This window comes from Mesoplodon bidens (assembly GCF_964165515.1).
Source record: "Mesoplodon bidens genome assembly, chromosome: 2".
Taxonomy (NCBI): Eukaryota; Metazoa; Chordata; class Mammalia; order Artiodactyla; family Ziphiidae; genus Mesoplodon; species Mesoplodon bidens.
Genome location: NC_138177.1, coordinates 48,184,362 through 48,256,450, shown reverse-complemented (window position 1 = coordinate 48,256,450; position 72,089 = coordinate 48,184,362). Strand labels below are relative to the sequence as shown.

The following is a 72,089-nucleotide window of genomic DNA, read 5'->3' as shown; positions in this document are numbered from 1 at the left end:
GGCTCCGAGTCAAGATGGAGTAACAGAGTCAGGATTTACCCTCCCACCTTAAACAACCAAAAACCAGAAAAAATATATGAAACAAGTGTTTATAAGACGTGACAGGGCTTCCCTGGTGGTGCAGTGGTTAGGAATCCGCCTGCCAATGCAGGGGACACGGGTTCGAGCCCTGGTCCGGGAAGATCCCACCAGAAAAAATATATGAAACAAGTGTTTATAAGACATGACAGGGCTTCCCTGGTGGTGCAGTGGTTAGGAATCCGCCTGCCAATGCAGGGGACACGGGTTCGAGCCCTGGTCCGGGAAGATCCCACATGCCGCGGAGCAACTAAGCCCGTGTGCCACAACTACTGAGCCCACGTGCCGAGAGCCCGTGCTCTGCAACAAAGAGTAGCCCCTACTCGCCACAACTAGAGAAAGCCCGCGCACAGCAACAAAGACCCAAACACAGCCAAAAATAAATTTTAAAAATAAATAAATTTATAAATAAATAACAAATTTTAAAAATTAAAAAAAAAAGACATGGCATACCAGGCAATGAAGGGCAATGATCTCTTTGAAATGGGAAATAAATACGGTCATCCCTATAATTGCCCCAGCTCACTACCTTAAGAGAATCTCCAGGCCACAAGTGGGGAGAGGGAACCCAGATGGATCCTGATGGGCTTCCTGAGTTAAGGAGCTGATGCTGAGAGTACAAGGCAGGTAGAATTCATAGGACAGAAAACTGGAGAGAAAAGAGCTGCACAGAGGGAGAACTCTGGAGATCTAAAGCAAATCCCCTTCAGGTACTCAGCTGAGTGCTGATCAGCACGTACATATGAGGAACCTCTTCAAGGCTGGGGGAAGAATAAACCGAGGATTAAAGGGAACAGTGCTGAGCCCTCCCACAAGCTGGGAATAGTGCTGGTTCCTACAGGCCAGACCGGAAAAGCCCATGATTCATGAGCATTGAAGAGAGTACATAAAAGCATCTTGCCTCAGTATCTAGAGATGATTGCTTAGCTTTCTCAGTTGACATTTTGGGCTGTATTGCTTTATTGTATACAAAGCAATATACAATATTGTGCTTTATTGTACAATAATTCTAAATATTATATATCTTATAACAGAGCCTCAAATACATGAAGCAAAAACTAACAGAACTGTAAGGAGAAATTGACAAGCCCACAATTAGAGATTTTCATACCCCCTCTTAATAACTGATAGAACAAGTCAGATATTAGCAAGGATATAGAAGATTTGAACAACCCTATCGGCCAACTTGACCTAATCCACAATTACAGAACACTCCACCCAACCACAACCAAGCATTGATCAAGTAAACAGAAAACTGTTATCGAGAGAGATTATCTTCTGGGCCATAAATAAAACTCAATACATTTAAAAGGATTTAAGTCATGCCAAGTATGTTCTCTGACCTCAATAGAAATAAATTAGAAATCAATACAGAAAAATTCCTAGAAAATCCCTAAATATTTGAGAACGAAACAACACACCTCTAAATAATCCTTGTGCCAAAGAAAAAGAAAACTAGGAAGTATTTTGAATTGAATGAATATAAAAACACAACTTATCAAAATCATTGGTTTCAGGATAGTGGGACTTACATGATTTTTATTATTAATCATAACAACTAAAATTTGTTGAGCAGTTACCATTATGTGCCAGGCATATGTAAGACCTTTACATATATTATCTCATTTAATCCCTATAAAATTTTCATATTACTAGGGTACTATTATTATTCCCATTTTATACATGAAGGAACAAAGGCTTAGAGAAACTAAAAATAATCATCGGGGTGCTGCTAAAGCAGTATTACGGGGGAACATACAGCACTAAACACATAGCTCAAAAAAGAAGAAAGGTTGGGGACTTACCCGCATGGTCCACTGGTTAAGACTCCAAGCTTCCACTGCAGGGGGCGCAGGTTTGATCTCTGGTCAGGGAACTAAGATCCCACATGCCTCACGATGCGGCCTAAAAAATAAAAAAATAAAAAACTCAGAATGAAAAAAAAAATAGAAGAAGAAAGGTTTTACATCCATGCTCCAAGCTTACTTCTATCACATGATCTGCCTGTATCTGCCCCACAAGAGTAGGTGCTCTGAGGACTGCATCATGTATTGTATCCATCCTTAGTCTACAGACCCTAACACAGCGCCTGGTCCACCACAGGCCTCCAGAAACATGACTTGACCAAAATTCCACCCTCACTGGTCTCCCTATCGCAGGAGCTAGGAGAATGCCTCTGGACCTAGGCCTTCTATTCTGTTCCATCTGGAATAAACAAAATTCTGGCCCCATAACATGGCCCAGGGAGCCTCTGAGGACTGGCGATGGGCCCGTTCCCAAGCCAAGTCTGTGAGGGAAGACAGAGCCAGCCACCCTGACCCTTGAAAATCCACCGAGCTTTCCCACCACAGGGCTCTTGCACCTGCTGTTCCCTCTTCCCCTGGCTCTTCCTGTGTCTGGCTCTTTCTCACCGTTTTGGTTTCAGTTCATAACCTCAGAAGGGCCTTCTGTGCCCGTTACCTATAACCCCATCTTTTAGTATCATCACTGGGATTTTGTTTTGGATAACCACCCCTCCCCCAGTGGATCCAGTCCTGGTGAAGCTATCAATCAAGGTGGCTTGATCTCCCTTGGCCAAAGAGTTGAGGACTTTCTGTCCCTGGACTCACAAAAAGAGAACACTGTTGGGGGACCTCTCTCCCAAAGGCTACCCCTGAAGAGACAGTCTATTGGTGCCACAAAATAACCCTGGTTCCTGTGCCTTCCCTTATTCTTTCTCTCTTTTACTCTTTCCCTTGATCCTGTGAATTCCTCTTATCCTTCCAGAAATTTCCTTTTGCTGAGTCAGCTTCTACTGCTTGCAGTAAAGAACCCTGATACTAGTGTCCCATCCTCAGTCATTACCTGTTTATTCCTCTTACAGCATTTTCCAAAATCCAAAATGATTTTTTTAAATGTGTTGACATGTTTATTGTCTGTCTCCGCCACTAGAATGTAAGCTCCAGGTCAGGAGGAGCCTTTTCTGTCTTGCTCCCTGCTGTCCCCCAGCACCTAGCCCGAGGCTGAGGCTGGCACAGGCAGAGCCTCCAGAGGAAGGCAGGGCCACACCGCGGCCTGTGTCTCACTGCCAGGCCCCGAGGCCCACTGGCTAGACCGCCAGCTCCGAGCTGTGTGAAAGGGGGCAGGAGAGGGCCATGGGAACCCCTGAGTGAGCTCCCACCTTTGAGTCAGATTCGAATTCTGAGCGGCAGATTCCAAGACCAGATCTCTCTTCCCCTCCCCCTTTGATCTCTACCAATCCTTGGTAAATCTTGAGCAGTGTCTTCTAAATCTTTAATTACAAGAAAATTGCAACCCAACCAGTGAACACAGGAACAGTGTTGATAAATATTTTAAATTGCTACAGCAGCAGATCTGAAGGGATTAAGAAAAGATATATTGGAGTGGCAGTTATTAAATACTAAATCCCAGTAAATGTTACCGAGCAGATACATAATGCAAACTCCTGACAGCAGCTCTGTTGCTGACAAGACAGGAGAGATATCTGTTCGGGGCCATGGTGTTGGGGGAGGGAGAGGCCCTCCCTGCCTGTGGCAGGGGTGTCAGGGGAGAGGACAGCATGGACTTAGCTCCCTTCCTCCCAGAGGTGTGCCCTGCCTCGCACTCCCTCAGTGCCACTGTGTCCATGAAGGGGCAGTGTATGGTGGCCAGAAGGACAGGGAGAGTGACTAGTCTCCAGGATGGTTGTCCCTCAAGCCACCCCAGCCCTGACTCTTCCTGAGGCTCTGGAACTGGACCATTTGGGCTGTCACCACCACACAACCCTTCAGAAGGAAGGAAGCCTACACCCCTTCATTCATTCAATTCTCTCCCTAACCACTAATTCACCATTCACCTATCCCCCGACTATTCCTTAATAGATTCATTCATTTATTCATACATTCACTAGTTTATGCATTCTTTCACACATTTATTCAGTTACCCATGCATACACGAATTTACTTATTAGTTACTCACTCACTGGTCAAACATTTATTGAGCACTTGATATAGCTGGGGAGATACAGAGCTAAGCAAGACCCAGCCCTCACCCTCAAGATCTGAGAGCCTAGTTTTGGGGGATGGGTGGAGACCAGAAAGATAAAAATATGGCAATATAGTAGACTCCTGGCATTTGTAGATTCCATACTTGCAGTTTGACTATTCAATAAACAACCACAAATGTCTGTGAGTGTCAGAGATGTGCACTGTTGTTGAGACACAGATTTGAATTACACATGCACTGAGGCTGGTGTGTGGGAACGAGGAAGGTACGTGAAATGGTCTGGAGAAGCAAGCAGGGAAGCCTTCCTGTAGGAGGTGATGTTTAGGCACCATCTATATGTCAGGTAATTTGCTGTATGGCTTTCTTACTTATCGTAACAATCCCCCAGACCATCTTAAAGATTAGAAAATCAGAGATCAGCTTGTCCAAGGTCACAGTGGTAGTGACAGAATAGAATTAGAACCAGAGACTACCTGACTCCAAAGCCAATGCACTTTCTACTACACTCACTGCTTTCCAGGGGGCCTAGCCAGGCACCCATCTACAGTGAAGAAGAGTGGGAAAATCTCCTCCCACTAAGAACAGCAAGACAAGTTTATTTTGTTTATTTACTTGAGATATAATTTATATTCAGTAAAATGCATGGATCTCAAGTGTACAGTTCAGTAAGCTTAGACAGAGGTATACAACCATGTAACCAATACCTAAGTCAAGACATAAAATATTCCCAACACCCCAGAAAGTTCCTACCAGCAGCCACCACTGTTCTAATTTCTCTCACCATAAATTGATTTTGCCAGTTCTTGAACTTCATATAAATGGACTTAAATGTATAAATGGCTTCTTTCCCTTAACATAATAAGAGAAAGTTTTAAAAAGGAACTTTTTAAAGGAGTTAAGGGGAATCCCTCAGAAATATCCAACACAATGAAGTGACATATTACCAAGTTCTGACTGAACTGTAGAAAAGGCTAGATTGGTTGGCACTGCCCAGGCCACTCAAAATCCCTAGTTCCATTTGCTTGCCTCAATCGTCTGCGGGGTGGGTATTAACCACAGAAGTTCAGGGGTCAGGCCCCCAACATTCTGGGAGCGTCTGACCCTCCTGGGCCCGTCCTCTTACCTCTTCTCAAGGTGTAAGCACCTGGGGCACACTTGGGCTGCGCTGGCCATCTGCTCTTCTTCTGCCCTGGGCCTCAGCAGTCACCCCAGCTTCCTGGGTAAGAAGGGCTCATTCCTATCTGGCCTCCAGATTACTTCCCTGCATTTTAGGCTGTCCCCTACTTGCCTGGCCACACCTTCCTCGTGTCTCCATGAAGCAGGAATCTAGACTGTTTCAGGGATTCCTACCCTCTCCCTAGAGGTTCTGGGCGCCATCTTGGTTCCGGCTTTCTAGGTGCCGAGCAGCCTCTACAGTGGACGCCATCTTTTCAAGGGGCTTCCGGCATCGCATCAGCTTCTCTGTGAGTCGGAACTTGCCTCGTGCCTCTCGTCTCCGTCAAAGCTGTGTTCTCTTTCTGGAGGCTCACCAGGTCCCCGTCTGCCATGTGAACAGTGTTTCTCTTAAAGAACAGGGAACACAGAAATGGCTTGACTCATGCAAAGAACAAGTTAGCTCAGGGAACCAACACCTGTTGATTGTGGGTATGACATCCAGGTGTTCCCCAGAGAGAAGTAGAACATTCCCCAAAGCTGCTCGATTATACTTTCACCATCTGGAAAAATTACTTTTATATGTGACAACTGGATAGCAAAATTTTCTGATACAGGGTGACTGGGAAAGGCAGGGGCGGTTCTGGGGGGGATGGATTCCCCAAGTGTCTACAACTACAGAGACCCCAGATGTGGTCAGGACTGGGTCAGATGAGGAATGGGGGCAATGACCTTGGGGCGTCTTGAATGCTCCACTGTCTTCCCCTACAAAGGGCTGTGGCTGAGTCAGAGCTGCTGGGGATGACTGAATCTTTTAAACTGATGTCCTAGACATCTCAGCAGTAATTATCTCCAGCTTAGGCTGTCTCTACCCAAGGCAGCTCAGTATTAATGTGCCCTGTGGCAGCCTTCCAAGAGCCCCTCGCAAAGAACTCAGGCTTTGTCTCACCAATTATCTGCCTGTGCTGCTCATCCCAGAAGGAAGGAGGGGCTGGGGCTGAGTAGCATCTCTCTTCCAGAGTCCGTTCATCAGTCAGTCAACAGCCATTAAGGAGCCCTTCTGAGGCAAATGCCTATTTCATTCACTCTGATCTTTAACCACCTTCTCTCTCAGACTATTTCCTAGTTGTCTCCTTCTCTTTCTCTCTGAGTCATTCATTCAACAAAGATGACTTTAGAGCCCGATTTTCTGGGTTTCGCCCCAGCTCTTCCACTTACTAGTTCTGTGATCTTGGGCAAACTGTACCTCGGTATCAATTACCCACTCATGGAGTTATTGCAGAGAGCAGATGAGTTAAATGTGTAACCTGCTTTGGAGGGTTTCTGGCACATAGCACTGTAGATGTATTTGCTATTATGATCATCATTACTAGGTTCCAGGCATAGCACTAGCTCTGGAGATAAACAGTGACCAACAAAGAAATTCCACCTGCCCTCATGGACCTTACATCTTAGCAGGGAGCCGCATCTTATGGTTGTGACAAGTGAAAGGAAGTAGAAGTACACGGGCTGGGCGAGATGTAATGGGGGTGGCACCTGAGCTGAGCTCTACCCTCCCCAAGGAAGCCTCACTGAGTTGACTTCAGAGGATGGTGGAAGTTGGCTGGACAAACAGTTGGGGGGCCTGAGGTGGGGAGGAGCATCTGAGGAAGTGAAAGGCCTATGTTAATGGAGTTCTCAAAGAGCAGGGCAGGGAGGAGATGAAGAACCTGAGGTAATCAGGAGACGTTGGTGTGGGCCACGTAAAATTAGAGTCAACACCAAAGGCATGAATCACAAAATAAATAATTGATAAGCTGTAAAAATAAAAACTTCTGCCCTGTGAAAGGCAAATCAAGAGAATGAGAATACAAGCCACAAACTGGAGGAAACTATCTGCAAAGGATATATCTGATAATGGAGTGTTATCCAAAATATACAAAGAACTCTTAAAACTCAACAATAAGAAAATAAATAATCTAATTGAAAGATGGGCAAAGAGCTGAACAGACACCTTACCAAAGAAGATATACAGATGGCAAAGAAGCACATTAAAAATTACTCTGGGGAGGGCTTCCCTGGTGGCGCAGTGGTTGAGAGTCCGCCTGCCGATGCAGGGGACACAGGTTCGTGCCCCGGTCCGGGAAGATCCCACATGCCGCGGAGCGGCTAGGCCCGTGAGCCATGGCCACTGAGCCTGCGCGTTCCGGAGCCCGTGCTCCGCGGAGGGAGGAGCCGCAGCACTGAGAGGCCTGCGTACCGTCAAAATAAAATAAAATAAACAAATAAAAATTACCCTGGGGAATTCCCTGGTGGTCCATTGGTTAAGACTCTGTGCTTCCACTGCAGAGGGCACGGGTTCAATCCCTGGTCGGGGAACTAAGATCCCACATGCCGCGCCGCACAGCCAAATAAATAAATTAAAAAAAAAAGTTACTCTATGTCATGCTAATTAAAACAATGAAATATCACTACACACTACACATTAGAATGGAAAATACTGACAACACCAAATACTGGCAAGGATGTGAAGCAATAGGAACTCTCATTCATCGCTGGTAGGAATGCAAAATGGTGTAGCTGCTTTGGAAGACAGTCGGCAGTTTCTTACAAAACTAAATTTATTCTTACCATGTGATCTAGCAATCTCACTACTTGGTAACCAAAGGAGTTAAAAACTTACATTTACACATAAATTTGCACACAGATGTTTATAGCAGCTTTATTCATAATTGCCAAAACTTGGAAGCAAACAAGATATCCTTCAATAGGTGAATGGATAAATTGTGATCCATCCAGACACTGGAGTATAAATCAGTGCTTTAAAAAGAAAAAAGTGGGGCTTCCCTGGTGGCGCAGTGGTTGAGAATCCGCCTGCCGGTGCAGGGGACATGGGTTCGTGCCCCGGTCTGGGAAGATCCCACATGCCGCGGAGCAGCTAGGCCTGTGAGCCATGGCCGCTGAGCCTGCGCGTCCGGAGCCTGTGCTCTGCAACGGGAGAGGCCACAGCAGTGAGAGGCCCGCGTATCGCAAAAAAAAAAAAAAAAAAAAAAAGTTAATATAGTACAACTCAGTTGTTCGCAACCGGGGGTGATTTTGTTCCTCAGGGAATATTGGCAATATCTGGAGCCATTTTTGGTTATCATAACTGCAACTACTCATCCTACAACGTGCAGGACAGCTCCCACAACAAAGAGTTTTCCAGCACAAAAGTTGATAGTAGCAAGGTGGAGAAACCCTGGTGTGACTGAATGTACCATGTATGTCTAAGGCAAGAGCATCATCATATAAAAGTAAGTTCTGTGTCTCCGTTTAAATGGTAATATTCTGGTGGTGAGAATTCTCAAGCATTGAGAGTGAGAGGAGTGTGGGTTAGTGCAACCTCTCAGAAGAATCATTTAATGATATGTATATCAAGGTCCTTAAAATGTTCACTCTTAGATCCAGTAATTGACTTTGTAAAATTTATTTGTGGTAGAAAATCTTAATTCAGAGATATACACAAATATTTATACGGAAGGATGTTCATTGCAGCTTTATAATGGTGGAAAATGGAAACAACTTAAATATCCAACCATTGCATATATATTATGCAATATATTGTATTGCATCACAGAATAATATATGTAGAACTGAAAATTATGTTTGTAAAGATTATTTAATGACAGCGAAATGCTCATTATGTTAACTGAAAAACAAGAATATAAAAATTTTGATACATATATGCTATAGGGAAATGTATCAAAACATTAATCATGGTTATATCTAGAGAGTAGGATCACAGCTAGGTTTTGTTTTCTTAATTTTAAGAAATATTTTCCAATTTTTCTACAATGAAACATGTATTACTTTTATAATTAGGAAAAATTAATACCAAAAATGAATCCTAAAGTCAGAATTGAGGACAGTGTAGATTTATTCAGTTATCCAAAAATAAATATATACATCAAGAACCTTCCATGTACCAGACATCGTGAACAAAAGACAAGGCCCCTGCCCTCGTTGGGCTTCTAGTAGAGAAGGGGAAGCAGCCTGGAGTTTCCAACCAGTTTCAAATTCACCCTCATAGAAATCCTTTAAAAAGACTTCATTATTAATAGTTAAATATCTACCATTTATTGATAGATTATTGTAGAAGTATTAGATGTCTTACAGTTTGGATCTCATGATCTCTGCACAACACCCCAGAGAAATATGGTCAAGTCTTGATCAAGGTCACGTGGCTGTTGGCAGTGGCCAGGATTCAAACCAGACCCATTTATGCTGTGAACAAATTACCTGTCTAATCTGCTCCCTTCCTCAGTGGCTGAGCATTTGTGAGCCTGAACCAGGTGAGGTGGCAAATGGGGGTCCCCAAGGAGATTTTAGAAAGGGACATGCAAAGTAGGCCACAGACCAGGTATCAGGCTAACGGGCGAAGGGTCGGTTGTTTGTAGTGTCAGGGAAGGCGGCAGAGCCAGGGGTCAGCGACACTGTCACAGTGGTGCTTGAAGCATCCCATGGGAAGGAAGGATGAAAATCTCCCTCTTCCTTGGTGATGGAGAAACCCAGGACAGGTGGGAGTGGAGAGACTGGGAAGCCCCAGCAGAGAAGCTACTGGCTTGGGATCACCGGGTTAACATTGTGAACTGAATTAAGTAACAAGAGTGGATGCCTGGAGTGAAGCAACTTGGCTGGTTTGTGCCCAGGACAGAGGGGATGGTATCTGCACTTCCAACAGCTGGCTGACCGGGTAAAACACTTCCCTCAAAGCCCAGGTCACTGCGGTTGGCGGGGACGTCCTGGCGCCTTCAGTGGCAGAGGCAGAAGTGGAGAAATACCAGGCAGCCTGAGCTGACTTCCAATCACAGTCTGGCTCCTTGGTTCAGATATTTTGTCCCGAGAGGCAGAGAAACTTCCAGGAAAAAGCCCCAGGCTAGGAACCCAGAGGCCTGAGTTGGAACCCCAGGTGGACCTCATGTCAAAGGACCAGACCTTGTCACATAACCCCCTGAGCACCCATGTCCTCAACTGCAGACAGAGAATCACAGAGCCCTCCCTGACCCTCCCGAAGAAGCCAGTTCTCTTGGGGCCTTAGTGTCCCCTTCTGTACAGGGGAGGTGGCAACAGCACCTCCTTCTCCCGAAGTAACACATAACACCCGCCATGAGAAAAAGCCTGGCGCAGAGGGACTGCTGCTGCTGCTGCCGCTGTTTTTAGGCTAATTTGAGATAGATGTGGAAGTACTTTGAGAAACACAAAGCACTCCATGTTCAAATAAAAGGTGTTATTTCCATTCTTCCTTCTTCCCACCTGGGTCCTCAAAACATCCCTCTCACACCAGGCAGCTGCATTACTGACCGGTACAATCATCTCAAAACCTGCCTTGAGCTCCCTCCTGCCCCATGTTCTCCCTAATCTGACCACCTCTTCACCTGGCTGACTCAGACCCCCTCCCCCTGGCTGACTCAGACCCCCTTCCCCTGGCTGACTTGCTCCTGTCTGACCCACAAAGCCCCACTCTGCTTCCTCTGCCCTGGAAGCCTTCCCTGACACCCCCAAACTGGGCCAGGGGCTCTTTCTCTGGGCTTTGCCAGCACCTGTCCTGACTCCTAGCTGAACATGCTGTAATTTTCTGTTTTCACCTTTTGTTTTGTTTTGTCTTTTTTTTAGTCTCTTGCCCTCACCAATTCCCCTCCCCTCCCCTCCCCGCTCCCGACCCCCACCACTATGAGCTTCCCGTGCACAGACAGGTGTCCAAGGTGTCTTTGTGTCCCTGGAATCTGGTGAAGTCTCGGCATATGATTGTAGGCTCAGCAAATGTGTATGCATTTGAATGAATGGGTAAATAATGTAATGTATATGAAATCACTCTTGACAGTCTTAAGAATGATTATTTTTAATAGTTCATTCCACAAATACTCATTGATCACCTGCTATTCTTTGCAAGACCTTTCCTAGGTGCCTTAGGCAAGGCACATGAGTCCCTGCCCTCAAGGAGTTTGCAGGGGAATGTGGGAGAAGCCCTAGTGTAACTTTATTCCCTACAAACTACAATAGCATATATATATTAGCATAAAGATGTGCTATGAAACAGGCCCAGGCGACATGTGGAAGTACATTGAGGAACAGCTCTGCAGGGTGGGGGTGGGGGGCTTCGGGAAGGCTTTCTGAAGGAGGGGGTGGCTTGAGCGCTGCCTATCAAGGAGCCTCTGCAAAGCCTGTGGCAGGACCCAACCCTCCCCCAGCCCTGGCCCATTCAGTTTCACAGCCTGGCCCTGCCTCCCTGAGGGCGGCCAGCCCCCCTCAGCTCCCTGAGGCAGCCACCCACAGACCACAGGGAGCCCTTGCTTGAGACCTCTGAAGCGCCCCCTCTGGTCAGGGCCTCAAGGCCAGCAGAGGCAGAAGCTGGTGGAATAAGGCTTTGGAGATACCAAACCCCGGCCCTGCCACTCACTGCTGTGTGGCCTGACATGTTGACTTTACCCAAGGCTCAGTTTGCTCATGCATAAAATGAGGACAACAATTGTAACTAGTGAGATGGTGACACAAATGAAACAATACATATAAAGAACCTGAAAATTAAAAAAAAAAAACTCTATAAATGTAACCTCTTTTTACCTCTAGGATCCATCAAACTGCAGTACTTCTCAGGCAGGGTGGGTCTCTGGGCCTAATGGGTGTGTCACTCAGACATCTTACAGGCCCTGCCCCTCCCTCTGGTCTTCAGGTTTTTCCTGGGATCCCAGGGAAATGATGCAGGTTAGTAAAGCCCAGACCTCCTAAATTTTACAGGTATATTTAAGAATCTCTCCCATCAGCTGGGTCAAGAATTAGCCTGTAATTAGACTGTCGATGTCTGAAAAGAGAGAATGGTCCTGTCTGAGCCTCTGACCCTGTGAAGCACAAGAGGGCAGGCAGAATTACCCCCAGTTGAGGAAACCAGGTCTGGAGAAGGGAAATGACTTGGCCAAGGTCACACAGGGAGCTAGCAGCAGAGTCCAAACCAAATCTACTCCTGCTTCTACCACATAGAATTACTATCTAACAGGCTTGATGCCAGGGCTGAAGGCCCCAGCAAACACAAGTCACACCTACAGCCACCCTACCTAACTCAGGGATTGGTTAGGTTTGGGGGAGATACTTCTGGGAGCTAATCAGAAATGTCTAAAACCCTCAGCAAATAGATCTAGCTCTTAGCTCTGCAACTTAAAGCCCTGAGACCTTGAGCATGTCCCTTTCCCTCTCTTGGTCCCCCCCTTTCCTCCTTGTGGAATGAGGCAATTTTCCTTGATGTCCCCAAGATGCCTTGTCCCCTGACTCTCAGGGGCTCCCAGCATTCAGCGGAGGGGGTGTAAGGCCAAATCTCCAGCCTCGACCTCATTGTCTTTCAAAGGACACAAGTATCTGGCCATTCATCCTACTCCCTGCCCCACCCCCTTCCCCTGCCTCCTGCTTCCCAGATGGATCTGTCCCTAGTCCCCTGGTTGTCAGTGCTGCAGCTGGCTGGTGGGGAGGGAAGGAAGAGGCCGGATTCATAACAGCCTTGCCTGTATCTACCAAGTAGATAGATACCCCACCCCACCCCCTTCACTCTGCAAACGTATCATCTCCAGTCACGCCTCTCCTCCCTGCACCCCATTCCCCAACCGCAGGAGCCTAACAGATTCCCAGGTCAACAGCTCTTTGCAGCTGGACCCTTTGCTGGGGGGATGGGAGCCCTCTGAGCTGCACATCTCAGGGAGAAGACGACTTGGTCCTCTGGTAACTGGGTCTCCCCTCTGTTCCATTTGTCCCTGCGCACAAGGTTGGTAGGAACAGTCAGTCACAAGTCACCTTGCCTGACACATTAAGGATGACGCAGAAGCCCAGGAACGTTCAACGGCTTGCTCAAGTTCAGGGTAGGAGCAGGAGGGGGAAGCCGCTCACTCAGTGTCTGGGAGGCACCTGGCCAGGACACCAGGCCTCCCCTGTACCCACCCCACTCCCGCCATAGCCTCACCCAGTATGGTGGTTGGGTAGATATGGGGGAGGTGAACTCCATCTTCTAACTCAGTTTGCTGCGCGGATTCAGGGAGAACTCCAATTTCAAAACTGCCGGTGAGGAGTGGCAAACGGGGAAAAGATAAATCAAAGACCACACACACTAAAGAAAGGAGGCTTCAGACCCACTGATACACTCCCCCGGCCCCCTGCCAGCTCCCAGAGCCTGATACAACACCCTCTCCTACTGAATCTTTAATTAAAAGAACCAGGCTTACATGGGGATGGGTGTCAAGCTACATAATTAATCTGCACCAGAGACTGCCCCTCCTGGAGGGCTCAAACAGATCAAAGCTCCATCTGCGGAGCACACACTCTCCAGGGGAGCCAGAAGCAAAAAAAAGATTTGGAAAACCAAAAAAATAGATGAGGAAAGAGAGGAGACTTGGGAGTGAGGGAGTGTTTGAGGAATGCTGGACAAGGAGGGCACAGGGCTCCAGGCCACTCTTGTTCCCTTGTGTCTCTCTTCACCCCCGGCCTCGGTGACAGGACAGTTGGTGTCCTCAGCTCCAGGTCACTGCAGCGAGCCCCCTGTCTCTGTGCACCTGACCCAAATGAAGATCCCTCTTATGACTTCCTTTCATCTCTGTTCCCAGTAACTTACAACCCTCCCTGACCACCCACCTTCTCTTTCAGGCTTCCAAGCCTTTGCAACTGCTGCTTCATCTGCCTGGAGCGTCCTTGGGTTGGGTTTCTGTCACTGGCAATCAAGAGTCTAACATAAGAGAATGCTCACCTGGGGGCGTGGAGCAGAATGGATAGTTAAGTGTGTGGACTTTGGAGGGAAACTGCCAAATTCAAATCCTTATGCCACCGTTTGCTAGCTGTGTGACCCTGGGCAAGTCATTTAACTTCTCTGTGCCTCAGTTTACTCATCTGTCAAATTGGGTTGTAACAGTACCCAACTCACAGAGTTGTCATTAATGAGTTAATATCTGTAAATATCTGATTAGAAGGATACACCACGTAAGCACAGGCCGTTATTACTGCTATGACCACACCCCACTGGACTGACAGGCAAGGGCTCCTTTCCAAAGTAGGTATGCGAGTTACTCATTCAGCCAGACAGGCCATGCCTGGTTCTGTAACCCAGGAGCATCCCCTTGTGTGTTGTCCTCCAAGGCCACATCTAAGAGTGGGAGGATTGGACCACCAATGGAGGAGGAGTTAAGTGAGAGAGGACTGCGGACAGAGAGAGAGGGGAGGGTTGGGGAACAAGGGAGTATGCACATGGGACATCTAGGAAGTCCTTGTCTTCCATGTGGTACCAGGAAAGGGACAGCCGCAGGCTCTGCAGAGGACAGGGCTGAGCTCTGGTCTCAGCGATCCTTGCAGGGGGACTTCTAGCCCCCTGAATGCGGCCTCCTATCCCCACAGCAGCTGGTTTCCTCCTAAAAAGTCTTAAGTCAAATATACCTCGCCACCAGAAGATTAATTTCTCTTCAGAGCCCCCCTTTGGTCTATTGGAGGTATTCACATTCCTCCGGCTCCCATAACTTTACTCTGTCTCACAAGAGCTCAGACTCCTGGCCTTATTTTGCAAATAGAGCATTTGTCTCCCATCCTTTACCTTACAAATTACTTACAAATTTGCTCCTCGAACTGAGCAAAAACATTTTAATCTGCCCTGTATAGGAAGGGAGGGAGGCAAGTGGGGAATGGGGTAGGATGAGGGATAATTAAATACCTTCTGCTACGACATGAAAGAAGGAACTGCATAAAGCTTTTTTAAAAAAATTAATTTATTTAGGGCCTCCCTGGTGGCGCAGTGGTTGAGAGTCCGCCTGCCGATGCAGGGGACACGGGTTCGTGCCCCAGTCCGAGAAGATCCCACATGCCGCGGAGCGGCTGGGCCCGTGAGCCATGGCCGCTGAGCTTGCACGTCCGGAGCCTGTGCTCCGCAACGGGAGAGGCCACAACAGTGAGAGGCCCGCGTACCTCAAAAACAAACAAACAAAAAATTAATTTATTTATTTAGGCTGCATTGGGTTTTCGTTGCTGCGCGCGGGCTTTCTCTAGTTGCGGCCAATGGGGGCTCCTCTTCGTTGCGGTGTGCGGGCTTCTTATTGCAGTGGCTTCACTTGCTGCAGAGCACAGGCTCTAGGCGCTCAGGCTTCAGTAGTTGTGGCACGCGGGCTCTAAAGCGCAGGCTAAGTAGTTGTGGCGCACGGGCTTAGTTGCTCCGCAGCATATGGGATCTTCCCGGACCAGGGCTCGAACCCGTGTCCCCTGCTTTGGCAGGCGGATTCTTAACCACTGCACCACGAGGGAAGTCCCATGAAGCTTTTTTTTTTTTGCGGTACGCGGGCCTCTCACTGCTGTGGCCTCTTTCGTTGCGGAGCACAGGCTCCGGACGCGCAGGCCCAGCGGTCATGGCTCACGGGCCCAGCCGCTCGGTGGCATGCGGGATCCTCCCAGACCGGGGCACGAACCCGTGTCCCCTGCATCGGCAGGCGGACTCTCAACCACTGCGCCACCAGGGAAGCCCCCCTTTTTTTTTTTTTTTTTTTTTTTTTGCCATAAAGCATTTTTAATGTGCTGCTTTTCCCAGTGAATTAACACAAACAATCCCTCTCTCCTATCTGGTACTCAGTAAATAAGACAGAATGACTGTCTTTCCTTGCTCTGATAAGTCGTAAAGTCCATGCAGCCAAGTCAGCAGTAAACCTAGTTTATATGCAGTTTTTGTTTTGGGACCCCAGGCCAAGGTAAAGAAAATATTTGTTGAAAAGAAGTGAGAATGTTCATTCACTGTCTGTGTTTGGTAGGGGGAGGGTCTACCTGGCTTGGTGTTGGGAACTGAAGGGTGGCCTCCCTCTCCTCCAAATGCAGTTCTCTGGTTTCCAGACAAACCAGGGTTAGGCTACCCATCCTTAAGTGGGACCCTACAGGCAGCTCCAGTGAATGACCGCGATGTGGGACCTCATTCCAGCTGAGCACAAAAGTGTGCAGGAAAGAAGGGGAGATGCGGGCAGGACAGGTTCTGGCCTCAGCTGGGCCCTGCTTTACTCATTACAGATATTTCAGGCTCTCCCTAGTGCTGTGACCGGTCTGTCTGTCCTCGGTTCCACAGGGGAATCGCACGCAGATCCTGGTTACTACTTGTACATTGAGCGTGCTGGGAGATTCTAGGGACAATAATTTCTGAGTAAATTACCTACATGCAGAGGGTCTAACATGGGAGCTAGGAGAGCACAGAGCAGGGACAGGAAGTGGGAATAAGTGACTTGTGCATTAATCACAAAGCAATCAGTGGATGACGAGGGGCCCTGGAGCCACTGGGTCTGTCCAGCTGGACTCGACAGAGGGAAAGGTCACACTTGCTCCATCCATCACCAAGACACCCACATACCTGGCTTCCATGTGCCCAGGCCTCCTATTTCTGCCTCAGCAGAGATGCTGCTCTGACCTGGCTCATTGTCCTTGATCCTCTGGTCCGCCCCAGCATTCACATGCCCTGCCACACCTGGCACAGGCCACGGGGTCCCCTTGGCCAGCACAGTGCAGAGGAGGGCACGGCTTTGGCCAGTTAACCTTTAGGAAGCCGTTTTGGGGGTTCGCCCTCCTCAGCTCCCGAAGTCTGCACCCTCCTCTTCCTACACCTTGTATCTTCCTGGGTGTCACGTGGCAGGGAGAGAGGGCACATTTCCCACTGCTCTGCCACCAACTCACTCTGCTGATCCTCCCCAGCTTCCTCCTTCTCCTGTCAGGTCCATCCCTACCCCTCAGTCCCGCAGAGCACAGAGGACCCTGCTGGAGGGAGCTCCTTGCCTACCTTCCCCGGCTCCTCTCTGGCTGTGCCCTAACCTCTTGGTTCCCAGGTTCAGATCAATTTGTTTCTGACATTATTTTCATGGCAAGTGTGTTAAGCCTTAAAGGGCATTTCCATTTGAACGGGAGCACTGTCACTGCCCAGATGTGACACTTGGCAGTGGATCTCAGCAGTGGTGACGGTTTGGGGGAGGAAAGAGTCTTGACTATAAGGGCTGGTTCATGGTTCAAATCCACAGCTCTGGATTCAGACCCTGGATTTCAATCTGGCACAACAACTTCCTAGCTGTTCAACCTTTGGGCCAGTCATCTAACCTCTTCTAGTTCCTCATCAGTAACAGGTATAAACATACCCACCTCACAGATCAAGGAGAGGATTTAATAAGTGTATATTTTAAGAACCTGGTACAAGTTTGAAACTGTTCCCCTTTGCATGGTAAGGCTGGTGCTTCTGGCATTGGAGGGGGGTGAGGGGAGGTGAATCAAATTGTCCTCTGAAGCTGAATGCCAGGAGGGCAGGTTATTTTAAAGGTACTTGGCCCCAAATATCTATAGCACAGCACCGCTCTGGATTTTCACCATTATAGTCATTTTTCAGGGTAAGCATCATCGTTCCCCTAGGGTCCTCTTTGGAAATGTGAAAACCCTTGGGAAGTCAAAGTCACTAATACTGTACTGTGAGAAGTTTAATCAGATGATTTTGTTTATTTCATTGGAGAAAACACAGGGTGCCCTGCAGCTCAGAATCCAGAAGAAGCAAGGATTGTCCCAGCTGTGGAAGGCACATTATGTGCCAGGACCTGAGCCAGGTACTCGCTTACCCATGACCTCATTCCACTCTCACGACAACTCTCGGAGGTAGTTATTGTAAAACGGTAATTTTTTAAAAAGGTAACATCAAGATCTTGTACAAATATAAAATTAACACATGTCAATGATATCATTTAACTCATCAATTAATGAGGGATCTAGTAAGATGTTACAACTGCTCAAAAGAGAATCCAAAGCGCAGATGTACATAAGCCATCAGGAATGCTTGCAATTAATTTACTTAACAGACACAACACTGGTCAATATCCACAGGGCAACAATCGACTGCATCTCCACTGGATACAATTTGTATTTTTATTGGCAAAATCATTTGCACTATGATCAGTTTTCTACAATTTACAGAGTGGTAAAAGAGCTCAAAGACAATGGAAGGTAAAGATAATCCAAAGAGAAACTAGACAGGACACCCAATAACCTTTTTTGCCCATTTCAAAGTCTTTCACAACTTTTCCTAACATGATGACTATCCTCCTTTCATGACAAAGCAGAAACGACAGAGACGGGCACAGAAAGTGGAAAGGGAAAAGCCATCTAGTGCCAGCCCCATCGGAGTGCTGAGGAAGTCCATGGCAAAGATGTCACATCTGGGATGAAATTAGGAAAATAAGAATGAGATAACTTTCGCATAAAGCTATAAGATTTTATTCAAAGGACCATCCTTTATTAGAGATTATCTCCTTCACACATTTGTGGCATTAAAATGTACTTTCCTTTATGAAAGGATGGCAGTAATATACGGTAGCAGTAGTTGTTCTTTTTTTTTTTTAATTTATTTATTTGGCTGCACTGGGTCTTAGTTACGGCACACGGGATCTTCGTTGCGGCGTGCGGGCTCTTAGTTGTGGCATGCATGTGGGATCTAGTCCCCTGACCAAGGATCGAACCCTGGCCCCCTGCATTGGGAGTGCGGAGTCTTAACCACTGGACCACCAGGGAAGTCCCGAGTCGTTGTCCTTTTTTTAATGTACGTGTTTGATGAAATAAAGGCTGGCAACCCTATGTAAGTCCCCATCTTAAAACAAAAATGTCATTTTTATCGCTGTGTTTTATTTTTAATTCCATTCATCTGTGATAGCCAAAATTCTGGAAACGCTGATCCTGTTCACAATTCTGAAATTTTGTGCTGTAGGTAAATTCCTTAGAGGATGATTTCTGAGCAATACTACCGAGGTCCCCTAACCTATCAGAGTTCTCCTTGTAGTGGAGGATGGGAAGCTGATTTGGACAGGGCATCCAGATACGAGGCTGAATAGGGAAGGAAGAAGAAAATGATGACCCATGGTCTGACTCCCAGGGATGCCAGAGGGAGGTTAAGATGGAGTCGAGCTAGAAAGTCACCTTCCCTGGTGCTGGCCTCAGAATTCGTCCTGTGCGTTGTGCTGCAGGCCTGCCAGCAGCCTTTACCTACACCATCCTCCCTGCCCGTAGCAGAGAAGTTTTTGAGGCTCAATAAAACCTGGCCTATGCTGGATGTGGTCCAGGAAGGATAGACAACAGGGCTTGGGACCACCTCCCTTCTGAGAGCCCACCCTAAGGCCTAGGGTATAGGGCTGTAAGCAAAGTCAGGAAGGAGAGGGGTTACAGTCTGAAGCCAACGACTGACTAGACCTGGAGGACTGGAACAGAGATTTCCTGGCATGTTAGATATTGACAGTCGCAGCCTGGTTTTCAACTTCTCCGTATCAGGAGTTTCCTTGGCAAAGCCCTGCTGCCTCCCCCACATTTGCCTGCCCCACTGCTACAAGTCAGAAACAGCAGAGGCGCTGCTCTGAAAGGCACGATGTGCTGCCCGCCGGAGAGCAAGACGCCCTGGCGGCCCCTCCCCAAAGATCAGGGAGGGCAGGCGCTGGAGTTTGGGGTTTCATTCCCATCACCGTCCAGAGGGGAAGGTGGGTTGAGTCCGAAAGAGGATCCACAGGCACAAGCATTCTGTGTCAAGTGCCTGCTTTCTGCTGGACTCACGGCAGAGCAAGAGAGCAGAGGGAAGGAGACAGTTCCTGAAGGTTTTCTTAAAAAGTGCATTTAAACTTAAGACTCTAGTGCACCTGAACAGCTGGATTGGAAAATGGGTTGTTTAGCTCTGCAGTCGGTGTCAGGGCCCACTGGCTGAGAGAGAATAAAAGCTGTTTGAGTTTGTAAACTGCCAGTGCTATGAACCAAGGCAAAGGGCCTCTAGGGAGCGGGGGCTCGGCGACCTCTTTTCTCCACTTCCACACATCATGGGGAATGACAGCACTGAGCGAAGGAACCATTGCCAGGGGCCTGGGCTGGTAGCACAACAGGCAGTGGTCCTGCTCTAGAGTTTTCCTGTTCTCAGCTCTGCCTTTAAGGAATCACAGCCCCAGAATTCCAGGATCTCAGATCCAGAGGGGACCAGAGATTGCACAGAATGCCCGCTTCAGCTCCCTGGACAGATGGTCCCCTAGCACAGATGCCCAGTGCCCCAGGGAATGCTCACAACTCCTCTGCCCCGATGTCTGCCAGCTCAGATGGGTAGTATATTTCCTTCCTGTGTGTGCTGAAACCCACATCCCTTCCACCAACCAGCATGGTGGGTATATCCCTTAAATGGGAATGGCCCCTCAGATGACCTGACCCACAGGTCACAGACTACCCAAATTCACCTGCAGGCATTTTTTTCTTGGCCTAACCAGTGCTTAAAACTCTTTTGTTAAATCCAATATTTACTCCAGCCCCTGCACTCCCTGTTGTCCCCTGGCCCAGCCACTTTCCTTTTCTGTGAGACCCGGCTGGTCTCCAGAGGTACACTATGGGTTTTTGCAGTGACCATATGTGAAGAGCCTCCTTGGTCTAGTGTTCATTCCCTTCCTTTATGAATTAGCCTCTTCCCATCCAGAGCTACACTCACCCCAGGGATTTCCTTCCTCTTGTCCTGCCCTTGTCTCCATCTTGTGACCTTTATTAATATAAAACCAACCAAACCAGCAGAGCAATTTTACTATTCTTTTTCCTGTGCAAGTGCATTTAAGTCAGTGGTTCCAATCAGCAGCAGTATCACCTCTACCCTACCTTGTGGGATTTGGGGAAACCGGGGGTGTTATCACAATGACTGGGGCAATTAATGCTTGGGGGCCAGAGATGCCAAGTATCCTGCTGTGCAAGGGATAGTCCCATTTAAAAAAAAAAAAAAAAAAAAAGCCCTCATGGAGAAACACTGATTTAAATGGAACTGGCTTAATTTTTCCCCTATATGTTTTATTTAACTTCTTTCTCTATGCTTCTTTAAAGTGGGGATAACTTATTTCATTCACAGAACACTACATTTCCTTCATAGGGTTGTTGTGAAGATTACACAAGATAAAACAAAACAGATGCCTGACACATCTGAGAATGTAATAAATGTTAGTGATGATGGCTGATTTAAAAAATTGAGTGGTGAGACAAGAACAGGTGTGTCTACCCATGGATCTGGATTCTAGTCCTACTAGAATAGCTAGTCTGCCATTAACCAACCATGTAATTCTGACCATGGCATTTCTCCTCTCCAAACAATGAGGGGTTGTGCTAGATTTCTGGAGACCTGTTCTTCCCAAATATTCTATGGTTCTGTGTTACTAATAAGATGCATGACATACCCTTTTGATTTTCTTTCAGGCTTTCCTAGTCTGGGCCAGCACTCCCAGGAACAATGCTGAAAGCTGATCTGAGGCTATATTTCCTCCTACATCAGATTAAAGGACAAAGAAGACAGGTAAAGAAGAAACAGTGTGTACAGGACAGATACACACGGGATAGCATTTCTTCCCTGAAGTCTGTGATATTTTGAGGGAGGCTGTTGGCTGGTGGCCTCAACTTTTTCCAGTTGTCTCCCTCCCTCAAATGGAGAAAGAGCTTTCTCTCCAGAAAACATCCTTTTGTGCTGATCACTAGACTCTCACCACAAAGGGATTCAGGGAAGCAGCTTCTGAGGCTCAGCAGTGAGGTAGAGGCTCAGAAATAGATCCCCCCACCCTCCCTTCCCGCCTGCTAGAAGGAAGGCTGACCATGATTGGAGGCAAGAGGACATCAAAGGGAAAAAACAGCGGTTCAGCTCATTTGAATAAACCAGGAAGAAGGGAACTGCAATAGCTTATTATTGAGAGAATAATTCGTACCTAGGTTACATATAGTGTGAGGAGATGGAGCATGGATGGTAGAAATTAACAAAATAAAAATCAGAAATATAATCTTCTTTGTGCCTGGTGTGGAGTTAGAGTACCATTTACTCCAAGTTTCTTACTTCAGATTTCCCTCCTGGATATTTGAGGAATCTTACAAATGATTCCTCCAAGCACCAGGAAGAAGAATATTCAAATAAGACTTGAACCTAGGGGGTTATCCTCAGGCAGATTCAAGTATGCTGTTTTAATGGCAAAGGGACCTTACTCTTAGATTTTATAGATTGCTGGGGCCCTCTGGTGGAAGATAAAGGTTACATCTGCTGGTTAAAGGCCACAGATTTGCTTGGTCGCTCACGTTTGAGGAAGCTGCAGCCCCCAGTTCTGAGGTAAGCAAGAGAAAGAGGAAATATCAGGTGTACCTCACAGGCATTACTTCATTTGTTCCTTAACGCTCTGTTTTCTAGATCAGGGAGCTGAGGCTCAAAGACCCTAAGTGAGCTGCCTGAGGTCACCTGCTAAATAGCTAACTGGCAATCCTAATTCAATGCCAAGGATTCCAGAAATCCTGATGGTCACAAATGTTTTAAATATAGACCACACACACACACAGAAGAAAAAGAACACAGATGCAGTTATCCCCAGAATGTGTCCCATATTTAGGTAACAGCTTTATCCAGTTTTAAGCCATGTACTTTGCTGGAGTTTGAATTAAGATTTTTCAATACAGTGCACCAGAAGTTTCATGTTTCTTTAAATTGATTTGAATACATGGCTTATTTCTCACTTTTTTTTTTTTTTTTTTTTTGCGGTACGCGGGCCTCTCACTGTTGTGGCCTCTCCCGTTGCGGAGCACAGACCCCAGACGCGCAGGCTCAGCGGTCGTGGCTCACGGGCCCAGCCGCTACGCGGCATGTGGGATCTTCCCGGACCGGGGCACAAACCCACATCCCCTGCATCGACAGGCGGACTCTCAACAACTGCGCCACCAGGGAAGCCCCCAACTTTTTCTTTTAAAGGTCAATGATGAAGGGGGAAGAGCCACAGAGGGAGAGGAAGCAAGATGGGGCTACCCAGACCAAATGTGTTAATTAGCCAAGCAATGCTTCATATCATTTCCCCTCTTTGGGTGTTGAAGAAAATGATCTTTAAGGACACGTTAACCTAAAAGATTTTTTTTGCACACCTTGCCCTAAACCTGAAATGACTGCTTATTCCTCTCTCCCTTCTTTTCTCCACCCCTGAAAGGTTTTCTGTGTATGTGTGTGGCAGAAACATTTGAGTATCTAACTGAAATCTAGGAGTCTAGTAGGACAAAGCAAAAATCCATTCTTATACTCATGACCTTGCCCCCAGCAATTGCCCACTGTTCCTCTCCCTCCCAAAACTTTCTATTATAATTACAGACTACAGCAGTGATTCTCAGAATGTGGTTCCTAGACCAGCAAAACCAGCATCACTTGGGAACATGACAGAAACGCAGGGGCTTGGGCCCACCCACACATACTGGTCGGAACCTCTGGAACGAGGCCTAGCAATCTGCTGGCAAAGCCCTCCAGGTGATTATGATGCTTGCTAAGGATTGAGAGCTACTGCTCGAGAACAGGGCTCTTAACCTAGGGTCCACAGAGAGTGTTAGGGGGTCTGAAAGTTCCTTGGGTTTGCATATAAAATTTTACATATGTATTTACCCTTCCTCTGGAGACAGGATCCACAGCAGCCACCTCTTGACCCCAAACAAGTTATGGACTACTTACGACCCTACAACTCTGTTTATGGTAAACATCCTCCGGCTTGCGCCCACAAACTCTTCTCTTTCCTCCACTTCTTTACCTTAAAAGATACCTGGCTTTCCCCCAAAGAATCTTAGTGGTCATCTTCCCACACCTCATCTACCTTCAGTACAGGAGATGGGCCTCCCCTGTACTGCACCCCGACCATTATCCCTCTGCACATAAGTCTCTGCTCTTTTAAGACTTAAACATATTCTTCTCTTTTTTCCTCCTTTATTATGTCATCTGCTGACCTTCCAGATACCTTCCCTCATTCATTATAGACTTTGGGTTCCTACAGTCCTGCCATCATCCTGGGTGATATCATCATATGAATGAATGATTCATCCAACACCCTAGCCTCACAGGACTGTCACTGACACATCAACATCAAAGAATTTCACCCCCATAACACTTCAACCACTCACTCTGTGCCACGCCTGGGACTTGCCCTTACCTGGGATTGTACCAGATGGCTAAGGCTGAGTTACAGTGTGGTAACAAATCCCCAAATCTTGTGGTTTCCAATCAAACGTCTGTGTCTCTGCCCACTGCAGGCCAGCTGCAGCTCTGCTCCCTGTTCTCGCCCATCCTGGAGCCAGGCTGAAGCAGCAGCCCCCATCCTGGGGTGCACTAGCCTTGTGCTGAGAGGAAGCAGCAGACTGGCCCCCTCAATGGTCCCCAAATCTCTCCTCAGAGGTAACATGCTTCATTTCCACTCACATTTCATTGACAAGCCTGCTGCGAGAGAGGCAGGAAGCTCAGTCCTCTCCAAGGCCTGGTGGAGAGAAGAGGCAGACGTCTTTGAAGTCTTACTAGGACATCAATCTCTCTCAGAACGTGGCAACCTGTCTCTTCTGCTCTCGGTCCACTCCTACTATGCCATTCTTCCAATTTCATTAAGGCTTTCCATTTCCTATCAGCCCCCTCCTGGAAACAGTGAGAGTAGATACCCTGAACACTTAGTCAGTGCTGACTTGACATCTGTTATCCCGTGAGGTATCTGGGGCTTAGAGAAGCTACATAACCTGTCTTCACTTTCTTCTCATGATTGTCTTCTAGATTAGAACCATCACTTCAACCATTAGGGAAACCGAAGGACCAGGCAGAATTGCAAGCCCAGGTGGGGCACATGAATGTGTAGTAACAGCAGACTGCAAGTTGTGTGATTTTCCTCCTGCAGCACTCAGCAGCTGGACCTACTGGTTCTCAACCAGGGGCGATTCACTCCTTAAGTGACATTTGCCAATGTCTGGAGACATTTTTGATGATCATAATTGGTTGGGCAGGGAGTGCTACTGGCTGCTGGCATCTAGTGAGTAGAGGCCAAGGATGCTGTTCAACATCTTACAGTGCACAGGATACCCCTCCCCACAACAAAGAATTTTCCAACCCAAAATGTCAACAGTGCTGAGGTTGAGAAACCCAGGTCTAGAGATGGGGTAGTCTCAGGCACTTGTCTTGCAGAAGTTTCCTACTCTGTTCTCTCTCCTGTTCTCCAGAGTATCGGTTTCAGACCTTCTCCATTCTCTTCAAACTCTTATCCCAACTACATCCTCTATCATACTCAACTCTCGCCTTCCATGCTTTCAGCTACAGTCTTCTCAGATGCCATTGTTTCCTCACCTAAAGGCCCTTGCGTGTTTCCTCTTATCTGTGACATTCCTCCCCACCTCTTCAAACTCCTATCCCGCCTTTAGATCTGTTTCTCATTTCTTCAAGGAGGTTGTTCCTAAACCCTTGATTAAATGAGGCCCCTCTTCTATATTTCTCATAGCAGCATGTATTTTTCCAACATAATTCTTCACATAATAGTATGTGCTTAACTAGTTAGTTTCCCTAAGCCATGAGAGCAGGGTCCACATTCATCATCTTCACCACTGTATCCCCAGTACCTAGAAAGTATAAGATACGTAATAGATACTTAGTATTTACAGCCCAGGGCTTTCCTGAGTTCCTTTTCCATTTGAATCTCCTCAATGCACAAAATCAACACATCCAACTCATGATTTTTTTCCTACCTCATCACCACCACCAAAAATCTACACTTTTACCCATATTCTTTATCTCAATGAATGGCACCACCATCCACCAACTGTCCAAACCATCCTTAACACCTCCCTTTCCCTCACATCCACATTCATTCGTGAAGTCTGTCACTTTCACCTTGATTTCTCTCAAACCCACGCACTTGTTTTGGGTTTTTGTCTCAGACACAATGGTTTTAACTGCTGACTCTTCACTTCTTAGTTGCCTTGGACATATTAATTTTGCTAAGCCTTAAATACCTCCTGGGATAATAGATGCCAAGTCAGCACATACTAAGTGTTCAGTAAATGTTACCTATTATTCTTTCCAGTTCCACTGCTTCGGAGTATCATCATTTCCAGCTGCCACAGCCTAATTGTTCTCCCTGCCTCTGATCTAGCCAGCACTCCAGTCTCTTATCAACAATGCAGCCAGAATGATCTTTCAGAAATGCAAATGAGATCATGTCACACTCCTGCTTAAAATCCTTTGATGGCTATCCACTGCCTTCGGGATAAGGTTCAAACCTGTTAGCTTGGCTTATCACATCTTCATTACCCAGCCCCTCCAACACTCCAGTCCCATCTCTCGTCACTTCTCCAGTCACATCGTTTGCTCCAGTTATGCGGAACAACTTTATGTTCCCAAACAAGCCATTCTCTTACCTGCAGTACTTTCATTACTGCTTCCTCAGCCCATGTGGAAACTGTCTTGTCCCTAACTTGACTGGTAGACTGTTAGGCAACTTGAGGGAGTTTCCTTATTCACTGTGGTATCCCCAGTACCAAGCAGGCTCTGGCTCCTATTATTCCTTAATAACTTTATTGAACGAATTTAACTCTTATCCTTTATTTTGAAGAGAAAGCAAAAGGAAAACATTAATCAAATGAATTTAGGGTTGGAGATGTACATAGCAAGATTATCCCTGTATCCCCAAACCTGTAATGACCTGAAATCTTTCTAATAGCACTAATGCTTTTTATACCTTTAGAGGTTGGATTTGAGCAAATTCTAGCAATCACTGGCTAGGCGTTCGTCTGCTAATGACAGATTGGCTCAGTTACTAGTTTCAGCTTGCCTTCTAGCCTCAAGACTACATTCAGTAAGGATGATAAATCTGCAGTACCAGGAATTAAGGTGAGCAGGATACAAAACCCAGGAAACAAAACATGGTATACAGTTGTTATTATTAAAAAGTAACTTTTGGGGGCTTCCCTGGTGGCGCGGTGGTTGGGAGTCCGCCTGCCGATGCAGGGGACACGGGTTCGTGCCCCGGTCCGGGAGGATCCCGCATGCCGCGGAGCGGCTGGGCCCGTGAGCCATGACCACTGAGCCTGCGCATCCGGAGCCTGTGCTCCGCAACGGGAGAGGCCACAACAGTGAGAGGCTCGCGTACAGCAACAACAACAACAAAAAAGTAACTTTTGGGACTTCCCTGGTGGTGCAGTGGTTAAGAATCTGCCTGCCAGTGCAGGGGACACGGGTTCGATCCCTGGTCCAGGAAGATCCCACATGCTGCAGAGCACCTAAGCCAATGTGCCACAATTACTGAGCCTGCGCTCTAGAGCCGTCAGCCACAACTACTGAGCCCACGTGCCTAAAGCCTGTGCTCCACAACTATAGAAGCCACCGCAATGAGAAGCCTGCGCACCGCAACGAAGAGTAGCCGCTGCTCGCCACAACTAGATGAAGCCGTGTGCAGCAACAAAGACCCAATGAAGCCAAAAAATAAATTTAAAAAAATAATAACTTTTTTTTTTTTTTTTTTTTTTTTGTGGTACGCGGGCCTCTCACTGTTGTGGCCTCTCCCGTTGCGGAGCACAGGCTCCGGATGCGCAGGCCCAGCGGCCATGGCTCACGGGCCCAGCCGCTCCGCGGCATATGGGATCCTCCCAGACCGGGGCACGAACCCGTATCCCCTGCATCGGCAGGCGGACTCTCAACCACTGCGCCACCAGGGAGGCCCAATAACTTTTTTTAAGAAGTCACAAAACATGGGAATGGTTGTGTGGACACAGAAGCTGGCCTCATCCTTGTCGCTAATGCTCCTCTTGCTTTTTTTGTTTTCATTTTTAAAATGCCATCCCTATTTCCACTCTCCCACCCCACCCCCAGGCCTCCTCATACAGGTGTATACTACCTATCTCTAGGGGGATATCATTCGTATGGCAGCGTATGAAAGGTGCACCCAAAAGTTGTGCGGTGAGCACCAATCTGTGCCTACTATGTCACAGCCGTAAGCTCAGGACAACTGACCAGATGCTTTACCCACCTTAATGGCCTCAGCTACCAGGGAATGATCTTTTGAAAAGCATGTGCGTATTTTGTGACAAGCCCTCAGTACCTTTCACACTAGTCCCAATTCAAAAACACAACAAAATAGAACCCTGCACTTGGCACCTCTTCATAAACTCAGTAGAGGCAAATCCATTGTCACCATTTGAAACCTCTTCAGTAGCAAAGAGGGTGGTGGACAGGTTGATATATTCATGGGTTCAGAAGAGTTTGGCAGTCTTGGGCCAAGAAGAGGGCTTGCCTTAAATCATTCTAGACATGCAGGTGCTACTGTATCTTCTCTAATTCGCAAGGGCTCTAGTGGGGGAAACTCGACAACTCGCTGCCTTAGCTCAATGCTAAAAATACTCTGCAAAATTTTGAGGTTTCCTTCAAGATTGGGAGCCTAAAAATGAAATACAGCAATTACTCTAATAGTTAACTGTGTGTATGTTGATTGGAGGTGGGGGGGGATGAAAAGTTGTTGTTTTTGAGTACAATAACTTCTATTTATTCTCTTCATTCCTGTCAGACCAAAGACGATATATAAAGACAGAAGACAAGATTTTGCTATATACAAAAACAATTACATATTTCCCCAATAATGACACCATGAAATGGCAAAATGAAAAATATTTAATACACAAAAAAGCACAACAGAATCAACAGATATTAAAAGCATTATATAGTGCAAACACCAAAAAGATACAGAGCTATTAACTTAGTGGTGCTTATAAAGATTAGGCAAGAACTCATGAAAATATCTCCTTTTCTCATTTGGTGGGCTGGTCACTATTCAGTTATTTTAAATTGCCTTTTTCTTCCCATTTTATGAAACCACATTTGCTACTCCTATTAATTATGACTACCTAATCAGATATGTTATTTGGAAAATTGCATGCTTTCTGTAGACCGACTGCATTTTATGCCATCTACTCAAGTGCATGTAAGACAGAACTTTTTATACCAAGACCATAGCAAGGCAGTTGTAGCTACTAGCCAAATCTACACACACACTTCTCTCAGAACCTAGAGGCAGAACTCTTCTAGACAAGAGCTCATGTCAAGCAAAGGATATCTGAGCTAGAGGCATGGGTAAAAGGAAGCAATATAGGCTCTGCTAGGCAGGCACAAAGGGGAGTTCGTGTTCAGCTTCCAGGACATGAGGTATTCTGAATATATACACCAGAGCTTGGTCTACCAAAAGCGTAACAACTTCTAATATCTTATTCAAGGCAATTAGAGGTTCTATTGTGCTCCCACACTTAATCCCCACAACAAACTATGAGGTAGAAAGAGTAGTATGTGGACTCATTTTACAGATGAGAAAAATTGAGGCTTAAGAAGGTCAAGACTGGGACTCACCACGGTGGAATAATCTTACTCCTTATCTCTATCCAAGAGGCACTTAACAGCTCCTAGCTATAGACTAGGAGAGAGTTCTATTCAAGAGGCTGCCTTGCCAAGTGCTGAGGAAGCCAGAAACATTTCATTCCTCCTTTAAAACATGTTCTATAACTTTCTAAAGGGGGAAAGAAAAAACCAAAGGAGACATTTTGATTCGTTATGAAAAAGGAAGTGGAAAAAATGAGGCAAACTGTAGCGAACAAAATGTACACATTGCTATATTTAAAATGGATAACCAACATGGACCTACTGTATAGCACAGGGAACTCTGCTCAATGTCATGTGGCAGCCTGGATGGGAGGGGACTTTGAGGGAGAATGGGTACATGTGTATCTATGACTGAGTCACTTTGCTGTGCACCTGAAACTATCACAACTTTGTTAATGGCTATACTCCAATATAAAATAAAAAGTTTAAAAATAAATAAATAAAATGGATAACCAACAAAGACCTATTGTATAGCACAGGGAACTCTGCTCAGTATTACATAACAACCTAAATGGGAAAAGACTTTGAGAAAGAACAGATACATGTACAACTGAATCACTTTGCTGTACACCTGAAACACATTGTTAATCACTTATACTCCAAAATAAAAGAGTTAAAAATTAATAATAATCTTCCTGTAGGAAGAGGACAGGCTGACCTCAATTTCTAAATGCTGAGACAATAGGGGAACTAAATCCCCTGTTGCCCCATCATACACACAAATCCTCAACTACCATTGTTTTGTACTAGTTGGTAGTTCTGATGTCACACTTTCCTTCTTATTGCTAGAATTTACCACCTAACTCTGCAAGAGAAACAATCCCCAGGACTGGCTGGAAAAGAGGAACCTTATCTAAAGATACTGTAGTTACAACCACCCAAGGGGTAATACAGAAGGCCTTTGGTATAAAAGCAATATCCAGAAGTAGATAATAACTTTGAACTCCAAGAAAAAAGAGCAACAGGATGGAAGGAAGGAAGGGGAAATGTCTGACATCAAAGTACTTACTGTTTAAAAAAAACACAAAAAACAAAAATGCCTTAGGATAAGAAATTAGATGCTCTAATAAACTGTTATAATAATGTCAATTTGCCAAATTACAGCAACTATTCGAGAAAGGAGTTGCTGACAGCACTACTTGGCCCTTTTTAGGATCCTTGACCCATCCTGCCCCAAGAAATGAGGAGTTCTACTTGCTGTGCCATGTTCCCAGAAGACACTTAATAAAGATCCTGAATGAAGGAAAACAATCTGAAGAAGCAGCATCTTGGATTTCAGATAAGCTACCACGATATACTAACTACCTCTTTCTGCAGATACACTTCTTTCTCTGTAACATTTCAGTCATTGAAAGGGCTCTTGAAAGAAGTACAGTAAACCCAAGTGTAGGTTTATTATAATATGTTCTTTAACAACGCCACATTCACCAATAGTAGAATTATTTGGGATTGCACGTTCATTGCATTAAAAGATCTCAAAATGCTAATAGGACATTCTCCCATAGGAGAGAAGAGATCTGTGGCTCTTAAAGAAAGAATGTAGCAATGGCAAACAAGGAAAGCTCTGTCAACAAAAAGGATATCTCAAGGCCATCTGAAAAACTGTCTTCAGATTAGGTCTGGGGAGCTATCTGAACCACTACCTCAGATAATCCTCATTTCCAGTTTAGCTTTAGGGTCCTCTATATTCCTCCTCAGCTAATCACAAATCTGGAAAATTCCAGCAAAGTAATCTCGGCATAGCGTATGGCAGTGCAAAATTTCAGACATTTGTAAACACTGTACATGCTACTTTTGGCACAGGGGAGAGCTTGCAGGTTCCTTTATCTTTGAAGTACAGATTGTAAACACAGCCAGTCCACAGACATTTTTAGCAAAAGCTTTAACAGTCTTGATAGTGTGTGCACACACGTACACCCATGAATGGAAGATCTGTCAAAATGAATTCTTTAGGACACGGGCCTGAATAATTTAAGCAGATATCTGGCTAAATGGAAAACAACAGATTCACAGTATCTAAAATCATACACTTTCAGAAGTTCATATAACTCTCTGTAGGAAAAAAATCAAACAGCTGGTTAACAGGTTTCCTCCTTTCTAAAGAAAACCAAGAGGTAACACTACAATAGCTTTGTAGAATGCGAGATCTTAACATTTACTAATTTCTCAGCAACTGTCAAAGGGGCCAACATTGCATCAAACTGACATTACAAAAGTTTACACATGATCCTGACCTTTAAAAATAAATTCTTACAAACAAAATAACGTCCCACAAAGCATTACATACATCTAAATATACATAAATTATTATTAAAACACAACTGAATATTTCAAACGCTTGGCAGTGATTCAATCTTGTATTATACAACTTCATGGCAGTTTGGAAGCTGGCCTGGCTGGACACTGACCACTGTTCAAGCCTAGGATTGGGAACCTATGATATTCCATAGATGGACTGTGAAGAAATGCTTATCAGTTTAAAGCCTTGATCTACGATTTTTATAAAGTCTGATTTAAGTATTAAATACAAAAGCATACCAAATATTATAATTACGGTGCAAGTAAAATGAGCTAACAATAAGAGATGGAAGACATTTTTAGCTATAATCTAGAAATTCACTGCTTTTCTAAGGATTTGTCATTTCTGCACTGAACATTTTGTCTGGGATAACAGTGTCATAAATATTAATTTATATAACTAAAATAAGAAATTTGATGCTGATGTGGGATGATTTCATTAATCACAAGTCTATGGCGTGATGCAGCAGAAACAATAAACTCCACTGACACCTACTTTAACAGATCCTTTCCTCACAATTAAGATTGCAACCCAAGCATGGCTTACCTATAACTAGGAAGACCATAATAATTTCATGTCCAAAAGAAGACATTTGTGAATGAAAGGGGAGCAACAGAGATGAACTGGATAGGATGCTGAAAAATAGGGGTACTGTCTCCAGAAAACCAGAGTACACAGTCACCCTAACTACAAAATAAATGGCAGTGTTTGGAAGTCAAGGGTTTCATCATTGCATAGCAGTAAACTATGAAGTCTTCAAATACAAACCATGTCTTGCTTATCTGTACCGCAGTGACATTGAAAAAAAGAACAAAATCAAAAACAGATCAAGAAGATGGCTTAGGGCTTCCCTGGTGGCGCAGTGGTTGAGAGTCCGCCTGCCGATGTACCCCAAGAAGCAAGGAGTTCTACTCGCTGTGCTATGCTCCCAGATGACATTTAATAAAGATCCTGGATGACGGAAAACAATCTGCAGATGCAGCATCTTAGATTTCAGATAAGCTACCAAGAAACACTACCCACCTCTTTCTACAGATACACTTCTTTCTCTTTAACATTTCAGTCATTCAAAAGGCTCTTGATAGACGTACAGTAAACCCAAGTGTACACTTATTGTAATACTTTCAGCTCAAATGCGCAGCTTAAGATCTCCTAAATAAAGTACTTACTGCTAATGGGGACAGTAAAAACCTAGGTGACCCAAGGGGAAAAGAAAGTAAGTAGAGTAACATAAGAGGATTCTGTGCTAGGCAAGGATGCACCAAATTAGCATCAAATATCTACACACAAACAAAAATTTTAAATTTTTTCGTAAGTTTTCTAAAAAACTGCAACTTTACAAGGAATCAGAGGGTACAAGTGCAGATCCCAGCTCTCCCTGCTCCTCCTTTGAGTCATCACTTGCAAAAGCAATTAACTGGCAAAAATAAAACAAAATCGAGGGCTATCAAACTATTATGAAGAGAGTAATGGCGGGGGGGGAATTAGGGTAGAAAATTATTTAACTTTCTAAATATTTAGAGCATTTACCATAGTCTAACAAAACACTGAACAGTCTAACAAAACACTGAACTTGAAGAACTGGTTCTACTTACTGGGGTGAAAAAACCCTTGTCCCTAATGCCTGGAGAGAGCCAGAGACCTGAGTTTCATTCCCCAAGAAGAAAAAATCCTGGAGAAAAGAGTTCAGGTTCCTCTGCCATCTTTACTTGTCTTCTCAATGGGAGGAGTAACTTACCTGATTATATAAGAGAGCTTGACATTTACTGTGCCTTTTCTCTTTGGGGAGAAAGGGTTAAAGTCTCTGTTCTCTCTGAAGTCCTATTTTGGCTGCAACTCATATTCTCCAACAATATTTTAAGGTTATTAGTTGTTCCAAATTCAATAAGCACCACCATTTAACAAATAATTAGAAGGAAGCAAGTATGGTTTAAAGGTTTACTACAAGAGAGATTCTAGTAATAGCTCTATCACTAGCTGTGACTTTCAGCAATCATTTATCCTTTCAGCCTCATGTGCAAAATAAAAGGGGTTGAGTAGATGAGTACATTCTGACTTTAAAGTTCCATGAGTTTAACAAAACTTCTCTAGAAATTAGATACAGTGCTAAACAAAGGGATCTTGTTCTACTTCTTGTACCTGAAAACACCCTTCCTTCTAGGGCACGGCAGGGCTTCCAAAAGTGTCGTTTGTGAACTTGCACCAGCTTCTCAGAAACACTTGTTCAAATGGAAATCCCTGGCCCAGACCTCAGGGATCAAAGAGTCTGTGTGTGCGCGCGCACTCCTGTGAGTGTATGCACGTGTGTGTGTTTGGGGCTGGGGGTTGAGATGGGCGTATAACAAGCAACACAGGTGATTCTTATGAGCCTTAACATTGATAATTCTAGGGCCTTGGTTTTCAAAATGACTACATTCATACCGGTACCCAGGCATATACCAAGATTTTTTCCACAGGGAAAGCAGACAAGAATATCTGTAAAGAAAACAACTTAAAGATCTTCAATTTCCATATGTATTATCCTAAGATTTACGTGATCAGATAAGGCCTCTTCAGAGCTATCATTTCTCTTTAATTACTTTCCTTTTCACAACTGCTATACTATTTTCAGAAGAAAGGCTGCCTCTCACCCATCTAAAATCTTACTATGGGGCATTGCCTCAGAATGTAAAAAAACCTCAGAGGCATCAAACAAAGACAAAAAACCCCTAGCGGACTCCCAAGAGACAGCAGGAAAGAGTAAAGCAAAGAGAGCTTTGGTTAAAAACTGTGTGCCTCAAGTAGGTCTGTGTCTTTGGACTTGAGGATATGGGGAGGGGGAAGGGTAGGCTGTGACGAGGCGAGAGAGAGGCATGGACATATATACACTACCAAACGTAAGGTAGATAGATAGTGGGAAGCGGCCGCAGAGCACAGGGAGATCAGCTCGGTGCTTTGTGACCGCCTGGAGGGGTGGGATGGGGAGGGTGGGAGGGAGGGAGATGCATGAGGGAGGGGATGTGGGAACAGATGTATATGTATGACTGATTCACTTTGTTATAAAGCAGAAACTAATTAAAAAAAAAAAAAACAAAACAAAACTGTGTGCCTTATCTTTTTTAGAACTGTCGTTGAGAAGAGGTTGTGCCATAGATGTATATAATACATTTAACTGAATTAAAAATAAAGTCAAAAACTTTGACTGAAAATGAAATCTGATTTGGCTGATTAGTTTTATAATGGGGATAGGCTTTGTCAGTTTATATGACCTGACTTTTTCTATAAATTCAATCAGCTAACTCTACATACAGCTCCAAGGTTTGGGCAAAAATATCTTTAAAGGACATCTACAATATACTGGATGATACATCCTCTGTAAGTACTTAAATTTATTTTAAAAATTTAGAAGTCAAATTAAACATGTGCAAAAGGAAAACTAATCAAAGGTGAGAGCCATGAAATAGTGGAGCAACTGCCTGGAAAGTGGCACAAGAGAATATTCTGAGGTGACAGAAATGTCCTATTAGAAGGGAACACTTTGCTAATTATACCTCAATTTTTAAAGTATGCAAAAAGTCATATATACTCTTTCAAAATTCTTTTTGAGGTACATTAGCAAAAATGTTTGCTACCACTGTTCTAGGCACTTTACAAAAATATTGGTTCCTGTGAACAATGCAACATAAAGTGATCTGCTTTATACATAAATTACTTATGTTTTTTCATTGTTAGCTTTAATATTTTTCTAATAGCCATCTTGGATTTTGAGGCCTAAGAACATTCCCTAACAGAAAAGAAGAGTAAGGAATAAAATTAACTAAAGAAATGATTAATCTTCAAGTAATTTGATAAATGAAAGAATGAATGTATTTCTATTTGTACTGGTAGTTGCTCCCTCCCAGATCCTCATCTTTTTTTTTTTAAATAACTTTCTTTTTTTTGATATCTTTTTTTCTTTTTTAAAATATTTACTTATATTTTTGGATGCACCAGGTGGGAATCTTCGCTGTGGCATGCAGGATCTAGTTCTCCCACCAGGGATCAAACCAGGCCCCCTGCATTGGGAGCGTGGAGTCTTAACCACTGGACCACCAGGGAAGTGCCAGATCCTCATCTTTGAAGACAGAATGAAGTGATTAACTTCTCTTTTAATGTTAATGGTGTCTCCAAATTGATAATCTAGTTCGAAGGAACTTATTATCAAATTCCATATAAGTTTAGAAGCAAAAATATGTCCTAGAGTACAAATGTTTCCATGAATAAATGAAAGTATGAAATGGGTCACACTGAGTAGAGATGCTCAATACTGACATTTTGATACATGACCAGGCCCTGTTAATATTTGTCTGCAATTCACTGATTCAGCTATGCTATAAAAACCTTAATAACCAACTGAATCTCCTTCTTGCAAATAGGACATGAAGCCCCAGCCTTCTTTAATCTTCTGGCACAATGAAAACAAGTGACAAGATGGCCTGTCCTCCCATGAATTATGTTCCCGTCTCGTGGTCTTTTCTCACATAGACTACATGGCTTCAAGAGATTCTGGCAATCCTCCATGTTTTCTGTACCTGTTCTCTGCTCATAAAGGTTATCTGATTGTTCTCCCATGCTTGATATGGTCTCTTGGCTTTCAGAACTGTGAGCCAAATCCAAGAATTCCACTGAGTTGCAGGGACCAAAAAGTTTGGAGTTTTCTTCCTTTACAAATATATCTTTAGGTCTAACAACTGGAGCTGATATGGTTCTTCTGCAGTCAGGAACATCAATTCCTTCATTTTCTTGCTTCTCAGGTATGGCAGTGATATCAGACGTGGAGAGAGAATGGGTTAACTTAGAACAATCTGAATACCAATCCTTCCTCAAGGCCCAGCAACGAAAACAGTACCTCTTGCTTGGAGAGTTAAATTTCTTGCACTCAGTACACTGCCACTCATCCTACAAAGACAAGTGCAGCCAATTAATACTCACTCAGTGGAGGACATGATGCTGAGAAAAAGGGAAAGTAGGCCAAATTCTCATCATCTCACACTAAGCTAGTAAGAATCCAGACATTCCACACCAGCGGTCTAGCTTAGAACTTGAACAAAGTCTATAGCTACGTGTAAATAAGTCTTGAGAAGTTTTACAATGATAGTGACATAATTGCCATTTCAAGCCAAAATTTGATGTAGCTAATCTTTTTTAAAAAGTTAAATCATTTTAGCTTTCTATTTAGTCTGGGTAGAAATTACATTGTTTGCTTTTCCCCACTGCCTTCTTTTTAGGTCGTTTTTCTTTGTATAACTTACTCTTTTATTGAGCAAGAGGCTAAAGAATGAAGAAAAGATAATACTCTGTCATTCTTTCCTACTAATTAAGAAATGTTATAAAATTTGTCAAAAAGGAAGCTAAAATTAAAATGAAATTTGAAGACTACTACATTTACTCATGCTCTCTCACTGCTCTCAGGATCATAGGTAGCTAATTGTATGCCTAAATCACATTCTCTGAATAATGAATGTTCTTGGCCTTGAACGCCAAGTAATTTTTTTCCTACTTCTCCATGTTCAAATTAGGAGATACCAGAGCTCAATGAATTTCAAATGCCTTTCTTAATTCAAAGGTAGCTACCTGGAACAAGTCAAGAGTATTTAATGTGGATAATTGCCTGGTTTTGACAGGATCAATGACTTGACACATGCTGACTTGATTACTTTCAGAACGAAGGCCAAGCACTTCAAGTTTAGAAGTCATAACTCAACTGCCTATACTGAGAGGCAGGGACACAACCATTTGTTAAACTGGGATGTTCTCCAGAGAGCCTCAGAACATTCTTGCCAGTTTAAGATCCTCAGATCTCATCTGAAATGCTATACAAATACCCAAACGAACTTCAAAGATTTGGAATTCATAATTGATGGTGTGTCACAGTCTAATTGGCATCACTTTTCTTTTTTAGTAGTACATAAAATAATAGAGCTTATTAAATTCCATGGCATCTCTGAATTGATGAAATATTGTCTATTTGCTTAATAGGTTTTCTGGGCCCAAGTAGCCTCAAAAGTCTGATTAAGATGGAAACACTTATCTCTGCTACTTGTATTATGGTCAAGAACACTTAATGGACCAATATATCCCACCTTATTACTTAGCTATGCACAAATAATTTGCAATGAATTACCATAATGGTTAGCAGTGGTGGGGTGTGAGCTAGGGGGAAGGATCAACACTAGAGACAACCTAAAATTTTTATAACCTTAAACAGCAAAATGTAAAATCCCCTCCTTATCCTTCCCCCCACCACACTTCTTCCCACAGTGAGTTAGCTGAGGGAAGTACTAAAAGGGAAATGGGGAACTAGCATGAAAAGAGAAAAGCAAGGTATACATTTGAATCTAAACCTGAGTTGCCAATTGGTGACAAATCCACACCTGCTATCTAACAGCTTAATACTCAATATTCATTTATCAGCCCTCCATTAATAGAAACCTGTGTGGAAATTAAGCCATTTTCCATTTGTTTCTATTTAAGAAAGCACTGAAAGTATTACACTTGACCAAGAATTTTAGATAGCTTATAGGCCTATCTTTGGGATTACAGAAAGGTGTTTAGTGGGAAAAGCAGTACAGGACTATTTTGAATAACTGTGTATCCACTGCATAATGTCCAAAGAGTTCTGAAAGCAGGGAGAAAGGCACACAGAGAGGCATTTAAGTCAACCCTTTTCAAGGCAGGGAGAGGATTAGATCAACTCATCCCCTTCTCTTCTCAAATTCCAATAAAAATCTAACAAGATGTAAAGAAACCAATACCTCTTAACACCTAGGAAAGGTAGGTAGAAATGGGGGATATGGCATTCTTCAACACAAGTGAACTGCTGGAACATTAACATCTGAAGATGTGGGTGGTGTAAAACAGCTCTTCTACTAGAAACTCATACCTCAGAGGTAACTTCTATATCAGTATCATCACTTATGGACTTAGAGTCCTCAAAGTCATCATTTTTTCCCACTTCAATCACCTGAGAAAGCAAAGACATCTCATTAGCAAGGTTTACCTATTTTAGATGAGGTCATTACCTGAGAGCAAAAAAGACAGAAGAGCTTCAGTTTAAAACTCACATTCTTCTCCCAACACTAGCACTTAAAAAGGAGACAGCTTATATATGAGACATGATTCTGTACATACCTAGTTGACATTTCAGTAGAATAAAGCACCCAGAGGGGTTACCAAATATCTTTGGCATTCAGAAGAGAGAGCGTTCCCAAATTTATGCATTTAAATAAACAATATCAGAGTATAAATTATTGAATGGGGAAAATTTTTATCTTGAGAATCTATGTAGGCATTCACAAGAATAAAACAGGATTACATGAGAAAATGGAAGTAAAAAGCACCTTATAAAACGAGAAAATTAGATGTGAAGAATGAAAACAAAGTACCTTTTACTTTTCATATTCAAAAGTAAAACTAGTTATGTGATACTCTTGACTGTCCTATAAAAACATGCCCATGGACCAGGAAAAAAAGTCAAGAAATATGGGAAGTGTCTTTTAAATTAAAAAATTTTAAATTCTAAAAATTAAAATCCCAGTTTTGTGATCCAATGAATGGAATGAAACCAATTATGATACAATTATGAACCACTGTATAGCAACTTTCTCACAAAAGTTCAAGTATTTTAAGTCCCTTCTCTCTCTATAGAAGTTTCCAATGTCACCTCTGTCTTCATTCTAATCACTTGTACTCCCTCCTAATGCTACCAAAAAATAACTAGCTCAACAAAGACCAAGCATCTACCTGCCTCCCACAAACATATCAGGTTATCCTTCAGGGACCCAAATTACTATGAAAAACCTTTAAATTAAAAGAATGACCCAATTTAGGTCTGGTTTTTGCAGTATTTATTCAATGGATATTTACTGTGAATCTCATCCGAGTCAGCACTGGACCTGCTGCCCAATACTTTTTGAGACTTGAGCATGTGCCTCTATGACTCTTTAACTTGGTGTGCTTACACCATGTGTACTATGAATTCTAACTCTCTTCCTTCCTCCTATTTAAACTCTAAAATATGTAGGAAGAGCTCATCTTTCTAGTTCCATTTAGGTATAAAGCAGGTATGGAAACTATTGAGAAGTCTAAGAAATAAAGATTTTTTTTTGCCCTACAGGATGTTGTGGCCATTGAGAACTTTGCCTTGTTAGCAAAGCAAGGTCTCCAGAAGAAAAAACTCCACAATGAGAGATTAGACAAGCAGGAAAAGGGTACCTTATTGCTTCTAACAAACTAGGAGCTTTACCCATGAAGGCCTATCCTATTTTTAGGACAGGCTTAGTTAACTTAATGTAAATCTTGAAACTGGATATAGGAAAAATATTAAAAAATAAAAAGGGGGGCATTACATGAGTCATTTGTTCTACAAAGCAGCACAGGGTCAGGTCACCAGATCCGAAAAGATTATACTATATGCGTGTTAAATCCAATCAATGTGAAATTTTTCCACAACATACCTTTTTGTCTCTCACCTTCCCTACTTCTTCACTTGTTTGTTCAGGATCAGTAGCTTCAACTTTTATTCCAACACCAAACTGCTCTGATACTGACTCATTCAAAAACCACAGGTCATCTGTGGTGTCTGAAACAATGGCAGTACCTATATCCTAATATAAAGAAAACAAACATGAGTTTTTGTAGTCAGAGGTTTATTAGAGATGTTGAACCCAAGTAAATGAAGCCAAAACTCAATGTCCTCACACATCTCCAAAGAAGGCCTAGCCTTTCTTCTACAGATATGTATTCATTCCACAAATATCTACTTGGCAACTACTACGTATAAACCAATGGGTGGATATAAGAGCACCTGGCAAGGAATCTTCTATTTTAACAGTAAATCAGCCATTAACACCAGAGAAACAGCACTAAAGTGCTTAAAAGCTAAAAACTCGTAGTTGCTCAACTAAATAGAATCTATCCCCTACACTCCGTTCTGAGGACCTAGAAAACTTCTATTAATTGTGACATATTCTTTCCTGTAATAGTCAGTGATGTTTACCAAAGAAATATAAGAAATACTGATGGTAACTCAAACCTCCTGTCTTCTTTCTGAACTTTTTTTTTTTTATTTTGAGGTAAAGTTGGTATATAACACTTCTTTCTTAATTCTTAAACAACTTTAAATATAACTTTCTTTCTACATTCATCAACGGACATTTTATGACGTGTGTTTTCTACAATATTCATAAGAGACAACTTATTATTTTGCCATTATTATACGTCCATTCACTTACTGAACAAATACTCACTAATTGCCTATTATGCGTCAGATACTGCCTATTGCTTCTATCTAGGCAACAGAATAGAGTGGTCAATAATACAAAAGCTCTGGACCTGTATTTCAATGGGGTCAAACAGACAACAGACACATAAACAAAATAAAATAATAGTTTTACAAAGTGAGAAGTAAAATGGAGAATATAAAAGAGCAGAATGGTGATAGCTTGAATTAGGCTGTGACAGTGAAAGTAATAAAAAATGGACAGTTAGATTTCAGGTATGTTTTAGAAAAAGAGTTGATAGCCTGAATGGTATATGAGAGAGAAAGAAATCAATGATATCCCCTGATACTTGGCTGGAATAACTGGGTGGAAGGCAGACTTATGAAAAAGGAAACGCTGAACAGGAGTGTCGGTTTAAAAAAAAAATCAAGAGTTCTGTTTTGAACATGTTAAATGTCAAATCATCTAAGTGTTGAGTAGGCAGCTGGATATGGAAGCTGGGCACTGAGGAGAGAGGTCAGCACTGAAGATACAGATTTGGGCAACACGTGCATAGAGATGGTACTTAAAAGTCATAGCACTGAATGGGAATTCTTAGAGGATGTAACGTATGGTTCGAGAGTAACCAAGAATGTTACTCTTTCAAAAGGAAAAAAAAGTTCCTCTTCAGATGTGAAATTCACCTGATTTGTCTGTAAGTCAGTTGAGCCATTACTTCTAGGTGTATAGTTATTTCTCAAGTTTCCTAAAAACCACCAAGGCAAGCCAGCTACATCCCACTCCTCAAACCCGAGGTCCAGTCTTGATGTCTCATCTTGGGTTAAATTTGCTACCAAGTCTTCATCTACAAAAGTCAAATGAAAAGGATGGTAACTATGTACACAACACTTAAGAATCAAGACTCTCTTTATAATACTTACAATCTCTCGTGTAAGACAGGTAAAAAGAAATTCCTCTTCCCAGTAAGAAAGAATCAGAAGTCAAGTACCTCTCTCAGTGGCAGAGCCCAAATCTCCTTCCCCCCGTTTTAGGCTTCATTAGCAAATAATGACACAAGAGATCATTCATCAAGGAATATAAACTCTGAAAGCATCCAAACAATGACATTGTTCTATTAATAAAAGGATTTCTAAATGGTCATTTATTGGCAATTTAAACATCCCTACCACTGTAATAACTAAAGAATGACTTGCTCTAGTACATGATACCTGACAATGGCTTGGTTCAGTGGACTGCAAGTGATGATGGCATAGTGGCCCAACCCTTGAGATAGAAACAAGGTGGTACAGACCATAATGGGCAATCACAAGGTTGCCAAGGCAGTCTCACCGGTACCACATATTTTCGGACATTTCTCAACAATTCATATGTTTTCATAGGTAACAACCACTATGAAGCACTGAACTCTAGGCTGTCCAAATAAATATATACGTATGTCCTTTCTGGATCAATAGGCTCTTTTGGAGTTACGATATCTAAAATTTAGAAATACTGCAAATCCAAAACATATTAAGGGCCCACATGTTCTCAATAAAAGATCTCGTGTTATACATCTAGACGATATTCAAGGGAGTTACAAACATAAGTTTGTTGCTACCACATGAAATTCTTTTCCTTCTTTCCCGTGTCCAATCTTTTTCGTTGTGCTTTTACTCTTTTCCTACTTTCTTACTCTCCTCTACCTCTTCCCAATGCCCTAGGCATGCCAATGGCAACCAAAGGCGTTTAAATGTGCTAAGACACATACGGTTGAAAAAATGTCTGCAATAAATGGATCCCTGCCAAAACAAAAGGTTACCCTCTCTACCTACAAATTATATTGTTCTTGCCTATTAAAAGGCACACCTGCGCTCAGGGAAACTTCAACTATCTTTTTCTTACTCATTGCTGAAATTATGCGAAACCTAATTCCTGAGAGGGTGCCATATTAAAGTTATCTTCAACTATTCAAGCTCTATAACTTCTTGGGAAGGGAATGAAAAGAGGCCATTCTTTCCACATATAAATATCCTGTCCTTTCTACATGTACACCTCCCTGAAAATACTAAGCTATTTCTTCTCAAAATTTTCATCACAAACTTCATAGAGTCTCTTGAATTGGCTGTTCTTATATTCTAAACAGCCTTTTGAGTAGAAAATAAGCCAGGACCTGTATTTAAAGAAACAAAATTACACATTTAATACCATGCAGACTGCAATAAGCTCCAACATAACTAGATAGTCCAAAATTCAGTTTATATTCAAATGCAATTTGAAGAAGACAATCCAGCATGATAAACAGATTAAATTTTAATTTAATCATTTAAAATAATTTCAGCAGCATAATTTTCTGGGATGTTACTAGAGGTCTAACCTGCCAATTTTGCAAGTGTGAGTCAGGTACCTATACTAGAAACCATCGTGCCATAAAATACCTTTGAGGAATTTATGATTTTACATTACCTTTGCAGGAAAATTTTTAGGAAATGCTTTATAAAGTAGGGTTTGGGGAAAACTTCCAAAATGTTGACCAACTCACTTAACCTGACCATACTATATCTAATATGAATGGCAAAGATCTAATGACGACCATCCAAGGGCAAAGGAGGTACTAGGCTTCTTATGTCTCATTCTTGGCTGTGAGATATTAAGTATATTTTACCATCTTTGCAAACTTCAAAAAATCTATGAAAATTGGCCTTTGCCTCAAGAAGACAAATAAAAATTAAAATTCTAACCAGATCAAATGTATAATAGGGATGCCAAGATTTAAAAGGCCAAGGCAGCTGAGTTACCAGGTGGCAAACTGATAAATGTGTGGCTATCTTCTGTTAGCATGCTAGCTAAAGGAAGGGTCTTGCTCCATCCAGTCATCACATGTTGCTAAAAAAGAACTACCACCTTCTTCAAAGTTAACAGTGGTGACTAGGGTAAAAAAAAAAAAAAAAAAAGGTTTTCAGAAAAGAATGAAAAATAAGTATGACATATACCCCCACTACTTCACATACAAAGAGACAGCATTACTATTTTTTGAGTTCTCTATAACGGTCTTAATTACTGCTAGTGCTTAATATGCATAGATGCCATTTCTAAAAGTCACCACTGGGACTTCCCTGGTGGGCCAGTGGTTAAGAATCTGCCTTGCAATGCAGGGGATGCCGGTTCGACCCCTGGTGGGGGAACTAAGATCCCAAATGCCGCGGGGCAACTAAGCCCGTGCGCTGCAACTACTGAGCCCACGTGCCACAACTACAGAGCCCACGAGCTCTGGAGCCTGCGCGCCACAACTACTGAACCTGCGCACTCTGGAGTTCGTGCACCACAACAAGAGAGCTCGCGTGCCACAACTAATAAGCCTGTGCACCACAACTAGAGAGAAGCCTGCGCACCACAACAAAGAGCCCACACACCGCAATGAAAGATCCCGCGTGCTGCAACTAAGACCCAATGCAGCCAATAAATAAATAAATAAACATTAATAAAAAATAAAAGTCACCACCAAAAAAAAAAAGAAAGAGAGAGAGAAACAGAGAGAAAAAAGAAAGGTCTACATAGTCTTAATCCAAAACTTACCTGCTCTAGAATTTCTGCATTTATGCTGTGAGGTAGGCAGTGCGGGAATATTGCCTTCTTCAGTTCTTTTCCTGGAATTGGAACCTTCCTCTACACTTTGCTGAAAAGAAGGGAAAGGTGTCTCTCAGTGCAGTAGAAATGACTGTGACCAGGGGATGTAGCAGTTCCATTCTGGCTCACCAGTTAGTGTGCGACACAATGGGTTACGCACAAGAAAGGAAAACTCTGGAGTTCACAACAGTCATCAAATAAAGGCAACCTCTCCTCAACCCACTGTGGGGAAAAAAAATCTGCACAAAAGGCCAAAATCTACTGTTAAAAACAGGCTATCAATATAAAGCCTCTAGCCTACACAAAATTAGGCATAATTCAGAAAAAAAACATATACCAAGATGATCATAAAGTTTTCCCAGGTTTGGGGAAGCTTTAAGAAATGGCCTGACCTGAACTTAACTGCAACAAGCCTGTTGAAATTTAATAAAGCAATTTACTCAAACACCTACATACCTACACCATCACACACACAGGCACATACAAACCCTAAGAAAATGCAACTGGAAGAACTGAAGATCAGAAGTGCTACATCCCAAGGAAAGACTCAGAGACTGGAACTCTGTTATGGGCAGAACAGAGAAGGTTCACTCTGTCCCTAGTCTGTGAACTCCCAAGAACCTTTCTTGTTAAATTCTTACCGCATTCAGGGAAAGGTCTTGGGAGTCCAAGATCATAGGTACAGAGAAGGGGCCACTCTGTACAACAAAAGAAGTCACCGTGTGGTGATTTTACCTTCAGTTGGTCTTGACTTGGAATATCCATACTGTGATCCTGTGCGAGAGCGAGAGTCTGAGCAGCATCTGGATAGCAAGTAAAACAAAAGGAAAACCTTCCCTGGTAATAACCATTCTTTCCACACCAAAAGGACCTCAGCAAACAACCCTGGAGCCAGGTTTGGTCCCTAAAGATGATTCTGACCGGCCAAGGCTTTCATCCAAAAGGAAAGGAAAAATGAAAACTAATAAAAATGGCATAGATCAAGAGAGGCTATATTCAAAATATATTACCAAAATATAATCTGAAGAAAAATCAAAAATGACTAAAAAATGTTCTTCCATAGCACGCTTTCAAATTCAATACAGAAAGTGATTCCAAGCACGGAATAATGGAGAGTATTTTATCATCTATTCCTATAGGTGTATTTCCAAATTTGCCTAACTTGTTAACAATAAGAAAAAAAATTTGGCTTTTTAATTTAGTTTTTATTTTCAAGTGTTAAAGCTATACAGTATTATGAAATCTAAAAATCTGGGATTTTTCCCACTTGCTTTATGACACAATAGCATCCTCATGCATTCTAAGTGTCAATGATGATTTCACAGTTTAAATTCCCATCACCTGAATATAGATTAGTTTTTTTAATCAACCAGTCTTATTTTTCCCAGTTTCTATAGACATTTCCTAAGAAGGAAGAAGAAGTAGATAAAGTTTTTCTCAAGGCCAATAAAGAGAAGCAAAGGAAAGAATAACCTGAAAGAATTTCTTAGATAGAGAAAAACGTATTTCAAGCCCTTGAAAATTTTTCAAGCAGAAAAGAAGATGAAAACTTAGCTACAGGAAAAAAAAGATGCAGAAAATTTAATAACCTGGATCCCTCATTATATGAGGCTATTTGTAACTATATGCACCCAAGTAAGTCTATCATGGATTGGGTTCATCAGCTACTATCAGGTCCAGAAATAAGACACTTATGGAAAATGCCATCCTCATCCAATAAAGACTGCCAGAGAAAGAATACAGATCCTACAACTGGTCTGACAATTGAGCTGTTTGGCACAAAGCAAACACTTTCAAAACTGTAATTATAAAGAGCATTATTTCTAGAAGCATTTTTATAGATAAAATAGAGATACTGAGAGTTTCTTTCAAGAGCCAGCATTTTCTGACCACAGCAATCTTTCAAGATCAATTAATATACAATGCAGTGAAGCATTTCTTTAATAAAGTAATTTGATTACTATCATTTCTAGTTCTATGTACTACCTTAGGTTAAAACTATTTGAAGCAAAAAGAAATTATCGGAGAAAACTATAATGTACGAGGAAATTTTAAAATAGATCCAAAATTTGTCATATATATTTCATTTTATTAAAATACATGTGGAAATTTGGAGAAATGATTTATAAAGAACCACCTTCATTTCTTCAATCGACAAAATAAAAGGTCTATCTCATTTGCAAAGGTATAAGACAGTTGATATGGAAGGTGCTTTTCTCATTTGTCCTTTCAAATAAAACACATGCAACCCAATTTATGAAGATCAGCAGATGGCCAACCATAAGCACTAATTTAAGTTCAAGTCCAGAACAGACAACCACTCAAAATTACTTTGGGACAACTTCCTGGTTTTGATCAGTGCACTAAGGTTATGTAAGATGTTACCATTTGGGGAATCTGGGTAAAGAGTATATGCAACTCTTTTTAATACCTGCATAACACTTTTGTAAGTGAAATTATTTCAAAGTGATAAAGAACAAAGAAAATGTTTCAAAGATTTAATGTTCAGATTTTTTAAATGTGTTAAAAAAATTAATTGAGGCAAATTCTGTTACAAGCAAGGGTTAAAGAGACATCAATGTGTGGCACAAAGGAAAGAGCAAGGACTGGACAGTCACAAATATCTGCTCTATCCCTTATCAGTGGCATCTCATCTTGGACAAGTTACTCATTCTATTAAAAAAAAAAAAAAAAAGCCCTTAGTTTCTTCACCTCCAGACCTTCCTCACAGGGTTGTTATGAGGATAAACTGAACTGTTTGCTACAGAAATGTTCACTTTAATATATGGCATGTTAAATTCTGCTGAGGAAGTGCAAGAAAGAAAATGAGAGAGAGAAAAAGTGAAAATTATACCCACTCTAGATATTCAGAGAACACATCAATCAGAAAGCAAATTTTAGTCAAAGAATAGATAAGCAAATATAAAATTATCTGTGTATTTCAAGCCTGTAGTGACTATCCCTGGAAAACCATACTATTTCACAAGTGACTGAATTTCAAAAAAATGCTGTATCATTTGCAAGGCCTTCCCTCTCAAACAGAAATTTACAGCTGGGTGAAGTGGGCAGGCAAATGGCTCAGTGAAACCAAGAGGCTTCAAAATTCACTGTAAGTTCAAACTCACATTTCAATATGAGAGCAAAGTCTCTTTGCTCTCACTTTAAAGAGTAAGTCTTTATTAGGAATGGATTTTTTTCAAACTATTTGTTTCAGTAAACTATTGAAAAATAACCTATCTAAAGGGATTACAAACTTGGGCTTTCTTCAAAGGACAACGTTACCTAAAATCTAATTTGAAACTCACAAAATGGCTTCATGTAGGAATGGAGAAAGAAGAAAGTTTCACTATTTGGAAATGAGTGAGAGGGTTACATTTTAGTTGTATCCAGTTTATTCGCTTATCTCTAACACACCATACTTCAGACCCCAAAGCAGCCAGTTTCCTGCACATAACTAATAAACTAAACTCAAAGGGTAGTATTTAAAAGATATAAAATCAAGCAAAAGGTTAGACAAATTGGCATTCAAATAACAGAAAACTAAAACCTTTAGGTGAGAAGTTCCTGGGGGGATCTTTATAAGATGGATCAGGGTGACACCACATAAGCCCACAGAATCTTAACATCACTGAAAGAGGGATAGGTAGACCTTACAGGGCTCTGATGTGATGCAACAGATGTATAAAGCACCACCTATGAAACTTTCTCAACAGAACATTTAACCTTGAATCTATCCAAGCACTATTTGTTTACCAAAAACAGAAGAGATAGAGAAACATGTTAAACAACGTCACAAGGATACAATCTGCAAACTAGAATGTGGGAAATTCTACAAGACAAATGATCTATTTCTTCAACAAATAAATGACATAACAAAAGGAGGGTTAAGTTTTATAGATTAAAAATACTTAACAGACATATCAGCCAAATGCAAAGTGTGGACTTTGTCTGGATCCTGATTTGAATAAGCCAAATGTAAAAAGACATTTCTGAAATAATGGGTTAATCATGCATGAACTGGCTATTGGATAGTATTATGGAGTTACTGTTTATTTTGTTTATTATTATTAATTTTGTTGGGTGTAATAATGGCATTGTAGTTGTGTTTGAAGGAAAAAAGTCCTTATCTGTTAGAGATTTTTTAAAAGCCTGTGCAGATGAAGCAAATATGGCAAAACATTAATAATTACTACATCTAAGAGGTGGGCATTAATTATACTAATCTCTATTTTCACTATATTTGAAAATTTTCACAATGAAAAGTCAAATAGCACAGTAGTAACATTCTGTGTGACAGGTATCCCTCCCAGTCATGCCAAGACAGCATTCAATTTCCATCTTGATCCTCCTTGTTTTCCCATGATTTGCCCCCTTGAACTCAAAATTCTGATAAAGACTGAAGAAATATAATGAGACATACCTGTAGTAGCAGTAGCTAAAGTGACAAGATTCTTTCTTAGCATATCATAGAGAGGGCTGTCAAAGAGATAAAATTAAAAATTAATCCCATGGTTTTCCATTAACATGGCATCTCCCAACATTCTCTATAACATATGAAGAGGCAGAATTTTTCCCCCAGAATAGATTTTATTAAATTATTTAAGTATCAACACGTTAATACCCAAGCCCTTGTGTTACTCTGCCCCCATTTAAAAAAACTAATTTACGTTTTATTTCATAAGCTAACAGTAACCCAAGTGGGGAGATTTCCTTCAAGACGACTTCCTTCTAAGAATTAAGTTTTACGTTTTATTGGGGAATGGAGGTGGGAGTCTTAGAAGAAACAGTCATCACAAAACTATAGAGAGAATGAGAACAATGACTTCTCAACTACTAATTAGCTTTTGACTAATTAGTCAATTGACTATGTAAGTTAATAACCATACACCCTGTGCAGCTGGAGAATGCCATGCAACAGGTCAGAATAGCTCTAATATGATTCTTATGAAGCCCATCGTTAACCTCAAACTGCCCAGCAATTCTACATTTCTCTCATCAGCTCACTCTTCCTCTCTCTATAACAACTGTTTCACAAAATCCTAATCCTGCCACATCAATCTCCCTCCTACCTAGGCCTTTACACATGATGTTCAATCTGCCAGAAGCTCTCCTTCAACCAGCTCCCTCTAACTGACTAATTATCCTTCAGCTCTCAACTCAAATATCACTTCCTCAAGGAACCTTTCTTCCACCCCTAAGATCCTAAATCCCATCCTCCAACACCGCCTCATGTACCTCTTTTATGTAACACTTATCATAATACAATTTTACCAGGTATCGATGTGCTAATTCGATTAAGATGGGGAAGAGTGTCTACTGTCTCACTCTACTCTTTAAGCTCCATAAAATTAGACACTGTGCTGCTCACTACTATGTTCTCAGTGCCTCACAATCACCTGATATATGTAGGCCCAACAAATATTTCGTGGACTAAAAGATTAAATAACCATTAATAACCTATGGAGATTAAGTGGTTAGGTATAAGCACCCCGAAAAGATAGACAAACCCTCACTCTTTTTACCTTGGATCTTTCACAGAGAAGCTCTGACGACCTAGTAGCTCTCCCAAAAGATCTCCACCACAATATACCATATGCTGCTCCTGCTGATCATAAAGCTGCTTCACCATTATATACTGGCCTAGGTAGTGCATGACCTACATGGGAATAACATACTATGAAGAGATCTGTCCAGCTGCTGCCCAAAACACAAATTAAATGAGGAGATAAGGTAAGTTAGTTTGCTAAAGAGGTAACATATAATGAACATGACTGTCAGTGCTTGTGTAAGGGGTCCTACAAAAGGACAGTTGCCCCCAATTACTCGATTCATCTACTTATTATCATTCTGGACACTATCAGACCCTTACTTTTTAGAATAAAAATGTACCAGTCTGATAATGAGAAAAAGTGGTGAATTTACTTAGTATCCCCTTAACGTTCTCACCAGTCCAAGTAAGGGGGTCTGTTCTACTACTAGAAGTAATAAACTTTAAATTTGCCTGGATCATAAAAATATTTTCCAGGTCCAGGGGCACATAACTACTATAGGCTTTGATGTATGATCACTTAAGTCTTTTTGGCAAATGAAGTACAATGGTAATAAGCCATCAGCACTGTAAGTGCATAAAACAGAATTTAAGTGTTTATCAAATAAAAATTTAGTCTACCTGACCTTTTTCACAGAGTTCACAAAATGGAAGGGAACACACACAAGTTCTTGATTCAAAATTTTTATGTTATCCAATTTTCCTAATGTGATAGATTTTCCTCCAGCTGATAGATTTTTTTTAATTGCTTAATAGTTAAGTTCACTTAATGATAGTAGTAATTTTATCACAGATCACAAACGGACCAAAGCAGCTATCTTTATCTTTAGGCCCTGACTTCCCAAGAATTATTAGATATTTGCACAAAAATTTTCCCAATACTGTTTCCATTATATTGAAGCAATGATGCTCTTAGGCTCCCATCCATCCCAGGCAGCATGTCCCAATATTAATGGAGCTCTCATATCTAATCAAATATCTAGAGAAAAATAAGATGAGAAAGAACATCTACTATAAGAAAAAGGAGGACGGTTTGTTTGTTTGTTTGTTTTTGGCCATGCCATGCGGCATGCGGGATCTTAGTTCCTCAACCGGGATCGAACCTGTGCCCCCTGCACTGAGAGCGTGGAGTCTTAACCACTGGACCACCGGGGATGTCCTGGAAATTTTATATTTATGTCTGTCCAACTTCCAGAAAAAAATAAATCCACTACAAGTATACAAAATAAGATCTTCAAAAACACTACCTCTGAATTTCTATATACTACTATTCTCATTATACCATACTGCCTCAATGCACATACTGATAACCAATATTTAAAAATTAAAAACTAGGAAATTCCTCTTTATGCACCAAGTAGTGTCAAGATTCATAATAAAGAGCTTACTGTGTAAACTGACTCCATCCAACATTTCTCCCCATAAAACATATGTAATTAACTCTGTCTTAATTCAGGCAAACTCTGCCATGCTACTGAAGGAGATAGCATAATGCATTATAACAACTTCATTGATATAAAAATCCACACTTTAATAACAGTTTGGAGAAAAGTCTTACCAGAATTTTAGATACAAAGTTCAAAATGACAAACTTAATTTAAAATGATAAAAGAAATATGAGTATTCTAGAAAATCTGAAATGCCTCCAGGTTTGTTTCCTTGAGAGGTAGAATGACTCAGGAGCATAGCATTGCTAACAGCTTTTATGAAAAGTCAAAGAGAAGCTTGAGAATTTTGTTTCCTCTGTTTAAGAAGGGTTCGATCTTCACCCTACTAAATCCAAGCAGTTCAAAGAGATTAACATTTTAATACTGAGTCTTTTCCACTTAAAGAATTCAATTTGTTTCTGTGTTAAAAGAAAACTTTAGAAACTAAATAAGTTATTTAAATGCATGTTTAAAATAACTCACAGTGCTCAAAAGAGTATTTGACAGATTTAAAATGAAAAACTACTGCATTTAATTCCTGCCTCACAGCATATCTTGTAAATCACAGACAGTGTCTTTTTTTTTTTTCATTTTTTTTTTGGCCACACCATGCGGCTTGCTGGATCTTAGTTCCCCAACCAGGAATCGAACCCGTGCCCCCTGCAGTGGAAGCACAGAGTCCTAACTGCTGGACCGCCAGGGAAGTCCCTCGATGGTCTTTAAAATAGAACAAAAGTTGCCTCTCCAGTACCACAGGAATAGAACTTCCTTTCTTAGGCCTGATTTCAGAACTATACATTCATAAGCTTCTATTATACTTCTCAGCTTTTCTTTAAGCTGAGAATTTTCTTTGATGGCTTACCTCTTTAACAGTGAACATTTCACCCTGTGCACCTGCTGCCTGCAAAATCTTCAGAAGTGGCAGTTTTGGTCGTACCTGATATAAACATAAAATAAATTTGCTATTTACATTTCAATTAGACTGGTTTCTGAACCCCAGGGGAAAAACAAATCTCCTTAAACTTTTTTTTTAACAAACCCTGGTTCATACTTAGCATCTAATAACTACAGAAGATCAGTTTATTACTTGTTAACTTCCTGAAAAATCACGTTTTCAAAAGACAACACATTCACACCCACTAGGATGGCTATAATAACAGGAAAAAAGGAAACAAAAAAAATAACCAGTGTTGGCGAGGATGTAAAGAAACTGGAACCCTTGTGCACTGCTAGGGGGAATGTAAAATGGTGCAGCTACTGTGAAAAACGGTTTGGCAGTTACTCAAAGAGTTAAGCATAGAATTACCATATGACCCAGCAGTTCCACTCCTAGGTATATATCCAAAAGAACCGAAACCAGGGACTCAAACAAATACTTGTACACCACTGTTCATAGCAGCATTATTCATAATAGCCAAAAGATGGAAACAACCTAAATACCATTGACAGACGAATGGATAAACAAGATGTGGTATATACATACAAGGAATAGTGACTTTGTTTGCCATCTCTTGACTCTGATTATAAAGTCTGTCTTTAGTCACAGAATTTAATTTTTTTCATTTTATATGATCAAATTTGTCTCTCTCATCCTCTTACAGCCTCCTTGGTTTTGTCTTTTTTTTTTTTTAATATTTATTTATTTGGTTGCGCTGGTTGTGGCAGGCGGGCTACTTAGTTGTGGCATGCGAACTCTTAGTTGCGGCATGCATATGGGATCTAGTTTCCTGACCAGGGATCAAACCTGGGCCCCCTGCATTGGGAGCATGGAGCCTTAGCCACTGCACCAGCAGGGAAGTCCCTCCTTGGTTTTGTCTTATTTAAAGTCTCTCTTATTCTAAAGTTTCAAAATACTTCCTAAATTTTCTTCTAATATTTTTTATCATTTCACTTTTTACATTTAATTCTTTATCCCTCTGGAATTTGTTTTTGTACAAGGTTTGAGGTCTTCATTTGCTTCCTTTCAGGGATGGCCAATTAAGTCAAAACCATTTATTACATAAGCCACATTTTCCCCCATCAAATCAAATTCCACCTTTATCATAAATTAAGGTACATAATATATATATGGTGCTATGTTTATGAAACCGCAAAACAAAATTATGTATTTTATGTTACAGGAAAAGATCTGGAACGAAACACACCAAATTGATAATAGTGTTATCTCAGGGGGAAGGGACTTAGGCAGAAGAAGGGAGGAGATGGTCAAAGTAGTCTCTACAGATAAATACTTTATAAATACATGATAAAGATTAAATTTTTTATAAGAATACACTTACTATATTTACAATTTAAAACTGATTTTTAAAGAAAACAAACTATATACAATGAAGTGAGAAGGAAGACAAATATATAACTTGGCCCCAAATCCTCCACTAGCCATCCATACCCTAAAACAGGATAGGTGTTTAAAATGTGCCATTTTGAGCAATCTGTAACCTCCAAATATTTGTTTAATCAATGATCAATTCAAATTTATGAGCATTGATACTGTTTACTAGTTTCCCTAATATGACATTTAAAAAAGGAATCTTTTCTGTTCTGAATGAAATCCTACCGTCAGTGAAGTCAGTTACATGACCCAATTTAATTTTTTAAAAACTTAAAAGAAAAATAGAAATGCCTAAAAATAAGTTACCTGATTGGTTTGTTCTGGAGAGATCCTGCAAGCACTGTCAGATGTTGAACAATGGGCAGAGGTGGAAAATGTTGTCATTTTGGCAGTGGTGAAGTGAAGTCTGCTGATAAATCTAAAAGGAAAAAAATTGTAAAATCTCTTCTAAAGTAGAAAATTCTCTTTAGGATTTATAAAAAAAAGCAACCAGCAGAAGTAAAAGAAACACATATATCACAGCACCCTACACAAGTGCGGTTCTTGTTACCCTTCTGATCACTTTCTAGTTCAGATCCTGCAAAAAACTGAAGAGCTTCACTAAGAGTAAGAACCATCTATTCTTCCCTCAAGTGAAGCCTGCAAGAGAAACAGGTTCAGGCATGCTCCAACCTCTACACTGATGATAATGAGTAAACTGTTTTAGCTGAAAGTGAAATTTGCAAGCATTATCTCCCCAGTTCTCTGGTATCTCCTCCTCTCTTGGACAGTGCTCAAGAGCACCCCCTAGGAGACAGATGCAGGGCTGGGGGAATTACCAAGATTAAGTAATAGATTTAAAGACTCCAAGAGCACCAAGGAAAACCTCTGCAACATGTTGCAACATGTCTTGGCAAGAGACCACAGGAAAGTCAGAGTCAAAATATTCAGTATCAGTTAAAGCAGCTTTTAAAATGTGCCAAGCCCAAAGAGTAAATACCTAAATACCTATAAAGAGTAAATACCTATAAAATGGGTTAAACCAAGGTGGACATACATCATCAAAGGAAAGATATAGCATGAACTGAAATAAAGAGTAAGGTTTAATTAAAGTTTTTCACCTTTTAACTTTTGTCCTTAAAAAAAAAAGCTATAGAGAAGGAAAATAAATTTTTAAATAAACTTGAGTTTACCTTCAGAACTTTTTCTAGTAAAAAGGTGACAAAAGTCAGTGAAATTTATAAATAAAAAAATCAACAGAGTCTGGGGACTTCTCTGGCGGTCCAGTGATTAAGACTTCGCCTTCCAATGAGGGGGCTGTGGGTTCGATCCCTGGTCGGGGAGCTAAGATCCCACATGCCTCCCCATCAAAAATCCAAAACATAAAACAGAAGCAATATTGTAACAAATTCAATAAAGACTTAAAAAATAAACTGGTCCACACTGCAAAAAAAAAAAAAAAAAATCAACAGAGTCTGGTTTACAGATAACAAGATTCCTCACTCTTCTGAAAAGACTTATTAAGGACAACAAAGAATAAATTCAACCCTCCTTCTGAGATAGGAAGGGGGCAGGGCACAACTGTTAGGTAAACTGTTAGGTAAAACACTGACTGAAACCGCCCACCCTGGCCAAGCAAAGCAGTAACAATTTGCATGAGTTATTTTAGGACAGGAGATCCTTGGTAAGGAACTACCAAGCCACCACCAACCGGAATAATATGGGAAAGGTCAAAAGGAGAGAGGAGACGCCAGTCCACATGTCCTACTAACCTCCTAGAATCCTCCTCGCTGGAATCCATCTTGGCTGAGCAGTTGCGCGCCACCAAGAAAGGACCCTGAGTCAAAACGATTGGCCAACCCGGAAACTAATCCCATCACCATAAAACCCAAGACTGAAGGCCACTCGTGGCAGAGCAGTCCTCCTGGGTTCCCTTACCCTCCTACTCTGCCTGGGCGCCCCTTTCCAATGAAGTCTCTTGCTTTGTCAGCACGTGTGTCTCCTCAGACAATTCATTTCTGAGTGTTAGACAACAGCCCACTCTCGGGCCCTGAAAGGGGTCCCCCTTCCTGCAACACAACCTTTGAAACAATGACACAGCCTAAGAACATGACATAAACTGGTTAGAACCAACTAGATCCAAGATGGAGGACAAGTCGACTTCCACTAGACCTTGAGCCTCAGTATACACTCACTGTAACACATCAGCAAGCTAAATTACACCCCCACAGGTACCATGACAGTTCCAAGGCCGACCATAAAGGTCAGAAAGTAGGTGGTGGCCCAATTCCTGAAAATCCCCACCCCTTCCCCAAAATAGCTGGAATACTCCTCCCACTCATTAGCCTATGATATTACCCACCCCTATAAAAACTGACAACCCCATACTCTGCTGCCTCTCTCACCTTCCGAGATGGCCCACACTCTCTCTACGGAGTGTGTTTCTCCCTGAATAAATCATCTTTCATTTTACTACGGCTTGCTCTTGAATTCTTTACTGCGCAAAGCCAAGAACCCATACTCGGACTTGCCTGAGACCTGGGACGTGACCATCCTCTCATGCCCCACTCTCTTTCCTGCAACACTTCTATCAGCTTCCCTTGCTACAAAATGGGAAGTCAAACAGGATACAAGCATAACTTATAGGGTTTTTTTGTAAATTTATTTATTTGTTTGTTTGTTTATTTTTTGGCTGCGCTGAGTCTTCGTTGCTACTCGTGGGTTTCTCTAGTTGTGGCAAGCGGGGGCTACTCTTCGTTGCGGTGCGTGGGTTTCTCATTGTGGTGGCTTCTCTTGTTGTGGAGCACAGGCTCTAAGTGCTTGGGCTTCAGTAGTTGTGGCACACAGGCTCAGTAGTTGTGGCGCACGGGCTTAGTTGCTCTGTGGCATGTGGGATCTTCCTGGACCAGGGCTCGAACCTATGTCCCCTGCACTGGCAGGCAGATTCTTAACCACTGTGCCACGAGGGAAGTCCCATAACTTGTCATTTTAAAGCAGCTAGCTTTTAACTGGCATTTCAAACCTTATTTTTAAAAAAACAAAAACAAAACTCATCTTGAGAACAAACATATGGACACCAAGGGGGGAAAGCAGCGGGGGGGTGGGGGTGGTGATGTGATGAATTGGGCGATTGGGATTGACATGTATACACTGATGTGTATAAAATTGATGACTAATAAGAACCTGCTGTATAAAAACATAAATAAAATAAAATTCAAAAATTAAAAACAAAAAACATCTCATCTCCCTAAACCTGCTAGTGCTATAGTCTCCCCCATCTCATTAAATGGCAGCTCCATCCTTCCAGTTGCTCACGTCAATGACTGTGAAGCTATCTTCGATTCCTTTTTTTCCTCACACTTCACACCCAGTCTATGAATAAATTCTGAAGCTCTATCTTCAATATATATCCAAAATCAAAGCATTTCTCACTACCTCCGTTATTACTACACTAACCAAACTGCCCGTCTCTGAACTGCCTTAGCTCCTAAAGGTTTTCTTGCTTCCACCCTTGCCCCTCTGGCTCCTAACCTCCTCCTTTTGTCTTTGCTCAAAATGTCATTTTATCAGTGAGGCCACACATTTTAAATGTGACTACACATTTTAAAAACTGCAACTCCCAACCCCCAGTATTCCCTATCTCCTTCCCTGCTTTATTCTTCTTTTCCTCACTGCCCTTGTTACCAACCAACACACTATATACATTTTAATTTTTATCATGTAAAACATAAGCTGTAAGTGGGAAGGGATTTCTATTTATTTGTTCATTAATATAACCCCAGTGCCTAAACTGTCAATTATGTACATAGTAGAACAACAAGATGGATACAAATATTAATAACAGTTTGGACAGTTTCCAAAAATGGCCCCCAATAAACCACATCTCCCAACTGGCTACTCTACCGGACACCACACAAAAAGGCCACGTGGAGAGGCTCAGTCACCCAGCTGAGCTCAGCTTTCCAACCATACCCTCCAAAGTATCACACATCTTGGGACATTCCAGCCTCAGGTGACACCTAACTCCAGCTGCATGAGAGACTACAAGTGAGACCACCAGAACCAACGCATAGAATGGCATGTTCATCCCACAGAACTCAGCACATAGCATCATAAGAAATAAATGGCAAAGACTTATATAGAGCTTAATCTGTACCAGCACATATATTAATCCGTTTAATACTTAACTAATCCTATGATGTAGGCACTATTATTATCCTTACTTTATAAATGAAGCAAGAGAAGCACAGGGACATTATTTGCCCACGATCACACGATTAGTAAACTGCTGAAGTCAAGATTTTAAACTCAGAACAGCTCTGAAGTCCCCACTTAGCAATATTTTTTTCCCATTAGACTTCAAGTACACAGAATTAATCACAATTCTTTCCTTCGATACACACTCTCATTGTTCATCCACACATGGCCCACTTTTACTTGAGTTTTCTTAATAATGCAATAAACATCCACAAACTAGGACTCTGGCAACAGTCTATATTTACCCATAAGATCCCCCTCCCATTCCCCTGCCTCCTCCCAACAATCATCCTGAATTCTGTTTTGATTTTCTTCCCTTCCTTTTTATGTACTTTACTCCACCAAAATGGAATCCTAAAAAGTACATATGTTCATTTTAGCTGCTTTTAACTCACAAAAAGGAAGTATGTTGTATGTAATTTTAGGAATTTTTGTTTCACTAAAATAAATTCCTACTTTCGTGTCACTTGAGTTCCTTCATATAACATAAAGTTTACCATTTTTAAAAATTTTATTGAATAGTTGATTTACAATGTTGTGCTTAATTTCTGCTGCACAGCAAAGTGACTTGGTTATACATATATAAATTCTTTTTCATATTCTTTTCCATTATGGTTTATCACAGGATACTGAATACAGTTCCCTGTGCTATACAGTAGGACCTTGTTGTTTATCCATCCTATATATAATAATTTGCATCTGCTAATCCCAAACTCCCAGTCCTTCCCTTCCCTATCCCATTACCATTTTTAAATTTACAATTCAGTGACATGAAGTACATTCACAATGTTGTACACCATCACCACTATCCATCTCCAGAACTTTTTCATCACTGCAAACTGAAACTCTGTACTCATAAAACAATAACTCACTATCCCCTCTCTCCAGACCCTGGTAACCACTACCCTACTTTCTGTCTCTATGAATATGCCCATTCTAGGTACCTCATATAAATGAAATCATACAATATTTGTCCTTGTGTCTGGCTTATTTCATTTAGCATAATGTTTTCAATGTTCATCCATGTCATAGCATATTTTATGCTTTATTTACTTTGCTGTATATTTCCAGTGTGTAATGGACATTTGAGTTGTTTCTAGGCTTTCACTATCATGAATAGTGCTATTAACGTTCTTCTACATGTGCCAAAAAGTATCTCGTGAGCATATCTACAAGACAGATTGCTGGGTTATGGCATGTATGAATATTCAACTTTAGGATCTGACACCAAACTGTCCTCAAAGTGTTTGCACCAACTTATAATCCTATCAGCAATGTATAAGATACCCTGTGAATCTACCTCCTTTCCGACATCTGATGTCCTAAGACTTTTTAATTTTTCCCAATCAAATAGGTATGGGCTTGGTCTACAGTTCCCTGATCACTAATGATGCTATCTCTTTACATGCTTATCAGCCATATGTGTTCCCTCTTCTGTGAAATGTGTTGTCTTTTACACACTTTTCTAATTGATTTTGTTATACTTACTGATTTGTAATAGTTCTTTACATATTTTTAACATTAACCCTTTGTCAATTGGATGTCTTGCAAATATCTTCTCCCAATTTTTAATGTCCTTTCCATTTTCTAGAAGGTGGAAAAATCTTTTTGAGCAAAAAGTTAATTTTAATGAAGTCAAATTTATATTTATCAATCTTCTATTTTTTAGTCAATGATCTCTGCCTGGCTTAAACAATCTTTTACTCTTCAAGGTCTCATTTTCACCTAGACTTTCTACTAAGATTTGTGGGGGGGGGGAGGGGGGATGTCTACTAAAACTTTTTCTTTTACGTATTTTTTTTCTTTAATTAATTGCACACTTTGATCCACACTTTTTTTTTTTTTTTTTTTTTTGCGGTACGCGGGCCTCTCACTGTTGCGGCCTCTCCCATTGCGGAGCACAGGCTCTGGAAGCGCAGGCTCAGCGGCCATGGCTCACTGACCCAGCCCCTCTGTGGCATGTGGGATCCTCCCGGACCGGGGCACGAACCCATATCCCCTGCATCAGCAGGCGGACTCTCAACCACCGCGCCACCAGGGAAGCCCTCTATTAAAACTTTTAATTTTTTTTTTTTTTTTGGCAGTACGCGGGCCTCTCACTGTTGTGGCCTCTCCCGTTGCGGAGCACAGGCTCTGGACGCGCAGGCCCAGCGGCCATGGCTCACGGGCCCAGCCGCTCCGTGGCATGTGGGATCTTCCCGGACCGGGGCACGAACCCGCGTCCCCTGCATCGGCAGGCGGACTCTCAACCACTGCGCCACCAGGGAAGCCCTTAAATTTTTGTTTATGACATTTAAACCCTTAATCCGTCTATAGTTGACTTTTTTCTTTTTAGAGGTCAGTTTTATTCTTTTTCTATATGGATGGCCATTTTTTTCCCAGCTCAATTTATTAAACATGACCTTGACTGACAGTCACCTTTGTTGTGTATCAACACGCATAAGTGTTTATGAGTTTTCTATTCTAGTCCACTGGTTTGATCTTCCTGTCTATACAATTTGACACTTTTTTTTTTAATTTATTTTTTAAAGTTTTTTTGGCTGCGTTGGGTCTTCATTGCTGCACGGAGGCTTTTCTCTAGTTGCAGCAAGCGGGGGCTACTCTTTGTTGTGGTGCACGGCAGTGGCTTCTCTTATTGCAGAGCACAGGCTTTAGGTGCGTGGGCTTCAGTAGTTGTGGCTCGCCGGCTCTAAAGCACAGGCTCAGTAGTTGTGACTCACAGGCTTAGTTGCTCGGCAATATGTGGGATCTTCCCGGACCAGGGCTTGAACCTGTGTCCCCTGCGTTGGCAGACAGATTCTTAACCACTGCTCCACCAGGGAAGCCCCTGACACTATCTTAATTCTTATATCTTATCAGGATTCTTGCTATCCCACAGGGCAAGTTTTCCCCTCCCGTTCCTTTTTAGAAGTGACCAGCTATTCTTGGGTCCTTAACTCTTCTATATAAAATTTAGCATCATCAAGTTCCATGAAAATCCCTGTTGGGATTATGAATGAAATTACATTTAATATATAGATCAAACTGTTTTTCAATTCATTAACATGACATATTCTTCTATTAAGATCTTATTTAATATCTCTTAGAAAAGTTGTACAATTTTCCATTTAGAGGTCTAGCACATTTGTGTTAGACTGATTTCTAAAGTTGATATTGATACTACTGTGATGCCTTCTCTTTCATTGTTTTTTAGTGGTTTTTGCATACATACAGAAATACAAGTGACTTTCAATAATCTTAAATCCAGTCACCTGCTAAACTTACATAATTATTTTTAATAATTTGTCTGTGGATCCTTCTGTTTTCTATGTAAATGACCATATCACCTGCAGATAAAATTTTATTCCTTCCTTTCCAATTCTTGTGCCTCTAATTTCTTCTACTCGTCTTACATTACTGCTTAGGACTGTCAATACAATGTTGAGTACACACGGTATCAGGCATTTTTGTCTCTGATTTTAAAGGGAGTGCTTCTAATGTTTCCCTACATAACATGTTTTCTCTATTTTTTTCTTATGGCTATTCTTTATCATTTGGAAGGGTTCCTTTTGCTCCTCATTAAGAATATATCATGGGGACCTCCCTAGTGGCACAGTGGATAAGACCCCGAGTTCCCAATGCAGGGGGGTCAGGGTTTGATCCCTGGTCAGGGAACCAGATCCCATATACATGCTGCAACTAAGACTTCGAATGACACAACTAAGGAGCTCACCTGCCGCAACTAAGACCCAGTGCAACCAAATAAATAAATAAAGTTTTTTTTAATGTGGTTAAAAAAAAACTTAAAAAAAAAGAATATATCATGGGCATACACACTACTACATACAAAATAGATAACAAGGCCCTACTGTATAGCACAGGGAACTATACTCAGTATTTTGTAATAACCAGTAAGGGAAAAGAATCTGAAAAAGAATATATATATATAACTGAATCACTGTGTTGTACACCTGAAACTAACACAACATTGTAAATCAACTATACTTCAACAAAATTTTTTCAAAAAAGGATTGTATCATGGAAGAGTGATTTAGAAAATGCTTTTTCTGCACCTATTAAAACGAGCATGATTTTTTTGGTTTTTTAATCTATTAATGTGATAAATTTTGAATTTCACTTATGGATTTTCTAATATAGAAATCCTTGCACACCTGAGATAAATCCAACTTGGTTTTGGATATTATCCTTTTTTGCATACTGTTGGTTTTGATTTGCTAATATTTTGTTTAGGTTGTAAAGTCTCTACTAGTGAATGAAATAAGTCTGTTATTTTCCACTGTCAAGTTTTTGTCTCATTTGGATGTCAGGGTTAGCTGGCAGATAGTCCCTATTTGTCTACTGCCTGAAAAAAAATTCTATAACAAAATTGAGATGTTGTAGTCTTTGAAAGATTTCTGACCTCACCTATAAAACTTATAAAACCCAGTGCTTTCTTCATGGAAAGATGAAGTATGTATATGTATGTATGTATTTATGGCTGCGTTAGGTCTTCGCTGCTGTGCGCAGTCTTTCTCTAGCTGCAGCAAGCAAGGTACTCTTCGTTGTGGTGCATGGGCTTCTCATTGTGGTGGTTTCTCTTTGGTGCAGAGCACAGGCTCTAGGTGCGTGGGCTTCAGTAGTTGGGGCACGCGGGCTCAGCAGTTGTGGCTCACAGGCTCTAGAGTGCAGGCTCAGTAGTTGTGGCACACGGGCTTAGTTGCTCCGTAGCATCCTGGAGCAGGGCTCAAACCCGTGTCCCCTGCATTGGCAGGCAGATTCTTAACCACTGCGCCACCAGGGAAGTCCTGTGGGAAGATTTTTAATTGCTGCTTTAGCTTAGTAAATATTAGATTATTCAAGCTTTTTTCTTCTTCCATTTTGTCTAAGTCTTCAAAATTGCTGGCATATAGTTGATAGTATTCTTTTAATCTTTATTTAGTGTACAGTTGCATCCTTCTTTCCATTCGTGATATTGTTTAACGTATCTTATTACTTCTTCTACTTTAAAAAATTTATTCTGGGGCTTCCCTGGTGGTGCAGTGGTTGAGAGTCTGCCTGCTAATGCAGGGGACACGGGTTCAAGCCCTGGTCTGGGAGGATCCCACATGCCGCGGAGCGGCTGGGCCCGTGAGCCACAACTACTGAGCCTGCGCGTCTGGAGCCTGTGCTCCGCAACGGGAGAGGCCACGACAGTGAGAGGCCCGCGCACCGCAATGAAGAGCAGCCCCCGCCTGCCACAACTGGAGAAAGCCCTCGCACAGAAACGAAGACCCAACACAGCAAAAATAAATAAATTAATTAATAAACTCCTACCCCTAACATCTAAATAAATAAATAAGCTGGATGTTTAAAAAAAATTTATCCTGTTCATTTCCTGATTATTATAAATTAGACACTTAGTTTACTCCTTTTATAATTGAATATTTAAGGCTAAAAATTCCTTCCCCCTCCTACCCCAGCACTACTTTTTTATTAAGCTCATAGGTTTTGATACATAAAGTCTTCATTCTCATTCAGCTGTAGGTATTTTTAAATTTCCATAATTTATTTAATCCATGAATTATATAGCTATGCCTATGCATACTGTATTTCTCAAATGTATGTTTTTGTGATTAACCACTAATTTAGCAACACAGTGAGAAAGATCACCCTCTGCATAAAACTTGATCTTTGAAATTGTTACGGCTTTCACCATGGTCTAGTTGATGATCAATTCCATACTAAATGCGTGAAAAACTCTATGTTCATTAGGTTAAGCTTGTTCGTTTTTTACAATCTTCTATTTCTACCAATTTGTCAGCTTGACATACAATTAATTAAGAGATGTAATGAAATCTCCCACCATGATGGTGGATTTCTCCATTGATCCCAGTGTAGTTCTACCAATCTCACTTCATCTGTTGTAAGGATTTTTAATCAGAGGCATTCATGCTTTAAACTGCTATATCTTCTTGGTGAGTGATTAATATATAGTGATTATAATTATGTAGTGTTTCTTTCCATCCCAATTAAGACATTCTGTCTTAAAGTATATTTTATCTTGTATTAGTATGGTCATGCCAACTTTCTTTTAGTTAGTACTTCCAGGTATGTATTTCCCCAGTCTTTTAATTTCAATTTTTGCGTGCCCTTGTAAAAAGCATATATCTGGATTTTGAGTTTTTTAATCCAATTTTTCAATTTTTATCTTTGGTGAATTTAGTCCATTTATTGTAATTGATATAAATCTGTCTCTATCATCTTTTTTCTTTCCTTTTTTTTTTAAGAACAAGTTTTGGAATTTCCAAAGAGTTCTTTTTTTTTTTTTAATATTTACTTATTATTTGGTTGCACTGGGCGGGCGCCTTAGTTGTGGCTCATCAGCTCTGTAGTTGCAGCACGTGGCTCCTTTGTTGTGGCATGCAAACTCTTAGTTGTGGCACGCATGTGGGATCTAGTTCCCTGACCAGGGATGGAACCTGGGCTCCCTGCATTGGGAGCATGGAGTCTTAACCACTGTGCCACCAGGGAAGTCTCCCCCACTTTTTTTTTTTTAATATTTATTTATTTATTTGGCTGCACCGGGTCTTAGTTGTGGAACTTGGGATCTTTCAGTTGTGGCATGCGGGATCTAGTTCCCTGACCAGGGATCGAACCCCGGCCCCTGCACTGGGAGCTCCGAGTCTTAACCGCTGGACCAGCGGGGAAGTCCCTGTCTCTACCATCTGAATTTAGCATTCCAGTTTGTCCTAGTCTTCCTTTTACCTTTCTTAAAATTGTTATCTCTGTCTCCCTGCTAATAAGATATGAACTTTAGCACGATATCACTTGGACTTTAAATTCTGGAGTAGATATCTTTTTCTCTCTCTTGAATTTTCCTTTTCTCTCTTTTTTTCCCCCCTTTGGCCTTAAGCCTTTACAACAATAAATGATAACAAGGTTATCTGATTACCTTTATTTCATATATCTCTTGTAACATTTTCTGGATTTGAATCTCTCAGTACTTCACCTAGAACTGTCTTCAATGTGGGCCTTTAGGTGGCAATGCTTCCAATACTTCATATGCCTGAAAATATCTGTATCATCCCCTCCTATTTAAATAAACGTGGTTAGGTATAAAACTCTAAGTTTCCCTACAAAACCCTAAAAACACTCTTTTGTCTTCTTGCATTTAGCGATGTTCTTCAAAACTCTGATGTCAATTCAATTTTTGCTCCTTTGTGTGTGATCTGTTCTTCCTGAGGCTCCTACAATTTTCTTTTGCTGTGATACACTTAAATTTCACTATAATGTGTCTAGAAGTGAGTTTTTCCTGACCTCTTATTTTTAGCACTCTAAGAAACCCTCCCATCTGGGGAATTTCTTTTTCCTTTTTAATTCTAAAAGAGAACAATTTTTCCATTATTTCTTCAATACTTCCTCCTTTTTATTTCTCTAAGATTCCTATTATTCAGATGTGAGTACCTCTACATCTATTCTCCTTCATTTATATATTTTTTTCTTTGTCCTTTTCTCCTTTGTTCTGGGAGATTTCCTCAATCTAGAATTCTAATTCATTCAATTGTATCCATTCTGTTACATCCACCTGATGTGATGTGCTTTATTTCAACCACTATATTTTTCAAGCCTACTATTTCTGCTTGGTTCTATCAGCCTCTGCTTATTCTTGTTTCAAGTTGTTAATATCCCTACTTCTTCTAGAATGATTATCAGTCTAACTTTAAACTTTTTAAAAATTTTATTTATTTTATTTATTTATTTTTGGCTGCATTGGGTCTTCGTTGCTGTGCGCAGGCTTTCTCTAGTTGCGGCGCGCAGGCTTTCTCTAGTTGCGGCGAGCGAGGGCTACTCATTGTGGTGGCTTCTCTTGTTGTGCAGCATGGGCTCTAGGCGCACGGGCTTCAGTAGTTGTAGCATGCAGGCTCAGTAGTTGTGGCACACAGGCTCAGTAGTCATGGCGCATGGGCTTCAGTAGTTGTAGCATGCAGGCTCAGTAGTTGTGGCACACAGGCTCAGTAGTCATGGCGCATGGGCTTAGCTGCTCCGCAGCATGTGGGAGCTTCCTGGACCAGGGCTCGAACCTGTGTCCCCTGCATTGGCAGGCAGATTCTTAACCACTAAGCCACCAGGGAAGCCCTAACTTTAAACTCTTGATCCATCTGTTCTATTATTTATGTTCCAATGAAGCCTATATATTGTTCTCCTCTTGAAATACCTGTGCTCTTCAACACTGTTATTTTTCCCTAGAGGACAGCAGCTATTCTGATAGGCAAAGCATAAGGGAAAAGACCAAATTCCAGCCAAAATCAGCCACAGGAAGCTGGAGTAAGGTAGGAAATGAACACTAAAGTAGAAAATCCCAAGCACCAGATAACCACAATCACTATCCATCCCATACAATCACTGCTCAGACCAAGGATTCACCTTTTGTTCCCCAGGGAGATACAGCATTATGATAGGGATTTGGGGAGACCTAAGAATTAAGAAGGTAACGGACAGGGCTTCCCTGGTGGCGCAGTGGTTGAGAGTCCACCTGCCGATGCAGGGAACACGGGTTCGTGCCCCGGTCTGGGAAGATCCCACATGCCGCGGAGCAGCTGGGCCCGTTAGCCATGGCCGCTGAGCCTGCGCGTCCGGAGCCTATGCTCCGCAATGGGAGAAGGCCACAACAGTGAGAGGCCCGCGTACCGCAAAAAAAAAAAAAAGAAGGTAACGGACAGAGAAGTGACTGCCTAAAGTCAGTCATCACTTGTTTTTTTTCTCAACTCCTCCTCACAAGTATATGCTTCTGTAATGCCCTGATTTACTCTTAAGGAGAGCTGGACTAGGGCTGAGTCACAGCAAGTGTAGAAAAAGGTAATTCCAAGGTAATGAGGCAGAAGAGCAACTAGAGCAGTATTCCAATAGTTCCCTTCTTCCACAGTTTTATTCTCCTACAGCTATGCCTGGCTGACTCCTGTCCTAGGCCAAAGACCCACCCTCCTCCAACCCCCACCTCCACCCCACAAAGCAGTTCAAAAAAGTCCACATCACCCATTTGTTTCTCACAGTATTTTCCTTTTATAGTCCCTCTAGGGATGATTTGAGAGAAAGGAGTCAGCAGTCATGCTAGTTCAGCATCTTAGTAGGAATAAGACTTGACCGCTTGGCAGCTCTGAAGAATTTAAACCTCAATAAGGGTTTAACATCTGGTAGAAAGTGTTGTGCCATTAAAAAGATACTGATATAAGGGCCATAGAAGTCCAGAGCAGGACAAATTACTTTTGATTGCAAGGCAGAGGAGGAATGAGAGGGAATGGCAATAGCAGTGGGAGGACTTTAAAATGGGAGAACACTGGAAAGAATAGGAGAGAAAAATATCATGAGAAATGTGAGAAATGAAGTCAGTTGATGGGCTGTGAACCCAAAGCAAGATCTTGTCCCTTTTCCACCTGGAATCTGTTTTGAGTGCAACACGGTTAGATACTGTTAGTCTCTCCTTAGTACAGAAAACTGAGGCTTAAAGAAGTCAAATAACTTGCCCAAGGCTAAAGCTTATTCTTTTACTTTCAGTTTCTCAAACCAGAAAGTTAGAGTCATCTTGATCTCTCCCTCTTCCCCCATTATCACATCATCAAACTTTATGGATTTTAACTCCTAAATCTTTCAAAACTATGCCCTCTCTTCATCTTCACCACCAATTCCCCAAATCAAAAAATTATTTCTTGCCTGTGTCACTGCAATAGACACTTAACTGTCTCTCTAACCCCACTTCAATCCAAACTCCACACTACAGCCAGAAGGATTAAAAAACCAAAATAAAATAAACAATCCTACCCTGCCAGGCCTTGCTCCACTGCTTGCTACTCTTTGAAAAATAAAGAGCCTAGGCCCTCAGCACCTTGCCAGTCTTTCCAACTTACACTGCTCTTCCCCACACTCCCTGCACCTCATACACACTGATCTTTTAGTTTCTCAAAGCGGGCCTTTGTACACATTGTTCCTTCATTTTGAACACAGTTCTATACAAGACTGACTCATCCTAAACCTTCCAGTCTCCAGTTAAATGTCATCTCCTCAACAATCATTAATAGGTGTTAAAACCATGTAAGTGAAAGATTGGGGGAAGGGGGGACTTAAAAACACATTGAGCAGGCTTACAGCATTTGACCCACTGACCAAATTTATCTCTAGAAAGAGCAGCATTCACACGTCGTGTACTTCAACAGGAAGCACCCAGTACCTCCTATGAAGTATTCTTGGCCCCCCACCCCCAATCCAAATCTAATCAAGCTTCTAGATCTAACTAATATGTGTCTGTAGGGGGAAAAAATGGAGGGTGGAGGAATAAGTAAACAATACTAAAAGCAGGCAATTAGCCAAATCCAGAATGTAGGAAATTCTATAGGGTCTTGGGTGCAGCATTATTGTTGAAGTGGACAGACTGTTATAGAGACTTAAAAAACACTACCCTAATACAATGTGTGGACCTTGTTCAAGTCCTAATTCAAACAAGCCATCTGTAAAATGTAATTTTTTCCTAAACAATCAGGAAATTTTGAATTATGTACTAGGTATTAGATACTATTAAGAAGCTGTAAATGGTAGTAGAAAGGCACTGTGGTAAATTTTTTTAAAATCCTAACCTGATAAGAGCTACATCCTGACATATTTAAAGGTAACTAAAATGACACATCTGTGAAACTTTAAAATATTTCATTAAAAAGGTGGGAGGGACTTCCCTGGTGCCGCAGTGGTTGGGAGTCCACCTGCCGGTGCGGAGGACACGGGTTCGGGCCCTCGCCCGGGAGGATCCCACATGCCTCGGGGCAACTGAGCCCATGCACCACAACGACTGAGCCCACGTGCCTAGAGCCCGTGGCTCCTCAGCAGGAGAGGCCGCCGCAATGAGAATCCCATGCACCGCAACGAAGAGTAGCCCCCGCTCGCCGCAACTGGAGAAAGCCTGCATGCAGCAACGAAGACCCAATGCAGCCAAAAATAAATAATAAATAAATAAATAAATTTATTTTTAAAAAATAATAATAAATAAAAAGGTGGGAAAATAGAAAAAACAATATTAAATTAAAACAAGAGGTTTTAATTACCTTATTGAATGGTACACAGCAAATGTGTAAGAAATGACAAAAATTCCATGTCTTTATCTATTGTATCTTGAAAAAACTAGTAATCTTGGAAATACTATTCCAGTTACCTCCTTGGTCAAGGCTTTTCTGACTCCCCAAAGGAAGCTGATGACACCAGAGCACCTCTATTAAAACACTCACAACATTGTATTTATGTTTTTATGTGTGTCCCCTACTGGACTGAAATCACAGAGAGCAGGTACAGTCTCATACATCTCTCAATGATAACAGAAGAGTGGTTTTTACCCTACACTTAGTCCAAAAGACTCCTACACCTCATCTTCAAATCTCTATCTTTGAAGATAACTGTGATTTAAACACTAATTAAGGGCTTCCCTGGTGGCGCAGTGGTTGAGAGTCCGCCTGCCGATGTAGGGGACACGAGTTCGTGCCCTGGTCCGGGAAGATCCCACATGCCGCGGGGCAGCTGGGCCCGTGAGCCATGGCTGCTGAGCCTGCGCGTCCGGAGCCTGTGCTCCGCAACGGGAGAGGCCACAACAGTGAGAGGCCCACGTACAGCAAAAAAAAATAATAATAAATAAATAAATAAAGACTAATTAAAATAAAAGCTTCTTGTCAGAAGTCAGCAGAACTAATCATTCTTATCAATTCTTTAAAGCCCTAAGGACCTCTACTAAACACAAGTCTGATTGTCTTTCAACTAAATATGTAAAAGTAATAAAACCAACTGTTTTCTTTTAAAAAAAAAAACTACCATTCAGATGTTGTTTTAGTTCTTACCAGGTCTGTTACACATCTAAAAAGGTGAAGTGTGTAGCAAGAGTATGCTCCAGCAGTTTGCAAAACAAACAATATGCTAGGAAACAACCTAAAAATCCATCAATGGGGAGCTGGTTAAAGAAATTCTTGTATAACCCTATAATTTAATACTACACAAGCCCTTAAAAGAAAATATTATATGTATACTTTATGGAAAGCTGTCCCTGATGTTATTTGAAAAATTTAAGGTACACAACAGTAGACACAAAATGACCCCACTGTTGTTTAAAAATGCGAATATGTGTGGAAAAAGTCAGGAAGGACACAATACCAAGCAGTTAAGGGTAGCTAGCTTGAGGAGGGGACAGGTTAGGGACACGTTAATGGACAATTAACTTTACACACTTCTGTACTGCGTGCTTTTTTTTTTTTTCCTTTTTAACAACAGGCAAGTAGTATTTTAGTTTTTTTAAAAACTTTAAAATAAAAAATTGTGATCCTGACCGTACTGTGAAACAAAATATTCCGAAATAAATACTTCTAAACTAAATTAACTTTTCATAGCAGGAATGTATGAGGAGGGAGGGGACTAAACCCAAACTGAGATGTAGTAAAATTTAATACCAAAAGGTACCAAGTTATCTTTGATACTTGTTCCCCGTGCCCACATCCCAAAGCATGGAGCAGCTTCGTAACTAATAGATCTTCCCGGATGAAGAAAAACAGAAGCAGCATTTTCTCCGGGTGTCGCTTTAAAACAGTGGTTTTCAAACTTGAGGGTGTACAAGAATCAATTGAGAAATGTGCTGATTAAAATACATATTCCCGAGCCCCAGCTCCTGGTATTCGGTTAGGGGAAGTCTGGGTGTGGCCCCCAAATGAGCATTCTTCAAACAAGCATTCAAGTGCCTCTGAGACAGATGGTCCGCAGCCCTGAAGATTACTACCTTAAAATCTTGAAGACACCTCAAGGTCACTCTCTCCGCCTCCCTCTTTCCCCCCTTTCCTCCAAAGTGCCTCAGTCATCCTCATATTTTGCGTCCAATTAAGCATCGTCCATCTATTTCGATTTGGTTTGTAACCTGTTGGCCGACCTACATCACGTCACTCCACCTCCATTTTTGTCCTCTGCTGATTCTCATCTTATAACCCTTCCTCCACCAGCCCTTCTTCCGCCCTGTGCGACCGTCCCCACGCCGCCACCCACGCCTCTAGCTCCTCCCGCCGGCCACCCCGGCTCCGGGGCCTGCAGAACTGGCCGTGCCGCGCCCGCTCCCCACTCTCCACTTCCCACCCCCGGCCTCCCGGCACCCCGCCGACTAAACCCAAAAGCCACACCTTACGGCCTCTCCATTAGTCGCTCCCCCGCAGAGCCCGGGGGGGAGGGGGCGTCAGTCACAGGCCCTAAGGCCTCAGCAGCATTTTGAAACGGCGAGTAGTGAGGGCGCAACTTCCGGCCTCGCCAACCCATCTCCCATAAGAGCTTCCGGTGAGGCCTCCAGAAACCATAGATGGCCAACTGGATGGCTAGAGAGTCAGAAGGCTGAGCCGTCCCTACCATAGAGTAGGTCCAGTCCGGGGAAAGAGAGTCGCAGGTCCTGGACCACTAAGAGTTGTGAGGTTTCAACAGAGAACATTTGAGGAAATTGCAGGGTCTTGTGGTATTCATAGACATGTCCTGGAAGATCAAAAAACAGGGAGGGGAGAAAGCTAAAAGCATAATCAGAGGCCACCTTTTCAGCTCTTCAGAAAGCTGAAAAGCCACTCTCTCTGTTTCTCAGTGTTAACTTATTCATTCTTACTCCCCAGAGGTGGCTGGAGCGGAGAAACAGCATCCTACTGTTGTCGCTAATTGGGTGAGAATAAGCCTAGTATATACACGAATCACTACAAGAAATACTAAAAGAGAGATGCAAAGGACAATGAGGTGGGGCTTGTTTGGATCACACAACCAGGTCAACTAGCCCGCTTTCTCCCAATACAAAAGTACCTTCAAACCTCTCAGGCAGGCTGTCTTCAACCTCTGCCAGTGCCAACTGGCATGACCTCCCACCAATATACCTCATTTCGTTTATTTTAGGATGATTCTAGGTGTTAGAGGAATTTCTGGGCTGAAATACGTTATTTTGCCATTTCTCTTGGTTTCAGTTCCGCAGTTTGGAGAAGAGTAAGGCTTTATTCTTTCCAATATAAGTAC

General features: G+C 41.9%; 1 protein-coding gene across 4 annotated transcripts; it reads right to left on the bottom strand.

The window, feature by feature from the left end:
- Window positions 1–28,627: 28,627 nt before the first annotated feature.
- MDM4 (MDM4 regulator of p53) lies at window positions 28,628–71,326 on the bottom strand. Of its 4 annotated transcripts, none has more exons than XR_014017613.1 (8): window positions 48,966–49,109; window positions 45,281–45,319; window positions 44,495–44,594; window positions 41,626–41,786; window positions 40,178–40,327; window positions 38,605–38,685; window positions 34,792–36,620; window positions 28,628–34,478 (listed from the first exon to the last, which is right to left on the bottom strand). XR_014017613.1 is itself a non-coding variant. In XM_081256348.1 (7 exons), exons 2-7 carry the CDS (start codon window positions 54,234–54,236, stop codon window positions 44,554–44,556), a joined length of 423 nt encoding a protein of 140 aa, XP_081112474.1. In that variant the 5' UTR covers window positions 54,237–54,270; window positions 71,231–71,326; the 3' UTR covers window positions 42,204–44,553. The 4 variants fall into 4 exon arrangements, 1 of the variants encoding a protein (XP_081112474.1); XR_014017611.1 differs by lacking the exons at window positions 28,628–34,478; window positions 34,792–36,620; window positions 38,605–38,685; window positions 40,178–40,327 and adding exons at window positions 50,068–50,201; window positions 52,383–52,457; window positions 54,159–54,270; window positions 71,231–71,326 and having other exon boundaries at window positions 41,685–41,786; window positions 48,966–49,021; XR_014017612.1 differs by lacking the exons at window positions 28,628–34,478; window positions 34,792–36,620; window positions 38,605–38,685; window positions 40,178–40,327; window positions 45,281–45,319 and adding exons at window positions 50,068–50,201; window positions 52,383–52,457; window positions 54,159–54,270; window positions 71,231–71,326 and having other exon boundaries at window positions 41,685–41,786; window positions 48,966–49,021.
- Between the last annotated feature and the right edge of the window lie 763 nt (window positions 71,327–72,089).

Excerpts from the sequence above, each read along its gene's own strand:
- MDM4 (XM_081256348.1), bottom strand. The coding sequence starts at position 54,236 with ATGACAACATTTTCCACCTCTGCCCATTGTTCAACATCTGACAGTGCT. Across the intron at positions 50,202-52,382 it reads AAATGTTCACTGTTAAAGAG|GTCATGCACTACCTAGGCCA; the intron begins GTAAGCCATCAA and ends ATTCCCATGTAG. Across the intron at positions 49,022-50,067 it reads TTCTCTGTGAAAGATCCAAG|CCCTCTCTATGATATGCTAA; the intron begins GTAAAAAGAGTG and ends TCTCTTTGACAG.